This window comes from Cetorhinus maximus, chromosome 16, assembly GCF_964194155.1.
Source record: "Cetorhinus maximus chromosome 16, sCetMax3.hap1.1, whole genome shotgun sequence".
Classification (NCBI taxonomy): domain Eukaryota; kingdom Metazoa; phylum Chordata; class Chondrichthyes; order Lamniformes; family Cetorhinidae; genus Cetorhinus; species Cetorhinus maximus.
Window position 1 is genome coordinate 57,250,458 of NC_135894.1, and position 72,089 is coordinate 57,322,546.

Sequence of the window (72,089 nt, forward strand, 5' to 3'; positions counted from 1 at the left end):
ATTGCTGCCAGAATGTCATGGGCAGGCATCACAGAGTTCCATCATTCTCTCTGTGTGCCCTCAGCACCTTTAAGGTGGGGCTGGCTGTCATCTCTTCAGCATCTGTGCCACTGATGTTGTGAAACACGTCGGCATGCTTTCCCACCATCGGTGGGCTGAGCGGACAATCGCAAACTGGTTTCATGAAACTGATTGCTACATATTGTCTGCTCATGCCACCGAACACGCCCGACATCGGCGGGCACAGAAAATCCCAGCCATAGGGACACTAAAAAAGATAGTCTATTTTTTAATGTTCTTTGAACATTTCTCTTTACCAGATTGAAAAATATTGAAAATGGGAAAAAAAAAATAGGCTGTTTGGCTGACATTCAATCATTATTCAATTGAATAATGAGACTTTTTGCTTCAAATTGCTGTAGGAAGGCAGGACGTCACAAAAATGGATGTGTTTGGCTGCCAAATGACCAGAGCGTGGCGGCAAGGCATGTGATAAAACCTCCAGCAATACAATGTTCACAGTTGGCAACCCTAACTGGCAGGCTGAGATGCCAATGCTCCAGCGAGGCCTATAGCCCTCCCTGGCTACCTTGGTTTGAGTGTAGTCAAAGGCCACTGTAGAGGGATATCCCACCCCCACCCTTAAACCCATCCAACCCACAAGTGACTGTTTCCCCCCAGGGCAAATTTGGGATCCTTAAACAATCTCATTTGCTGTTTCTGCCCCCAAAGCAAATGCTCAACCCAAAGAGCATGCAAAGGGATAGAGATAGGTTAAGTGAGTGGCTAAGAAGCTGTCACATGGAGTATAATCAGGAGATATATAAGGTTACTCACTTTGGTAGCAAGAATAGAAAAACAGAATATTTTTTGAATGGTGAGAAATTATTAAATGTTGATGTTCAGAGGGATCTGAATGCCCTTGTACAAAAAACAGAGTAAGTTAACATGTAGGTACAACAGCAATTAGGAAGGCAAATAATATGTTGTGATCTTTATTGCAAGGGACTTGGAGTACATAAATAAAGAAGTCTTGTTACGATTGTACTGGGCTTTGATGAAACCACACCAGGAGTGCTATGTACAATTTTGGTCTCCATACCTAAGGAGGGAGGTACTTGACTCAGTGGGGATGCAAGCAAAGGTTCACTAGGTTGATTCCTGGGATTGTTCTATGAGGAGGGGTTGAGCATAATGGAAATGCTAATAATGAGAGGTGATCTCATTGAAACATATAAAATTCTGAGAGGCCATGTCAGGCTAGACGCTAACAGGCTTTATTCCCTGGCTACAGAATCTAGAACTAAAGGTTGTATTTTCAGGATAAGGGAACTGCCATTTCAGATGAGGAGAAATTTCTTCAGTCAGAGGGTTGTGAATCATTAGAGTTCTGTACTTCAGAGGGTTGTGGATATTCAGTTGTTGAGTTTATTTAAGCTTGGAATCAATAGATCTTTGGGCTCTAAGAAAATCAAAGGAGATGGATATCTGGCGGGGAAGTGGAGTTGAAGTCAAGGATCATTCATGATCGTATTGAATGGCAGATTAGGCTCGAGGGGCCGTATGGTTCAGTCCTATTCCTATTTCTTTTGTTCCTATAAAATAGGGAAATTAAACTTTTTCTATCAAAAAGAGAAAAATATGGTCCATAATGAATTAGCAGTGGGCAGTATCTGCCCTTTAATCATCCCTCTTTGCATATTTTGTATATGTACAACAGTGCGTAGCGATTCCTGAAACTTGGAGTTAAAGTGAATTTATTTATTGTGAGATGCTTTTTAAAATCAAGAGTCTGTGTTATCACTTTGTTATATTCAAGGCTTCATCCCCTTCAGTTTGACTAAAAATATATAAAAGGTAACAACATCTATGCGCAATCCAAGACTCAAACTTTTTGTTGCAGTTCTCTGATTGACCAGAGGTGTAGCTGTAATCCAACCATTTAGCTGGAAATGCTCAAAGAGCAAGACAGGAAATCAATGTTTCCAATGCAACAAAATGCAAACACTTTATGGAAATTATTATTAACTGGCAAACATTTCCACGTGTTTACAACCCTTCAATCTCACTAACAGTTACAACATGGCCTTAATTCCAGCTCTCTAACAGCTAATAGATGGTGAGGGTTCCCAGTGTTGAGGCAGTTTATGTGACCCCTGTTGTAGCTTGTGCAAGTTACCACAACAAATTGAGAAAGGAAAGCAATAGAAGCGGTTGAAAGGAAGACATAACAAGAGAAGAAAAATGACTGAACGTGTATAAGAATACAAAAAAAAGAAACTCCTGATTTTCATTCCCACTGACTTAAAATTAAAATTTGGAGAGATGTGGAGAAATTTTACATTGTCATCCAAAGTCAAATATATCTCCAAATACCTTTGCACTTTCATATGTTGCATTAAAGGGTATTATTCAGCAATCTTATGCTATTTTTGAGCTGAATTTTAGTTCCAGGGTTCCGATGCTGCCGGTGGGCTGAATTCCAGACTGGGAACCCAAAAGTAGCCTTGTGGGACCTTGGAGCAGATTTTTTGAGTAGGCAGCCAATTAAGAGACTGCCTTGGAGGGGTGGGGGGGGAGGGGGGGAGTCGTCAAATTAAGGATGATGCGTAGGCTCTGCAGCCAGGAAGACAAATGAGGCTGTGGGTGGCTGGCAGCCCTGCTGGGAGAGGAAGGTGCTGCTGCTGCTGTATATGGGGGACTGAAAGGATGTCACAAGATGGAGAGGCCCTCTGAAGACTTGTGAATGGTGCAAAATATAGTGTGGCCTCAGCTGCCAGGTCATCATTACAGAGGGGGAGCCCCTCCACAGGATGGTCTAGTGCCATGGCAGTGTGCCCTCACAATTCAGTGGAACCATGCTGGGCTACTTTGCAGGATGCACCTCTGTCTCCTTGGGTCTGCTGCCACATTACAGTTACCACCATTCAATAAATGGGCTGCAGCCACATTCGCTGTCTGGAAAATTCAGATGGTATGTGAAGAGTGCCCTCAATTGCCAATTTAATTGATCTAATTGGCTACTGTTGGACTAGTAGTCATCAACCACCAGAAGATGCCTCCCTGAAGATAGGTGAGAGGTGGGAACATGCTGGCGGACTGGCACTCAGCATGACTGCCTCCAAACTTGCCTCTGCCTCAGAATGAAAGTTCTGCCGATTGTGATTTGATTGGATGCTTGGTTATGTGTTAGTTGCAATACAAGCCTGCTCCACAAATGTGATAGCAGAGCCTAGGCGCTGATGTGAGTGTTTTGTCAAAAAGATGAAAAAATTAAGTGGTAATGAGTTCTCACACCAAAGAGATAGATTATTACCAAGTTCTGACATGAACTCCTACAAGACAAAGCTCTGTGCTGGGTCCATGAATTTTTAATATAAATCAGGATTATTTAAATTAATAACTGTTAAAAGGATAAAATATTTAAGAGAATAAAATCTCCCTGCACAAATTCCTTTTTTATCTTTATCAATGATAGCTGTCCGTGATAAACAAGTAATTGTTAAATGCATAAAATATTTAAATGCATTGCAAATGTCTTGATTTATTAATTAGTAATCTACAGCTTTGTTAAATGGAGGTCTTGTGGCATTGTGTGTAGCATCCCTATCTCTGAGCCTGAAGCTCAGGGCTTGTGGCCCACTCCAGGACTTGAAGGCCATGGTCATGGTGGCATGTGATGTAATGGCATGTGATGTAATGGCATGTGATGGCATATTGACATCTTGATGGCACGTGGTCAAACAGGTTGATTGTCGATCTGTAAATTCTGCCAATACGCCTATGGCAGGTAATAAGAGCAGGAGAAACTCCAAGTCAGCCATGTTTGATATGGACTGATGGCCCTCAAGCTATAGCCTCTGCCGACAGGCTAGTGATCTGTTCCAGGAAAAAACTAGCTACAGAAACAGACGTAAACATGTGCTTCATTTGCCTCATGCATTTCTAGGGCCAGAATTTTACATTCGGCATGCGGACGCATGCCTGATATGCCATAACGTAAAATGACGTGTGATGATGTCAGGTGTGCGTCCTAATGTCATCACGAACTCAGGCGATATTCCGTTCAGCGGGCATGCGCCGGAGTTAGCTGCACGCCCGCCGATGATTAAAGGGCCTATTAAAGCCATTAACAAGGTAATTAAGTTCAATTTTATGCTGCCCGCCCAACCTTTCGATTGGCAGGCAGGCGAAAAGGCCAAGCGGCCTTTACGTTTTTTAGGAAATCTCATCCACGAGCAGGATGAGGATTCCTAAAGCTAATACTAATTAAATGAAACCTTTATTTTGAAAATAAAAACACATCCCATCTCATGTGACACAGTCACATGAGGGGACATGTTTCATTAAATTTTTAATGTCATTATTAATTTTTTTTAACACTGCTTCAATCTCCCTAAGGCACAGAGCTGCCTCTGGGAGATTGAAGTGCTCTTTCGCACGCATGCGCGAACTGCATGCTAGATCCAACTCTCCCTCCTCCTCCCCCCGCCTGCACAGCACTACCACTCACGAGCCACGCAGGACGGGCATTAATTGGCCCGCCCATGTGAAATCGCGGTGTGGAGCCGATCACGGGCAGTGGTTGGCTCCCTGGCTGCACCCACCCCCCGCTCCCTCCGAGCCTGCCCGACGACTGGAAAATCCTGGCCGAGGTGTGGGAAGAGAATCAAGACGAAGACTGCTTTTCTAAAGTTGATACATTCAGTCCTTAGCACAAGCATTTCTGTCGAAGTCATCACATAGCCCAATTTGAATAATGCTTCAAAGTCTTTTTCAATTCATCAGGTGTGAAGGCTCAAGCATTTTTGGCAGTCAAAATGACTAGCACTTTTGCTGAGGTGTGAAAACTGCCTCATCAGGTGCTCGTGCTGAAGCTTTCTGATACCTACCCATCTGGTGGGTTGAGCTAAAAGGCAATGTTAATTAACAAACTTTTAAAAGAAAAATGATTAACTGTTAAATATTGTGCAGTATTGCTAAATATTATTCATCTGTTTTAAGGATCCATTTACAGAACATTTAAGTCCTCTTTTTAAAACATTTGTTCTTCTGTACTGTACCGTGTATACAATAAAGAGGCAAATGGCATAAATACGCTTTGTTATCCATTATCTATTTTTGCAATACTTTAACTGCAAACAAGTTTGCAACCCACTGTTAGCTACTTGCCAAACTTGATACATTAATTAATATGGTTAAAACAACAGAATATTAAGTGGATAAAATTGCTTGATAAAATTATTACCTATTTTACTATCTTATGTTGTATTACCCTTTAACTCTCAGTTAATGTTATCAAATAATTTGGTTATATTCCCAAATTTGGTTACATAAATTGAGATATTTTTAGAAAATGTTCAATAGTTAATCAATTACATTAAACTTAAAATTATAGGAATGTGTTTCCTTTTCGTTTATAAGACAAATGGAGGTAATATGTCCTTAGCCAATCAATTGTGTATTAACTAAGAGTTAAGGGATAGTATTGCACATTCATGCGTCAGGTGTAGAGTCTCAGGAGTCTATTTTGGGACTCCCCAACTCTCTTAGTGTGAACTATTAAATAACCCAAGTAACTACCCCTTTTTTAAACTGCACTTGTAGTTATAGAAATTAGCTTTTAAAGATTTAGGACTCTACGCTTGTTGAAACAAGTCCCTTATTGTGCAAATCAGCATTGATCTGTTACTTTTTTTTCCACTGTTTCAGTGGAATTACTATACTTCTAAATAATTTGGACTATTAGTTTTAGCCTGAATGTTGACAATGGTATTTACTGCTTTTGGGAGAACAATGTTGTGAGCATTCTACATTGTCTCTGTATGTACTCCAAAAGTAAAAGAGTAATGGTTAGTCCTATGCCACTTTAAGACATTCAGATCATGAGCAAGATTGCAAATTTGAGTTTATAAGAAGTCAGAGTCTGTTTATAGAAAGTGTCTTTGTGCTGTGAACGTGAATTTAAAGTGTTGTTGAAATCCTGAATTTTAACAGTGATATGCATAGAAAGCAATGGACACAATTTCTTAGTCAAAATTTCTTATTATCTTTAAATATGGAATCTCTTACTGGTCCTTGACTTCATTAAGATTGACTTCTGAATGGTCTTTGTGCTAGTTGTATCCTTCAATTCAATTTGTTATGTCATGCAAAGTGATCCTTATACAATTTTATTGCATCATTAATGGTCAAAACTAATTGCAGTAATTAGTGGCTGTACTCTTTGGAACTTTTCAATTTGCTTGCAAATATTCACCCTGCCATATGAACAATCATTGTGTCAGGTTTTGCAGTAGCAGCACATCTCATGGTGTTGGCTGTTAGTTAGACTTGTTCTCACACCTTTCAGCTCAGACCATTTTTGCTCTAAGTTGTTGGAAGTGTGAGCTGAGGCAGTGAGGGAAACAGGACGTCTGCAACGTAAGTGCATCTCCTTAACCAATCAGATTGCAGGATTGAAAATAAATAGCAGATGGACTGAGAAGAAATTGTAGATTAGAGTGGGGGAAGTCAATGCCAATCAGGCATGGGAAGAGAAAAAGACGGAAAGAAAGAATAGATTAAGAGATTAAGAAAAAAAAGATAGGAATTCAAAAAAAAGTGACATTTTAAAATTCTTCCAAGCATTTAATAACCGAAGGGGTGAGACTCTTAGGGGCTGAATTTTTTGCGGCGGGCAGGGCAAAAGTCCAGGGTAAGCCTGGCAGCACTTGGCCAGCTTGCCCCATAGCCATTTAGTAGTCATTGGGCCTTAACTGGGGGTTTCTGACCCCAATCAAATGGTCAGCCGTGCTCTTGTCCCGGCAGCTAATGGGAAAGGTAGTCACTACTGGGACCATACGCTGTTCCAAAGAGAGGACACTGATGGCGCCCGGACCTTCAGGTAAGTGAGAGGCCGGGATCGACAGGGCAGTGGAGAGATGAAAAGCGTTTTGGGGAGCCTCCGATGGGCACAAGATGCCTGAACTGGAGGCAATCCCTCTCCCAGCCTGGCTACATGGTAGCCCTGCTGTGGAAAAATATCCCAGCAGTGGTGGGAGGAGGTCCTTAAGTGGCCATTAATTGGTCACTCAGAACCATAGAATGATAGAAAAGTCACAGCACAGTAATGACCTGCTATGGCCCGCGGACAATGGGCCACCTGGCACCAACCCATTTGTGGGTAAAAAACTCACAGGCAGGGGGCAGGCAGTCGACAGGCATGGCACTACTGCTATAGTGCCCAATTTTGCACCCTCTCCCCCACCCCCTGCCCACCTGCCATGCTGCTCCCAAGGCCAGGGGATGTAAAATTCAGCCCTACACTTCCGGTAGTTAATTTTTAGTGCCAGAGGGGTTGATTTTCAACTATTAACTACTATCATATTGCAGTAGGGTGCTTAAGCTTCAAAGGGTAAAACATAATTTTCTGCAATGGGTTTTATTGTATGTACCACACAAGTACAGCAACTTCAATTCAGGTTAATGGGTGAGGCAGGTGGGGAAATACCATACCCGTGAAATTCATGGCAGAGCAGTGCAACTCAGGCAGCATCAGTTCTGTTCCTCACCTGCAATCATTGTCACATTTATGCCAAAAATGAAGACAAGAGTTATTAACATCAGCATTATTTTGACAGCAAAATCTGGCCCATTGTGTGTAGCATAACAGATTCAACATTTTTTTGTTGTGGTGTACATTTTGTGTTTTTGCTGGCATTAGTGATAAATTGTGATAATAAAACCTAGTGCTGAGTTTGTTTGTTCGATGCAATGTCATCTTACAGATAAAATTACCAAGAAAAATTGCTTCTGTTTTATTTTCACAGTTTTATGACATCATCTGCTTTCCTTCCCTTATTTTCTGTGCATCTTGTGCTCATTATAAGATTAAGCAAATTAATGAGGAGGATTTGATTGCCTTATCACTTAGAGTTGATATAAAATTCTGGGCAGGAATGAGTCCCAGTGGCCTCCGGGAGTGGAAGCGGGCAGGCCCAGCTGATTTTAATGTCCAGGCCTGATTATTATAACCACTTGCACTTCTATAGCACCTGTAATGCAAAAAACTATCCTAAGGTGCTTCACAAGCATTGTCAAACAAAAATTCGACACCGAGCCATATAGGTTAGATGACCAAAGCTTGGTCAAACAAGTACTTTTTAAGAAATGTCTTAAAAGAGGAACGTGAAGTATAAAAATTTAGGGAAGTAATCCCAGAGATCAGGGTCTTGGCTGATGAAGACATAGGTAGCTGCCAAAGGTGGAACGATTAAAATTGGGAACAATCAAGAGACCAGAATTGGCAGAGCACAGATCTTGAGGATTGGGGCTAGCGATGCATGGCTGGAAAAATTACAGTGACTGGGGAGGGGCAAGGCCAAGCAAGGATTTCAAAACAAGAATGAAAATTTTAAAATTGAAGAATTGTTAAACTGGGCACCAAGGTAGATCAGTGATCACAGGGAAGATGTGTGAACAGGATTTGGTGAGATTCAGGACTAGGACAATGGAGTTTTGAATGACCTCAAGTTTGAGGAGGGTAGAATGAGGGAGGTCAGCCAGGAATGCATTGGAAAGTCAAGTACAAAGGGAACAAAGTTGGATGGAAGTTTCAGCAGCAGATGAGCTGAGGTAAGCGTGGAGCCAGGAGATGTTATGGAGATGGAAATAGGTGGTCTTAGTGATGGTATGGGTATGTGATAGGAAGTTCATCTTGGGATCAGATAAAACACTGAGGTTGCCTCAGAGACAGTTGTCAGGGAGAGGAAAGTAATCAGTAGCTAGGGAGCGGAGGTTCTGACAGGAACCGAAGACCATGGTATTGGTCTTCCCAATACTAAGTTGTAGGAATTCTGCTGATCCATGCCAAATGTTGGAAAAGCAGACTGACAATTTAGAGACACTGAAAGGATCAAAAAATATGGCAGTGAGGTGAAACTGAGAATCATTGCTGTACTTGTGGAAATTGCTGATGTGTTTTTGGATGATGCCACCAAGGGGCAGGAAGTAGAAGAGAAATAGAAGGAAGTCAAGGATAGGTGCTTGGTTGGGGGTGGGGGTGGGTGGTAGAAACTAGAGGTAACAGTGCAGGAACGTGAAGAAGAGTCATTGCAGGCGATACAATGGCTGTGACTAGATAGATAGGAATGGAACCAGTTGAGAGCTGTCTCGTTCAGCTGGATTATGGTGGAGAGATGTTGGAGCAGAATTTCATGGTCAACTGTATCAAAAGCTGCAGACAGGTCAAGACGACTCCAAGGTCTATGGATGTCGCATGTGCTACCTGCTGATGAGTGAGAACTAGTGTCACTGACAACTGTGCATGCCAAGGGAGCTGGTCACTCACATATGCCACCTTCTGTAGGATTTGATGCCCCCAGGACTCAGAGGGTATCTGATGCCGGTGCAGTGAAGGTGACCACCGTGCTCAATTTCTATGGCAGTGGCTCCTTCCAGGGCTCCACTGGGGACCTATGCGTGATCTCGCAAGCCTTCACACACAAATGTATCCAGGAGGTCACACCATTTTTGCCGAGGCACACAGCTTTGTCAACTTCGACAGAAATCAGGCAAGTCAAGAAGCAAGAGCACTGGGATTTGCTGAGATTTTCATATTCCCACAGGTGCAGGATGCCATTGACTGCACTCATGTGGCTCTTAAATCTCCCTGGCAAAAAGCAGTCCAGTATGTGAACCGCAAAGCGGCCATAACAAATGGATCTTGCATGTTTGTGCAAGATACCTTGGAAGCACCCACAACTCGCATATCCTCAGCAGGTCTCAGATCCCTGACATCTTCCAGGCAAAACACAGGCAGCAGGGTTGGCTCCTCAGGGACAAGGGCTACCCACAAAATGCGTGGCTAATGATGCCCGTGCAGTGGCCTCAGACTGCTGTTGAGAGAAGGTACAACAAGGCTGATTTTGCAACCCAGAGTTTGATGGAACACACCATAGGGATCCTGAAAATGAGCTTCCGTCGCCACGACTGATCTGGCGGAGCACTCCAGTACAGTCACCAGAGGATCTCACGCATCATCGTGGCTTGCTACGTACTACATAACCTGGCGGTGCAAAGCAGGGAGGGCCTGGATGATCAGGAGATGGATGCGCTGCACATCTCCTCCGTTAAGGAGGAATTCGAAGGGGATGAGGGTGATGAGGTTCTGGGAGGTCAGGATGCAGGCGATGAAGCCATTCCACTAGCCAGGCAAGGCAGGTATGCTCATGAGGCCCTCATTGCCGCAAGATTCCAGGAGGATGATGACGAGATTCAGTGAGGACACTCCTCAGATCTTCACATTGCATCTGGGAATGTCTGACACCTGTCTGGCTGAGGGCAGGGCACATACACTCTGTAAAGAGGCTCATATCACGGAGACGCTGCTGAGATACAGCGGGCACATGGACTTTAATAGCACTTGATCCTTTGGCAGGCTTCATCACCTGTCCCCTTTAGCACCACACCTTCACCTGCCAGGAATGCTGACAAGATGGGAGGGGGGGGGGCAGCTCCGCCTCTAAGATGCTGACAGCACACAGAGAACATCACGGAACCTAATGATGTTTGGGTATGAGATTCTTGCAGCAAACACAAGTCACAAAGCCACATCGGGGTGCAGACATCACTGATCTGCAGAATGACTTTGAAGCTGGACAATCACTGAGCTCAGAAGGTCACACTCTGCACAGGGAAGAGGCCCTGGACTGAGACACCTGCCTCTATCTTGTGCAGAAACCAACGTTTCACAACTGACTGATATGAACACTGCTCATATGACAAGGAGCTATAGACAAGGGGACATTCTGGGAGTTTATTTACAATGGTCGATATTATGTACAAGTGATTAACACCCGTGCCCAGGCTGTGCAACTACATATTCTTGACGACCTCCTCGTGAACCTGCTCCTGGGCCTGTCCAAGTTGGCCATTAACAGGTCCAGGCAGCGGGCGATCGAGGGGGAAGTCCCGCCCGATTGTTTGTCCCGCTTCCACGGCTACGTTCGCGGCCGGGTGTCCCTGGAGAGGGAGCACGCGGTGTCTGCCGGCACTCTCGAGGCCTTCCATGCCCGGTGGGCACCGTGGGGACTGGGGTGGTTTGTTGACCCCTTTAATCACATTTTGGTTTGATGTTTTTAAGTTTCCTTTAAACTTTTTCCTTAATTTTACAGCTGACCTGACTTAGGGGCTGTGTTTGATTTATCCCTTATTTTGTTAATTTAGTTAATTGTTTTAACTCAAAAGAGTTACATCTTCTTGACCTTTTTAACCCTGCCGCTATGTCTTGGTGCATCTCCAACATCCACAGCGGAGGTGGAGGCAGCCTGCTGACTGCGACACCCTGTTGTCTGTGATGAACTTGTCAGGCGTTCTCTGGAGGGCTGAGACCTGGAGGGCCCTGGCCTGCTTTCAGGGTCCTGCTGTGTGGCAGTGCCACCCTCCTCAGCCTGCAGAGCCTGAGCTGCTGGGGTCACAGGAAGAGGGGATTCAGATGAGCCGGTCATTCCCAGAGTCACCTGGGTGGATGGCCCCAGAGTGTGTACCTGCTGACTCTCCTCCCCATTGGCGCGTGAAGACCCTTGCCTGACTCCTTGAGAGGAAGGGGCAGCTGGAGTAAGCTTGAGATGCCCCACTCCCCCCTCGCCATTGATACTGATGGATGCCAGAAAGTGCCTCAGCAATGGAGTGCAGCTCTTGCAGGAGTGCAGGACCGATGTCCTAGGCCAAGGTCTCTATGATGGCCACCACCCTACTAGTGATGACTTTGATGCATCGGCATGCCGGCGCTATCAACTCAGACTGAAGGCAGGTTGATTCCTCTACTGTGCCTTGCGATCTGAGGAGTGCAGCAGACATTCCTTCCTGATGTTCCCAAGCTTGTCTTTTCAGCTCCAGCAACTGAGGTATGACAGAGTCCAGAAGCTCCTCATCTGACTCAGACTCAGCAGATCCCTGGCCCCCAGCTGTCCTTTGAGTGCCGGGAAAATGGGAAGCCGCTACCTCTGCCTGCTGTGGATCAGACAGTGCGATGTGCTCACCAGATTGTGACCCTGAGGCTACTCTATGTCATAATCCCAGCTGATGTTACTACTGGACAAGTCAGATCCCAGGGTGTAACCCAGCTTGAAAAATCCAAACTTTTAATTTTTGTTTAGATACGTGGAGAGTGGCTACTAATCACAGTCACAGGAATCAGCTGATGAACTTTCAACAAAAGAATACAACATTTATTAACAAGAAAAGATGAACTGTATTACAATACTCCTTCACCCACAACTATACCTTTACAGATATATACAGATTTGTAAGGATAACACAACTTCCAAAAGCTATTTTATACTCTAATGTTCACAGTAAGAACACAGTCTATGTAAACCAATAGGTGACCTGTATTCAGGCACACCACACCCTGAAGCTAAGTGACAGATGCCACCCCAAACGGATGCTATGGATCTCTCCTCAATTCCCCCCAGATGCTTGTCACACCATGGGCCAACCAGTCTCACTAAACTCCATCTTCCACCTGAGGGCTTCCAATCTCCACTCTCGAAGAACTCGCTTTGGAATCTTCTCCCAAACCAACGCTTTCTCTCAAACGCCTTCTACAACGGTCCACCTCCAGGGTTTTGAACTCTCCTTCTGATGTTCCTCTCCACTGGATCACCATGTGCATTCAAGGTTTCTTACACACACTCTCACTGACTCAGCGGTGCCAACAGAACATCACTGCTTCACATGCCCATAGTAAGAAGTTACAGATCTTTGGCTGCCCCATTGGATCTTCTGGCTTCTCCCAAGTCTATCTTGCTTTAAATCTGTAACCTGCAGCTTTCTCCCTTTAAGCTTAGAGCCTTTCTCTCTGCCCCTTACTTTTAACTTCACTTAACAGGATCTTTTCCAGATTCCTTTCCTGTTCTTTGACGAGAAGGTCTTCTTGGGACTTTCTTTTTTCCTTTAGCATCTGCTTCCTGGTTTCTGAGACCTTCTCTTTTAGTTTTTATGGGAAATCTGCTCTCTCTGCAGTTCCCTCTGCCATGTTCAGCCTCTCTAGAATCCTGGCTTCAACTGAACTAAAATGGATTTTCTGGTTTTCTCTGTCTCTCTGGGTCCCTCTCTCTGGACCTCTGTTGCTAGCCAACAGCACCATTTTTTTCTACCTTGTGTTTGTTTTAACTTCCCTTCAAGAGTCATAAAATCTCATTAGAATGCAGGCATACAAACAAAGCCTTAGACCTGCTATCTCCAATGGGAAATGAAATTATATCCCAGGTTTCACCTTTTTAACCTAAAAATGGAAAAATATACATTAAACTTAAAGCCAAAACTTAAACTTAAAGATATACCTTATTCCTAATACACCCAAATATACATATAACACAAGCTATCTCTATTTCCAAACATCTAAAACTAGGTCCCAGCAAAGTGTGCATCCTTGCACTTGTGAAGAGTGTGGTTGAGGGCTGTAATGCCTCTTCAATTCATCTTCCGTGGTGTCCTCGGGGCTGGAGTCGAGGACCCGGCTTGTGGACCTCCCCTCAGCTGATTCCCATACATGCCTGCAAAAGAACGGAGAGATAATTAGTGCATGGCAGTGGCCTGTGAAACAGGACACACCACTCAGTATGGTTATCTGATGGATGTTGCAGTGCTGGATCCTCACTTGGTCGAGCACTGTCGACCTCATGACCCATCAGCACACGAATGATCCAGATCCTCAACGGCCATCTGAGTTGCTGTATTTTCAAAGTCGCGCATTCCTCCACCAGTCTGGGACCTCTCCCTTTTGTTGTGTGCCAGCTTGTCCTGCATTGAGACAGATGGAGACAGTGTAAGCAGGACGCTTAAAGGCCAGATGAGAAGGATGCCTGGCATGTGTGGGTGGCGAGTGGTGTATGGATGGGATGAGGAGATGATTCACAGGGCAGATGAAGGTATGTGTGAGAGAGTGAGTGGTGATGTCCTTTGAGCTGGCAGTGAGTGTGATCCCTGTGGATGTGTGATGAGTTTGTGAGTGTGAGAGTTGAGAGTGCTGAGAAGAGTGACTTACCCTGGTGGAATGGAGGAGATCATTCATACTCATTGGAGCGCATTGGCACTGGTCACCGTTGCCGCCTCCCATGCTGGATTGGTGACCTTGCTTTCTGGTCTTTGCCCAGAGAGAGGGTAGGGGACATGGCAGCAGGCCTCCACTGCATCTGGTAGATGCTCAAGGGAGGCATTGCTAAATTTGGGGGTAGCTTGTTTCCCTAGCTTTGGCAGCCATCAGTTCCCAGCAGCTTCCTATCCCTTGCAGAGTGCTAGCACTACACAGGGGCAGCCTTTAAACACTGCACCTGGATTACTGAAGTTATGAGGTCACAGCAGGGCGGGTGAATCTGAGGCGACCCCACCAGTGAGCCTGTGCCTCTGATTTTTATTAACAGTGTTCCACACAATACAGGGTGAAATTCTGCCCATTGCCACTGGCGGGTCAAACGCCAATTTCCCCGCTCGATATCGAACTTTACCAATTTCAGGGAAAATTCCAGCCTAAGTGTTACAATTATGAGGTTTATGAGATTGTTATGTTTTGGAACTGTGCCTTTTAGTTCAGGTAAAAGGGAGGGGGCCATGTGACCTGTTCTGAAGTCTGCTTGACAACAGGCCTGGGGTGGTTAAAGATCAAAGAGACACTCAGATTGTGTTACTGGGGTGATGGTGTAAAGTGTTCATGGTTGGAGACAATAGCAGCACTCTCTGAGTTCACAATGGGCGGCCGTTGCAGGTGGAACCAGAAAATCCCCGACCTGAGTCTCTCAAAGTACCAGAAAGGTGTTGAAAATATCAGGTTCCATTTACTTCTAAGATAAAAGAGAGTTGGGGTCAAGAATTGCTAATCAGCATGTTTACCTGCATGCAAGGATAGTATGTTTCATGTTGCCATGAGGAAGAGGACAGCCATTTTTGAGATCAGGTTACAGGTTTCCCTAAAAATCAATGAATAGCAGACAGACAGCAGTTTCTGTGTGGTCAGCAGAGAGAAGAGGCTGCTTAGCTCTTTCAAACTGCCACAGGACATGTCCTGTTTTAAAATAAATTGGAAATAACCAATTTTGGCCAATAAATTATACTGTGTGATACTGGCAGATGGACTCACCCAACGGTTTCACACATAACTTCTTTATAGGCTATTTTAACAGATGCATTCATATGCTGAAATTAAACATGATAATGTTGTTGTTAAATAGTAGGCAAAGAAATTTCATACACTAATATCACAAATTAAGTTTTGAATTTCTTTCAGGTTCTTTTACCTGGGATCAGGAATACATCTTTGAATAATATGCAAACAAAAGTAAAACAAAAACTTGTTGAAACTATTTGGAAATATTCAAAGTCTGATATTTAATTGTGTGCCAAATAGTTCAATTTCTAATATGCCCCTTCAATGCCTTACTGTGTCTATTTGTAGCAAAGTTCTGTATCTTCATCCCGGGGTAGTAATCTGGGGGAACCATAAGAGAACTCACCCGAGTTGAAAACAAGAAGAATAAATTGGTGGACCAGAAATACTCAATCTGTCTGAACCAGACAGAGTTGTTGTTCATAAATTGGCTGATGAAGATACCCATTCATGGAGGGACAGCATGATTAAAATGTTAATTGATGCAGCATTCACCAGACTAATTATGTCTTCCAGCTGGAGTCATCTGCAAAAACAATCTGCTGGAACTTCCAGAAAGGAAATACAGCTATTAAGTGCCATTAAAACAAAACTAAAATACTGCAGATGTTGGAGATCTGAAATAATAACAGAGAATGCTGGAAACGATAAAAGACAACAGCCGTGAAGAGAGAAATAGTGTTAATGTTTCAGGTCGATGACCTTTCATCAGAACTGGGAGATGTTAGAAATGAACAGCTTCTATATAAGTATAGAGGCAAAGAAAAGAGGTGGGAGAAGCCGGGAAAGGACAAAAGGGGAATGCCAGTGATAAGGTGGAGGGTAGGAGTTTTAAATAGCAAAAAGGATGATGGTGCAAGTCAAATTGGACAAGATTACCAGTGAATGAGAAATAGGAGGCACTAAAATAAGAAATAGTTCAGGTACAAACTAAACACATTGTCACGAGGGGGAAAGGAAGAGCATCCAAAGTTAGAGCTCCCTGGATGACTGAAGATTTAGGCCCAAATCTTCCAGTCTCCAGATTGTCGGAGACCAGACATACAACAGAAGATGCGTGTCAGGACGCTGTGAAGTCTTGACGTGTAGACCTACCAGGGAATGGCCTGGGGATTTTAAGGTTCCGATGGGCCACTGTCCAGGACCCTGCGTGAATGTCTCCAATTCTGAACTAGAGTCAGAGACTTGGGACAGATCTGCATGATTTACCTGGATAGTTACCCAGGAAATGTTAGGCAGGTTAAAATCTGGTCTAACATCTAGGACAGGATGTTCCAGCCCCGCCCACCACCAGGATCATCTGCTCCCGTCGCAACAAGGACAAAAAATCCTGACCCTAGGTAACTCCACAATCGACACCGCCCCCCCCCCGCCCCCACCGCCCCAGGCACCGGCCACCCAACTACCCTCTTCCCACCACCTGACTATCCCCAAACCCCCAACTTCCCTCTACACTGCTGACTACCCCTCCCATCATCCAACTACGCCCCTGATCAGCCTGACTACACCCCGAATCAGCCAACTACCCCTTGACCCGACCGGCTAACCCTCAACCATCCGACTACAGCCCCTGATCCGACCTGACTATCCCCGACCACCCAACTACCTACTGAACAACCGACTATCCACCCACACAATCTCCCCCTCAACCACCTGACGATCACCTGCAGCCCAACCTGACTACCCCCCCCCACCACCCCCTCCCTCACTCCCCACTCCCCCGACCACCCAACTAACCCCCTCCAACCCAACTACCTCCCTGGCCCGACTTCTCACTCACACATCTACCCACCTACCAACCTTGCCTACCTACCCATTCATTTACTCACCCACCTACCCATTCACTCCCTCATTCATTCACTAACACATTGAAAAGCTTTGGGGTCTTTAAACACTTGCTTGAATACAGCAGCTGATGTTGTGAAATGGTGGGGTGTCTTCTGCACTGATGCTCTTCGCTGCTCCCTGTGAAGGTTCCTGCACTGTGGGGGTTCTTCTGCATTGTGGATTGGAAGTTAGGCCAGAAAAACATGTATTCAGGTAAGTGGGCACTTTTCCGCCTGATCAGCATCGGACGCAACCGTTCTGACACTGATCAGAAGATCTGGGCCATAGAGAATAAAATGAAATAGGAAAAGGAGTCCTGTGATAAATGTCAGGTTATCATTCAGTAGAGAACTACGCTGAATATGAACATTCCAGAGAGACTGAAAGAGGAAATAGGAGGGGCCAAGGGAATGTGTGAAAATAGATTACCTGAGATGAATCACGGGGCTTCAGATTTTAACTTTGGTTTGTTTCATATCATCAACCCCGATCCTCAGTTGGTGACTACCACATGTCTTGCCTAAGCTCTGCCATGTCCATATTACCCAAATTGCTGAGTCACCATATAAATGTGCACAACATGTATTATAGCCAGTCAGTCTGCTCCCTCCATAAATTATGTTTTTGCTTTTTTATCGTTGATTTTGGCTAACTTGTTTAGTTTTCTGAAAGGAGTAAAATTGCTCATCAGTAGTAAAGATATTTTAGCAAAGGATGAAATACAGCTGCCTAACCTTATAAATTCCATTGCTTAACCTTTACCATTGCTTTCTATGGATGATATTTCCATGATCCTGGCAACACAAGAACCATTATATCCCATAGAATATTTGGTCATGCATGTCTCTACTATCATTGCAATCTTCAAGCCTGTTCATAATCAAATGTTTTTGTTCAGAGTATGTTTCACATATCAACTATGCTGTTGGTAAAAATAAATTTTCTATTTTCTTGTCTTGCTCTTGGATTGCTTTTTCCCAAGTAATGACATTTCATTCTGTGTTCACAGTTCAAACTAATTATATTCTTATACTTCCATTATTCTTGTCTTTTAGAGCCAGATCATATTGTTTTTTCAGTGTTTTATTAAATGAAGACCAAATTCTGACCGGTGAGTTCCTCTTCAGAAAGTTGCAACCCTAAGTCTCACTCCTGTGATTCATCTCCAAATCTTGAACAATGCTTCCATGTTGCTTTAAAAGGTAGGGTATCCAAAACTCCATACAATATTCAAAGTGAGAAATTTTGAGAGTTATTAAGGAAGATCTGGAAATTGTCACGCTGATAGAATACTATGTTTCTTTTCTCCTCCTTCTAATTATAAGAAAACTAGGGCTGTACTGGACACATCTGTTGGAAGGCTTATATTTCTGTTCACACAATGTCCATTCGGGGAAAGTATCCTTGAATGGTGAAAAATATGAGACACACACAAAGGATACATACATCTACATATCATCAAATATATCTCATTAAAACTGGTGCCACCTTCAGTTAGGGTCCGTGTAATAGTAAACTGACTTATATGTTACAATCCTTGAACAGATAAAATAAGAATTTCGAGGAACTATTGGTATCAGAAACTTTTGTTCCTTGTTACAGTTTAAGCTCTCAAAAGAGAGAATTAATGGTAGGACACATGGGTAGAAAAGGGTTAATAGGTAATTTAAAGAACAGCAGAAGTTATATTTCAACATTGGCTTTCTCTATTAAAAGTGGGCCTCCCAAGACAGATAACACCTTCATTCTTATCATGCTCCAAACCCTTAGGGAAATGGTACTTAATTGAAAGTCTGGTGACCTGGGAAAGTGAGATAAGGAGTCTGAGAGAGTGCAAAGCAAGATATTTAAGCAATAGAGTTATTGTCACCCATGTCAAACAATAAAAATATAATACAATTACCCATTATTTTGGTACCCTGTAGTTTGGAGATGTAAAACCTATTCATGAACAAGGCATGATCAAGTCTACCTGCCATATAAGGACATTTGATAAAGAGACTAAAAAGCTTTTACATGTACATAAACCCATGAATTACAACAGGAATTTGGATTTGAAGGTTTAATCAACGGAATACTGAGCTCAGAATGTGTTGAAGTACATAATCATCAGCTATAGTTGTAAGTACTATTTTAAGTGTAAGCTAAGTACTGGTACGAACACTTTATACTTAAAAAATCTTTCAGCACGTAATCTTGACATTTCAAGAACCTTATTATTCTAAATAAATCAAACATCTAATCATAATTAAAAGCATCCTCAAACAGATCCTCTAAAATATTTGCATTTATATGGCACTTTTCACAACCACTGAACAGCTCAAAGCGCTTTATAGCCAATGAAGTATTTTTGAAGTTTTGTCACTGCTTTAGTGCGGGAAACATGGCAGCTTATTTGTGCACAGCAAGTTCCAAAATACAACAACCTGATCGTGACCAGATAGCCTGTTTTTTGTGATATTGATTGTAGGCTGAATATTGGCAAGGTCACCAGGAATAACGTTTTATTCTTCTTCGACATTATGTCATGAGATCTTTTAAGTTCACTTGAGACCAGAAGGGGGCCTCGGTTTATGGTCTTAACTGAGGGATAGCACTTCACACATGAGTTGGATTGGTCACATAGCTATAATTCCTGACACTTGCTTACTAAAACGATCCTTCTATGGAGAGCCTGAGTCTGAAGTGTGCTCTCATGGCAGTCAAAGGAAGCACTACAAGGACAGTCCGAAGGCTTTGTTTAAGAGTTCTGATATTGACTCCGAGTCCTGGGAATAGCTCACCCAGGATCACTGAACCTGGTGCAACCAAACAAAAAAAGGGCGCGGTCTCCTTCGAAAGCAATCACACATCAGAGGCAGAGAGAAAACACAAGGAGAGGAAATCCCGAGCCAGCAACTCATCCAAAACTCAGTCGTCTGCGGTATCCTGTCCTAGTTGCAGCAGAACCTTCCAGATGCAGATTAGCCTTAACAGTTACCCATATATCCACCGGAACCCGACCAAACACCCCAGATGATGGATATGGTCATCTCCTCCTCGAAGGATGAATATCACTCCCTCAGCCCTGGAGTGTCAAACTTGATTCCTGTGCTCATATCCTGGAGTGGGACTTAACCCCTAAATCTTGTAACACCTAGGCAAGAGTGCTATCAATTGAGCCACAGGTAACACAACAACTTTAATTGTCCTTTGTTAAACTAAATAAAATCTGGCAATTTTAGTTTATGAAACTTATTTGTTCAGTGTAATTCTACGAAAGGAAAACAATCAAGTGATTGAATTCATCATCTTGGTTGTTCATTAACAGATGTACCTTCTAAATGGACTTTCAATGGATTAAGTTACTTTGCACATTCAAAAGAAGAGGTTTACAAGTGGCTGAGAAGAAAGATAGACTTGCATTTATATAGTACCTTTTATGTTCACAGGACATCACAAAATCCTTCACAGCCAACTAACTATTTTTGAAGTTTACTCGCTGTTGTCATGAAAACATGACAATCAATTTATTTAGAGCAAGGTCTCACAAATAACAATGAGGTAAATTACCAGTTAGTCTGTATTGGTGATGTCAGTTTAGAGTAAGTGTTTACCAGGATACCAACAAAATTCTGTTCTGCTTTGACTAATGGTTTTCTTTGCATCCATTTGATCAGACAGCTGGGGATTCAGTTTAAGATCTCATCCAAAAGACGGTACCTTGGGCAATGCAGCACCCGTCACAGTCATAGGTTCCGATTTTAACTTTCTCCACCTGAAGGAAACCATGCTTGTGGGACAGATAAAATGAGGGGAATCGCCTACCCTTCCAATCCCGCCACTTTCCTGTTGGGTCCCAACATTAACCTGCTCCATTATGCCGGCAAATTGTACATCCATCCCATGGTGGTAGTTAAGTATGCAGACTGGAGATGGCTTACAGGGTTGGAATTCAATCTGCTATTCTAGTCCAAGACCTGTTCAGAGGAGCAGTGATGCTTCTGTCGTGCCAAAACTGTCAGAAGTTGGACTGTGGACCAGAAGAGACCCAAGACATAAGTATTTTAGGTTTCCTCCTGGGTCAGGAAAGGCAGGGTGCTCCTCTAGGCCCCACAAGGAAATTGTGGGCCTCTCTTATCCCAGGCTTCACTATCTCGCCCAATCATTTTCACCACCCTTCCACGTACCATGCCAGGGACCAAACCAGTGATGCCATGACTATGTCCTCTTTCTATGATTTCTGCTCCTGTCTGCCAGTCAGGTTGTGCATCCGTGTGGGACTCTAATTAAAGTCATGGTAAGGTGGCCTGGACTTTAAGATTGGCAGGGCCTCCACAGCTCTGGACTCCTCAGGTGCGCCACTCGCTTCAGGACACATGAACACTGTACCTGCTCCCCCAGTAAAACTGGGAACATAGTTACAGGGCTTTTTATTTAGCATTTTTATTGTCTAATGAGTTTTATGTAACAGATAAGCTGTTAAAGAACAACTTTTAAAAAACATTTGAGTCACACCCAGCTGTGGCCCATTTGTTCAAAACTTGTAGCCACATTTTCGAGATAAGAATGTTACTGATGTGAATATAATAACTGACCTTGTGGAATTTCCAGGAACGCAAAGAAATGGAAAGTTAGGGTTGGGCTAGTAATGTATATCACTTAATATTAAAAAATTACACTCAGTCACAGCTAGCTCGAAATTCCTCAAAGAGCAGGAACACAAAGACATTTTAAGTTGTGGCTAGGAGTCCAGGGATGCCCTCTTCTCCAGGATATAAATTTCATGCTTTCAGCACTCACTTCCATCTGCAGTAACTTTGAAATCCACAACTCCTGTAAACTTTGTTTTTGTGTACTTTGTCTTTACATATCATAAGGGCTGAGGGCTCTATCCCCATACCCCTTCATATCTTTAATATCTCAAAATCTATTGATCTATGTCTTGAATATACTCAATGACTGAGCCTCCACAGCCCTCTGGGGTAGAAAATTCCAAAGATTCACCACCCTCTGACTGAAAAAATTTCTCCTGAGGGCTGTGTCTCAGGTTTTTTTGAAGCTGTTGGTCAACTTTTCATACTTTTCTAAGTCAGGGAGTATGTTGTTCTGTATAACAAGCTGTTGCAGGCCAAGAATCTAAGACACACAGACTAGACCTTAAAACAGTTGAGGTTTCTTTACTTGCAGCAACGAATAACACAGGTAGCATCACAGGTTAAATCCCTGTAGTGGCAGACATAACTCTTGGTGCCTACCTTATTGCCTCGAGATATCATGCCATAAGCCATGATTAGCAACCTTCAGACAATAAGGATGCTACATAAAGAGAGAGAGAAAATGAATAAGATAGTGTTAGGCATAATTTTCCAGGAGACCTCAACACTCTCAGTTCCTTCCTTCTCCAGTTGTACCTTACCCTTCCTTTACTTTCAAAGGCTGGAAATAACTCCTGATTAAAGGTAATTAATGTCAATGATTTCTTAAAGTTATGCCATCTATTAAAATTACATCCTTATCTTGAAAAATAGAGTTCTCAAAACACTATGGCTTGCATATCATCCTACCACTGGTCACTCTGTCATGTTCTTATATTTTATATTACTTCTCACTCACTCCTAGAGACATACAGCAGTGTCAACCTTGCCCACTATACGTTCTAGTGTAAATTTTGTTGAAGGCCCAATGGAAAGCATCGAATATTGGTAATATCTGTCACATGTAAGTTACGGTAGGGTGGGAAATGCAGTCAGCACTGTCAATCCCTGAAATTACATCCCAGTGTCTTCCCATAGCTAAGAGGTCAGTGCAACCCCTGGAAAAATGGCTCTAATGGACATGGTCAGCCATTTCTCCAGACCTTCTACCAGTGTCCTGCTGAATTTATGGTGGAAGACCTGGTGTGCCTGTCTGGAATTTCAGGGACCCCAGTGCTACCAAAAAAAAGCATCACCACACAATAGGCTGCATCCTTCTCACCAAAGTCTGAAAGCACCAGCACAACTGTACACTTCATGATGGATATAGTTAATGAAATTGAGTGGGTAGTCTCCACTGAGGTACATTGCTCAGGTGAGAAAAATGAGTCTGATGGCAGAGGAGGACCAGGAACCTGCTGGCCAGAAGACCACCCAGGTTTGCTCGACGAGGCAATGCACTTAGGCAAACTAGCCACCCTGGAAAAAGTGCTGTTCCCTCTGCTGCTGCTCGTGGCCTCCTTAATATAGATGGAATAAAATTACTTTTCCTGCCAAAAAAGACATCAATGAACATAGGAACATAGGAAATAGGAGCAGGAGTAGGCCATTTGACCCCACGATCCTACTCCGCCCTTCAACTAGGTCATGGTTGAACTTCTATCTCAACACCATTTTCCACTCTATCCCCATACCCCTTCATATCTTTAATATCTAGAAATCTGTCGATCTCTGTTTTGAATATGCTCAACTCTACTCTGGGGTAGAGAATTTCAAAGATTCACCACCCTCTGATTGAAGAAATTCCTCCTCATCTCGGACTTAAATGGCCTACCCTTATTCTGAGACTGTGTCCCCTGGTTCTAGACCCCCCCGCCAGCCAGGGGAAACATCCTTCCTGCATCTACCTTGTCCAGTATATCCTTCATTAAGGAGACCAAACCGTACGCAGTGCTCCAGGGGCGGTCTGATCAAGATTCTATACAACTGCAGCAAGACCTCTTTATTCCTGCACTCAAATCCTCTTGCAATAAAGGCCAACATACCATTTGCCTTCCTAATTGCTTGCAGCATCTGCATGTTAGCTTTCAGTGACTTATGAACAAGGACACCCAGGTCCCTTTGGACATCATCAGTTCCCAATCTCTCACCATTTAAGAAATACTCAGCATTTCTGTCTTTCCTACCAAAGTAGATAAGCTTACATTTTTCTTGCCCACTCACTTAGCCTGTCTAAATCCCCTTGAAGCCTCTTTGCATCCTTCTCACAACTGACATTCCCACCTAGTTTTGTGTCATCAGCAAACTTAGAAATATTACATCTGGTTCCCACATCCAAATCATTAAACTGCTGCTATATGCACCAGACCATTGGAGCCTGATTGTTTTGACATCTATTACCTGAAATGAGACAGTTGCACGAAAGCTCTAGGCTGACATTGCTGTAACTTTTGTCTCTGTCCTCAACATAATCTGCAGCTCAGTTTGGAGGAGAAATGTATTATTCAGGAACTGCTTCCCCGGTGAAGATCACAGGGTGAAGGCAAATCCCATCTGACATGTGCCGGCAGAGTTTAAAGTTCTGCGAACTTGGACAGTAACAGATTTGTGCAAATCACCTCACATTAACCCTCTGATCGTTCCATCCTCAAGCTCCCCAAAGGCAGGAGGAACTTTCGGAGGAGGACCCTTTCTAACACTTTACATCTACGGCTATATATGTTTTGAACTCCTTAAAAAGCTATAATGTGAAAAATAAGCAAAACAAAAAAAGTTTAAAATCAAAGGTCATGCATAAAAATGTTGGTTTGCCCAGAAGTTGTGCTGGGAAAAGATAAAAGCAAGCTTGTGAGAACTGAAAACTTAAACAGCTGGCATGCTTTGTTTTTCTTTTGAAATGGTGCTGACAGCAGATGTTCTGGTCTATGAAGCCAGTTGGTGGCAATATTAGACAGGGAGTGTTTCATTGTAAAATGAGTGAGAAAGTCATGCAGAATGCATAAGTGCAAGGTCTAGATGGAAGAATACACAAGCAGACCCAGATCCATTCAAGTTCAGAGAAATAAGGGAGAGAATTCTAGAACTTAAACGATAAGAGGCAGATAATTTTCCATCAGCACAAAGGTTTGCAATAACCTTGGATTGCCATGTGGAGGATTTAACCTAGATCTCAGAAGTGAAGCAATAATGACTCATCCACTAGACTGCCCGGTTGCAGGGCAAAATACTTTTGCAGTGAATTTGAGTAAATGCCTTCTTACTGCTTTCTAAAATAATATATACATACATTTTATATTAGGCATAATTTTCCCTGAATTTCACCAAGTGCAGTGGTGGGCATGAAAAAAGATGTTTTTCTCGCCAGCTGCAAGAGCGGATTTTTGCGCCGTATCGTCCGCTTCCCGCCTCATGATTTATACAGGCACAGGAAACTTGCCGTTTTGCTGGCAGGCAACCTCTGAACCACCCACCACGCCATTACCTCACCGTTTCCTCAGTCCAGGTGCCATATCTAAACTGCAGCCATGTACACAGTTCTCAATACTTGCAGTCCAGGACTGCTCCAGTGAAGACATGGCCTTGAAAGCCAAGAAGTGTTCAGTGACCCTCCCTGGAATGCCTTTTGGAGGCCCGCCATGATATTCTCTACCCTCGCTCTGGCCACAGGAGTCCTAGCAATCTCACCACTCTGGCTTGGGAAGCAGAGGCAGTGCCAACGCTGCACAGAAGAGATAGGCCATCTAGATCCCATCCATGCCGCCGGGATAAGGCAATCATCATCAACAGTGCTATCAAGCAGCACTTCCTTAGTAATAACCTGCTCACTGACGCCCAGTCTGGGTTCCGCCAGGGCCACTCAGGTCCTGATCTCATTACAGTCTCGGTGCTAACAAGGACAAAAGAGCTGAAATCCCGAGGTGAGGTGAGAGTGACTGCCCTTGACATCAAGGCAGTATTTGACAGAGTGTGGCATCAAGGAGCCCCTGCAAAACTAGAGTCAATGGGAATCAGGGAGAGGATTTTTCACTGAGTGGGCGGGCGTGCACCTGACCCACTTGAGCGTAAAATAGCACGTAATGATGTTGGGTGAGCATCCCGAAGTCATCGCGCATTTATGTGATATTTTGTTCGGCGGGCACGAGTGGGAGTCGGAGCTGCGCCCGCCATCAATTACGAGGCCAGTTAAGGCCATTAAAAAGGCAATTAAGCTGTATTTTACATTGCCCGTGCGATTTTGCGCTCATCATGTGGGCAAAAGGGGCAGGCGGGCAGCCCACAATTTGCTAAACCTCATCAAAGGGTGGGTTAAAAAGGGTCGGCAACATTGACTGTGTGAGTAATGAGGAGTTTTGGAAATAGTTTGCTACTAGTTGCTTATTGGCACTTGGCAGTTTCATCTCTGTTCGGGGCTTCATTGTTAGCCTTTCCAGGCTTCATTTCAGGACTTATTGGTGTCTCCAAGGCCCCCAGAGGATTCAGACCGTGTGGACCCTTCCAGGTATCAGACAGCCTTCTGTTACCCTGGTAATGGGGATTGTGGTCTCTGCTGGTGGCATCTCCTCTGAAAAGGAAGAGAGGGCCAGAAGAGAGTGGAAGCCATGTGTCCCAATGCAGCTTCCAGGGAAGGGACCTGTGGGAGGAGAGGCGCAGGCACAAGGGGCGCAGGGCCAGCAGGAAGTCCAAGGCGGAAGGGGCCACAGAAGAAGCCACTACCCTGCTGCCAGGGTTTACAAGCAGTGATGTAGCCACCTCAGTATGTCCAAGGTGCAATGCCGAAGGAGGCACCGCCTCTCAAGGGAGACCGTGACCTCCATTTGTCAGATGATTGGGCCTGAGATCAACTCCGACTGTGTGGGTGGACACCCCATGCCAGTGGCTCTGAAGGTCACAGTGGCCCTCAACTTCTATGCCTCCGACTCTTTCCAGGGGTCAGTGGGGGATCTGTGTGGAGTCTCCCAATCAGCTGTCCACAGCTGCATCAAGCTGGTGACAGAAGCTCTGTTCAGGCGGGTCCTGACCACTATTGTTTACTGTACTGGTGAGGCCAGCCAGGCTGAGCGAGCCAGAGGTTTTGCAGCAATTGCTGGGTTCCCCCACATCCAGGGTGCTATAGACTGCACACATGTGGTCATCAAGGCGCCAGCGGGTCAGCCGGGTGCCTTCGTCAACTGGAAGGGATTCCACTCCATGAACATGCAGATAGTGTGTGATTCTGCAAATCTGTGCAAGGTGCCCTGGCAGCTCCCATGATGTTTACATCCTGAGACACTCCCAGGTGCTGAGTCTCTTCAGTGCTCCAGCCCAACTAGATGGATCACTGCTGGGTGACAAGGGCTATCTGTTGAAAAGGTGACTCATGACGCCTCTCTGCCACCCAAGAACAGAGGCAGAGCAGCGTTACAATATGAGTCACGCCTCCACAAGGGCGGTGGTAGAGAGGACCATTGGTCTTCTCAAGATTCGCTTCCGATGCCTAGACCATTCAGTGGGTGCACTACAATACCCCCCAGAGAGGGTGTCACCAATAGTGGTTGCATGCTGTGCTTTCCACAATCTGGCGCTGGCAAGGGGAGACCCACTGGAGGAAGAGGATCTTGACACAGCTGCACAGGCCACAGTGATGAATCCAGTGGTGAGTCAAAAAGAGGAGCACGGTGAGGACACTGAGGGTGCAGAAGTAGGCCTCGGTAAACTCCAGGGAGGCAGGGACACCAGGACACTTTGATCCAACAGTCTTTCAGCTAGGCTACCAAAGATCTCCTTCCACCTCATGCCAGGGCTGCCACCTCCATCTCAGATGTCTGAACTGACCCTTTCATTTGCACCCAAAGACAACTCAATGCCTGTGCAATAAAGTATTGAGCTAATCACATCCAGCATTACATGCTGGCGTAACCTGCACCAGAAAGAAAAAAGGTGACGCATACTGAGGCCATCAGAACCAAAGCAAATTTAATGTTGTTGTCACATTGAATGCATAATGACATTACCATTATTGGTGATGTCCCAGAGCGCCCTGAGAGGAACCAGCAAGACAACAAGCAGCTCGTGCATCAACGTGATGTCACTCTGGACCTCTCTGCTCACCACTGATGGACGGGCACCTAACTGGGATTTTGGGTGCCTCATCCATCTCCCACACTGGTTCTGACTACCTGAGGCCATTGCCTGTGTGAGGGCTTGCAGGACTGATCGCAACTCCAGGAACACCTGATTCTGTCCCTGGAGCTGCCTCTCCATGAGAGTCACCACTCTCTCAATGGAGGAGGCAGTGCACTCAGCCACGAGGGTCAACGCAGTGCTCATGCTCCACATGGACTCCTCCAAAATGGAGCAGGTGGTGGTTTAGTGGTATTGTCACTGAACTAGTAGTCCAGAGACCCGAGGTAATTCTCTAGGGACCAGGTTAGAATCCCGCCATGGCAGAAGAATTCAAATTCCACACAAATCTGGAATGAAAAGTCTAATAGTGACCGTGAAGCCATTGTTGATAGTTGCAAAAACCCATCTGGTACACCAATGCCCTTTTAGGGAAGGAAATCTGTCAACCTTACCTGGTCTGGCCTACATTTGACTCCAGACCCACAGCAATGTGGTTGACTCTTAAATGCCTTCTGAAATGGCCTAGCAAGCCACTCAGTTGTATCAAACAGCTACAAATCCTAAAAAAAGGAATGAAACCAGATGGACCACCCAGCATCGGCCATGGCACTGGAAACAACAATGGCAAACTCAGCCCTGTCGACCCTGCAAAGTCCGCCTTACTAACATGTGCCAAAATTGGGAGAGCTCTCTTGTAGACTAGTCAAGCAACAGCCTGACATAGTCAGCCTCACAGAATCATATCTTACAGATAAAGTCCCAGACACTATCACCATCCCTGGGTATGTCCTATCCCACTGGCAGGGCAGAGTTTGCGGCACGGTGGTATACAGTCAGGAGGGAGTTGCCCGGGGAGCGCTCAACATCGACCAGACCCCATGAAGTCTCATGGCATCAGGTCAAACATGGGCAACCTCCTGCTGATTACCACGTACCGCCCTCCCTCAGCTGATGAATCAGTGCTCCTCCATGTTGAACACCACTTGGAGGAAACACTGAGGGTGGCAAGGGTGCAGAATGTACATTGGGGAATGTGCATGGGGGTTTTCAATGTCCATCACCAAAGATGGCTCAGTAGCACCACTATTGACTGAGCTGGCTGAGTCCTAAAGGACATAGCTGCTAGACTGGGTCTGTGGCAGATTGTGTGGGAACCAACAAGACGGAAAAACATACTTGACCTCATCCTCACCAACCTGCCTGCCGCAGATGCATCTGTCCATGACAGTATCAATAGGAGTGACCACCGCACAGTCATTGTGGAAACAAAGTCCTGGTCTTCACATTGAGGATCCCGTACATTGTGTTGTGTGGCACTACCACCCTGCTAAATGGGATAGATTTCGAACAGATCTAGCAACTCAAGAATGGGCATCCATGAGGCACTGTGGGCCATCAGCAGCAGCAGAATTGTACTCAAACACAATCTGTAACCTCATGGCCCGGCATATCCCCCACTCTACCATTACCACCAAGCCAGGGGATCAACCCTGGTTCAATGAAGAGTGCAGGAGGGCATGCCAGGAGAAGCACAAGGTATACCTAAATATGAGGTGTCAGCCTGGTGAAGCTGCAACACAGGACTACTTGCATGCCAAACAGCAAAGGCAGCAAGTGATAGACAGAACTAAGCGATCCCACAACCAGCAGATCAGATCTAAGCTCTGCAGTCCTGCCACATACAGTCATGAATGGGGTGGACAATTAAACAACTCACTGGAGAAGGAGGTTCCAAAAATATCCCCTTCTTCAATGATGGAGGAGCACAGCACGTCAGTGCAAAAGATAAGGCTGTGAAGCATTTGCTACAATCTTCAGCCAGAAGTGCTGATAGATGATCCATCTCAGCCTCCTCTGGAGGTCCCCAGCGTCACAGATACCAGTCTTCAGCCAATTCAATTCACTCCATGTGATATCAAGAAAGGGCTGAAGGCACTGGATACTGCAAAGGCTATGGGCTCTGACAATATTCCAACAATGGTATTGAAGACATGTGCTTCAGAACTTGCCGCACACTTAGCCAAGCTGTTCCAGTACAGTTACAACACTGGCATCCACTCAGCAGTGTGGATAATTACCCAGGTATGTCCTGTACAGAAAAGCAGGACAAATCCAACCTGGCCAATTACCGCCCCATCAGTCTACTCTCCAGCGTCAATATAGTAATGGTAGGGGTCAACAACAGTGCTATCAAGTGGAACTTACTTAGCAACAATCTGCTCACTGACATCCAGTTTAGGTTCCGCCAGGGCCACTCAGCTCCTGACCTCATTACAGCCTTGGTTCAAACATGGACAAAGGAGCTGAACTCCAGAGGTGAGGTGTGAGTGACCATCCTTGATATCATTTGACCGAGTGTGTCATCAAGAAGCCCTTGCAAAACTGAAGTCAATGAATCAGGGGAAAAGTTCTTGGCTGGTTGGAGTCATACCTAGCACAAAGGAAAATGGTTGTGGTTGTTGGAGGTCAGTTATCTCAGCTCCAGGACATCACTGCAGGAGTTCCTCAGGGTAGTGTCTTCGGCCCAACCATCTTCAGCTACTTCATCAATGACCTTCCTTCCATCATAAGGTCAGAAGTAAGGATGTTCGCTGATGATTACACAATGTTCAGCACCATTCACGACTCCTCAGATACTGAAGCAGTCCATGTCTAAATGCTGCAAGACCGGGACAATATCCAGGCTTGGGCTGATAAGTGGCAAGTAACATTCATGCCAAACAAGTGCCAGGCAATGACTATCTCCAACAAGAGAGAATCTAACCATCACCTTTTGACATTCAATGGCATTACTGTCACTGAATCCCCCACTATCATCATCATGGGGGATACTATTGACCTGAAACTGAACTGAACTAGCCACATAAATACTGTGGCTACAAGAGCAGGTCAGAGGGTAGGAATCCTGTGGTAACTCACCTCCTGACTCCCCAAAGTCTGACCACCATCTACAAGGCACAAGTCAGGAGTGTGGTAGAATACTCTCCACTTGTCTGGATGAGTGCAGCACTCAAAAAGCTTAACACCATCCAGGACAAAGCAGCCCGCTTGATTGGCACCCAATCTACAAACATTCGCTCCCTCCACCACCCACGCACAGTAGCAGCAGTATGTACCATCTATAAGATGCACTGCAGGACCTCACCAAGCCTCCATAGACAGCACCTTCCAAACCCACAACCACTACCATCTAGAAGGACAAGATCAGCAGACACATGGGAACATTGCCACCTGGGTGTTCCCCTCCAAGCCACTCACCATCCTGACTTGGAAATATATCGCCATTCCTTCACTGTCACTGGGTCAAAATCCTGGAACTCCCTTCCTAACAGCACCGTGGATGTACATACACCACATGGGCTGCAGCAATTCAAGAAGGCAGTTCATCACCACCTTCTCAAGGGCAATTAGGGATGGGCAATAAATACTGGCTTACCGCGTGACACCCACATCCCATGAATGAATAAGCAAAAACTCACAAAGCCATCGCACATTCACTGGCATTTCACTCACTGCCAGCTAAAGGGACATCATTACTAACTCTCTCAAACACACCCTCACATCCCTGTCTGGCCTTATCTGCTCTGGAGACTGCCTCCTCAGCTTTCTGCATCTTGAGGCCCCTTGCACAGATCAACATGTGCCCCCAGACACACCCTGGGATACCTGCATTCCCTAAGCAAGCCCTAGCCCTGCAGCCATTGAAAAGCCACTCCCGCCTTACCGCTGATCTGATAGGTAAAGACCTGCCCATGAGACCCCCAAAAGTGATGTGATGCTGCCTGCAAAGCCTGGTATTGATGGCTGCAAGAGCTGCCCAAAGCAAGATAGGCAAACGAACCTCACAGTCCCGAGCGAGGTCCAGGTCGCCAGGTGCATGTCACTTGTGTACCATTGTGAAACACGTTGGCGTGCAATCACACTGACTTGAGCTCATGATCCAGCGTGGATGATGATTCCAGTGAGAAGGGCTTGTAATGAGATGCTAAAGTATTGAAATTAGGTTCCCAATGCGCGGTGGTGGGAAACACAGCCCGCCATTGACAGCTGGAGTGGACAATAGAAACTGGTTTTATGACGACATGAAACTGATTTTTGCAATCTCCCAATATTTTCCACTCCCGCCCGTTATGACACCCGCCGCAAATGGGAGCGGAAAATCCCGGCCATTATATTTTCCCTTTTCTGTTTCAAAAAAAATAGTGCCATAGGATCTTCCACAAGAGAGAAGATGCAGTCTCAGTTTATATCTGTATAACTCACTGAACAAACTCACTGTCCCATAAAGAGAGCTGGGCCAATGGAAGTGCAGAAAACGTCAAAGCAGTTCTAGTAAAACTGTAGACTTGACATTTACTTTTTCTACCCTACTATTTCTGAAAACCTTGCTTCTTTCCTTTCAGAATGGAAAAAACCTATTTGGATATTCAAAATGTTTTCTGCCACAAGCTTATTAAAAAGCATGATTTGTTTGGAGTAGACCCACCTTAACGATAGATGATTCTCTTCATATGAATGTACAGTATTCAGCTGCATACAGCTGACTGCACATTTACGGATGGTGGTAATGATGCCTTACACTTCAGATTTATTAAATAGAAAATATCACCTCAAGACCTGTTTGTCAATAAATCTTGTACTAGCAGCAATATGTAAAGCCATTAAAGCTGGCTATAATGTCATTTAAATAAGATGCTAACATTTAAAAAAAAGATTTGTTGAATCAACAAAAGGTAGAGGACTGCATGCGAAATAGTAAATTATCATTTGGTTGCCAGTCTGCCATTGCAGAAACTCTTCTAAAATAAGAAACCATCAGAAGGAATGATGACTACAGCTTGTTCCAAGGATATAATGGTTTATGGAAAAACCATTGCTGATTGACAAGGTACAAAATGGGTTTGTGAGGCTGGGGGGGAGAGGAAGGAATTAGTTTTCCAGAGGTACTGGCAATACTTATCAAGAATTCAGAGCACAGGAAAGCACTGGGGGCAAGAAGAAATCGGGACAAAACTCCTCCAATTTCTGATTCTGCTTTGGTGGCTCCCTTAGAGTAAATGCAGCAATGGAGAGTGGGCCTACTTTGGATCTCCATCTGTTAAAGCAGAAGTTCAGACTGTTCTGGATGAAATTGTCCCATTGAATAAATGCAGTGTTCCAGGGCTGAAATGAGATCAAATGAGAATGGTATCAAGAGGAAGGTCAAGTGAAACGCATTGGCCATTGCCTCTTGTTTCTTCGCACCACTCAAACTGATTCTACATCTTGACTTTCTGAGCTATGATTTTTTTCTCTCTACTGTCCTCCTTTTCCACTTTGCCTATCTCTTCTAAAAGTTCAGAATCCTGGAATTCCCAACATTGGCCACCCTGCAGCCACATCTCTATATTAGCTATTACGTCAAACTCATTAACTTCTATCTGTGTTATTAGTTCATCTATTTTGTTGTGAATGCGTCATGCATTTAAATCTAATGCTTTTAGCTTTAACTTTTTTCTACTGTTCCCTCTTATCACTTTAGTCATTAAAGCTCCTTTATCTTTGTTAAGCTCGCTCTCTTCCTCCCTGACCCATTTTTCTCATTTTACCCAGATTGCTACTCTGTCCTACAGCCTTGGCATATCTCCTATCAATATTGAGTTTAGCCTTCCCTGAATCCTTCACCACCACCCCTCCTCCAACACCCCCACCCTAACCCTCCCCCCAACCCTTCATTAGTTTAAAGCCCTGACTAGTGTCTGAGTTATTCTATTTGCCAGGACACTGATTCCAGCTCAGTTTAAGTGGAGCCTGTCCAAATGATATAGCTGCCTCTTTCTCCGGTACTGGTGCCAGTGCCCCATGAATCGAAACCTCTGCCTCCCACACCACACTTTCAGCCATGTGTTTAACCTTCTAATCTGTTTGCCTGTATGTCAGTTCATGCCTGTCTCAGCTGACAATCCAGAGATTATTACTTGCTAGGTTTTACATTTTAAGTTTAATCCGAGCTCCTTAAACCCTCTCAGCAAAACCTCATTCCAAATTTTACCTATGTAATTGGTTCCTACATGGACCACAGTATTTGAATCCAATCCCCGTCCTACATGAGGAGATGTCCTTAACCCTGGCACCAGGCAGGCAACACAACCTTCAGAATTCCCAGTTGCAGCCGCAGAGAATGGAGTCTATCCCCCTGACTGTGTGGTCCCCTATCGCTACCACATTCCTTGTCACTCCCCCCATTTGAATGGCCCCCTGTACTGTGGCACAATGAGCAGTTTGCTCATCCAACTTCCAGACACCACCTTAATCCACACAGGCAGAAAGAACCTCATATTGGTTGGATAAAAACAAAGGCTGATGCTCCTCCAACACTGCAGCTGGTGTCCTCTTATCTGCTGACTTGTAGTCACACCCTCCTGTCCCTAATCACAAACCAAAATTGTATCACTTACCAACCTAATTGCCTCCTGGATATAAGTGCCCAAGTAACCCTCCACCTCTCTGATGCCCCACAATATTTGCACCTCAGACTCTAACTCAACAACATTGAGCTGAAGTTTCTCAAGCTGCAGATATGATTGACTGAGATCACAATGCTCTCCTTAAACCTCACATGATGCAGTTGCAACACACCACCTACAGTGCCCCCACCCCCATCTAACCTACTTTTACTTATTTAATTAACTGATGTGCATGTATTTAATCAATTTAGCTTACTTTTTAATTTTTAAACTAATTAATTAATCTAATTTAAGTTCTGGGTAGATAAATTAAATACTTATCTGTAACTTACACCATGGGGCTGAACATCCACAGAGCGGCAATCAGAGTCAAATTGCCACTCCGCTCCTGGTTGCTTACCTGGAAATCCAGCTGATCCTTTCTCCCCCGACCTACCAACTCAGGCTAGGCGAGAACTGTGTAGGGCAGCATGTTCCTGAGGCCTTCAGTCAAGGGCAGCAGAATTGGAGGTAAGGAAGCCACACCCTCTTTTTTTTTAGCACTAGCTGCGGTAAAGTGGATAAATTTAAAGGTCCAACCACTTTCAGAAGCTGAGGAGAAGGTAGGTTTTCAAGATAAATGGGTAGGATTGGGGGTTGGTAGGGGTGGTCGGACGTGTTCGGGGGGGCGGTGGGGCGGTCGGGTTAAGGTTGGTCGGGGGATGTGTCGGTCAGTCAGGGAAGGGCTGGGTGGTCCGTGCAGGGGGAATCGGATGGTCAAGGGAGGGGTTCAATTGGGGAGAGTCAGTCAGGGGGATGGGGCGGTCAGCCGCAGGCATTGGTTGGGGGGATCAGGTGGTCCAGTGGTGGGGGCCAGATGGTCAGTGGGGGTGGACAGTCGGGAAGGTCAGTCAGGGGCGTCAATTGGGGGTTCGGTCGGTTGGTTGGGAGGGGGTCGGTCGGGGGGTTGTCGGTCGGGGGATACCAGCCAGGATGGTGTCGGTCAGGGGGTTGTCGGTCAGGGCGTTGTCAGTCGGAGGGTGCCAGTCAGGATGGTGTCGGTCGGGGTGGTGTCGGATGATCATGGGGGTTCGGATGGTCAGGGGTTTGGTCAGTGGCAGGGAGTTGTCGGTTGGTCGGGGATGTTCAGTGGTTGGGGATCGGGTGGTCAATGGGGAGGGGGTTGGGTGGTCAATTGGGGGGGTTGAGAGGAACAGCGTGGCCTTTAACAGTGAGAGCGTGAGAGGAGCAGCGGGGCCATTAAAAGTGAGAGAGTGCGAGAAGAGTAAAGAGCGCGGAGAGGGAAGCGAGAGACCATTAAAGAGTGCAGTTGCTGATGGTGAGTAGGATTGGTGAGTATTTCTAGTCTTTAAAGTAAAAATAAGTTCTTTTATTATTAGGTCTCTAGTTTTTTTCTTTTTTCTCTTTTCTTAAAAATAGCTTGTTAAATATAAGATCGATACTGGTGTGTAAAAAAATTACATTAAAGTGTAAAGAGTGGGGGATTCTTCAAGGGTAAAAAGCAAGGACACGAGAGTAATTAATTAAGTAATTAAATAAAATATGATAGCAATGGCAGGGTGGGTGATGTGTTGCTGCTGCAGCATGTGGGATCTGCTGGGTGCAAAGGTGATCCAGAGTGAACACACCTGTAGTAAGTGTTTGCAGTTCGAGGAACTTTGGATCTGAGTTAGGGAGCTGGAGTCTGAGCTGCAGACATTATACCACATCAGGGAGGGGTAAAGTTACCTGGACACTTTGCTCCAGGAGGCAGTCACACCCTTCAGATTAAGTAATTCAAATTTGGTCTGTGATCAGCAACAGGCGGGTGTGACTGCAGGTGAAACAGGTATGGGGATCCAGGGGGCAGCTTTCGTGGATCCTCAGCCCTTGCAGCTATGAGGTTCTTGCAAGCTGTGTAGACAAGTGCAGGGACAGCAAAGAGGATGCGCAAATTGACTACGGCACCATGGTACAGGGAGCCATTCAAGTGGGGGGAGGAAATGGAAGTGTAGTAGTGGTATTGGACAGTATAATTAGGGGGATAGATACTGTTCTCCGCAGCCATGAGCGTGAGTCCCGAAGGCTGTGTTGCCTGCCCGGTGCCAAGGTTATGGACATCTCCTCAGGGCTGGAGAGGAACTTGGAGTGGGAGGGGAAGGATCCAGTTGTCATTGTCGACTTTGGCATCAACGACATTGATAGGACCAGAAAGGAGGTTCTGCTGAAAGAATTTCAACAGTTAGGAGCTAAATTAAAAAGCCGAACCTGAGCCACGGGCAAACTAGCCTAGGGTAAATAAAGTCAAGGAGTTAAATGCGCGGCTCAGAGATTGGTGTGGGAGGAATGGGTTTCAGTTCATGGGGAACTGGCACCAGTACTGAGGTAGAAGGGAGCAGTTCCGGTGGGACGGGCTTCACTTGAACTATGCTGGGACCAGTGTCCTGGTGAATCAAATAACTGGGGCCATAGGGAGGGCTTTATACTAAATAGAGGGGGGAGGATTCTGGAGAGGGGATACATAGGCTTACAAAGCAAAAGGACATGGCAGCATTGCAGGGCAGCTATTTAGGTAATGATACCCAGAGTGTCACAGGAAGGAAAAGAGTGTACAAACATTTTTTAAAAATCAGCAAATAGGGTCAAAGGGGGAAAAAATGGTAAAAAGGCAAAATGAATGGCTCTTTACTTAAATGCACATAGTATTTGGAACAATGTACATGAATTAATGGCACAAATAGAGGTTAATGGGTATGATCTTATAGGCATTATGGACACATGGTTACACAGAGATCAAAGCTGGGAACTAAATATTCAGGGGTATGAGACTTTTTGAAGGGACATGCAGGAAGGAAAGGGTGGTGGGGTAGCTTTGTTAGTACGAGTTGAAATAAGTACGATAGCAAGAAATGATCTTGGATTGGAAAATGTAGAATCCACATGGGTGGAGGTGAGAAATAACAAGGGGAAGAAGACACTGGTGGGAGTAGTTTACAGCCTTCCTAATAGTAGCTATACTCTAGGACAGAGAATAAATCAGGAAATAACGATGGTATGTAAAAAAGGCAGTACATTAATCATGGGTGACTTTAATCTTCATGTAAATTGGGAAAATCACATTGGCAGAGGTAGCCATGAGCAAGAATTCATAGACTGTATTCGGGACAGTTTCCTAGAACAATATGTTGTGGATCCAATCAGGGATCAGGCTATTTTGGATCTGGTAATGTGTAATGAGGCAGGTTTAATAAATTACCTCAGAGTAAAAGATCCCCTAGGAAACAGTGAACGTAACATGATAGAATTTAGCATTCAGTTTGAGAGTGAGAAACTTGGGTCAGAAACAACTGTGCTGAACTTGAATAAGGGCAGCTGTTCCCCTTAGTTGAAGGGTCAGTCACAAGGGGACATAAATTCAAGGTGAGGGGCAGGAGGCTTAGGGAGGATGTGAGGAAAAACTTTTTTACCCAGAGGGTGGTGACGGTCTGGAATGCACTGCCTGGGAGTGTGGTGGAGACGGGTTGCCTGGATGAGCACTTGGCATGTCATAACATTTAAGGCTATGGGCCAAGTGCTGGTAAATGGGATTAGGTAGGTAGGTCAGGTGTTTCTCACGTGTCGGTGCAGACTTGATGGGCCAAAGGGCCTCTTCTGCACTGTGAGATTCTGTGATTCTGTGAAATAATAATGGGGAACCTGGAAACGGCAGAGGAGTTGAATAAATACTTAACTTCAGTCTTCACAGTAGAAGACACTAATCCCAAAACTACTAAATAATCAAGGGGCAAAAGGGGTAGAGGAAATATATACAATAACTATCGCGAGAGAAAAAGTGCTAGGGAAACTAATGGGGCTAAAGGACGAAAAGTTCCCTGGACCTGATGGGTTGTATCCTAGCATATTAAAGGAAGTAGCTACACAAATTTTGGATGCACTGGTAGTAATCTTCCAATAAAAGTCCCAGAAGATTGGAAAACTGCCAATGTAACACCCTTATTCAAAAAGGGAGGGAGATAAAAAACAGGTAACCATAGGCCAGTTAGCTTAACATCTGTCATTGGGAAAATGTTAGAGTCTATTATAAAGGATGTAATAGCAGAGCATTTAGAAATGCATAATATAAACAAGCAGAGTTAGCATGGCTTCATGAATGGGAAATCATGCCTGACAAATTTATTAGAATTCTTTGAGGAGGTAACAAGCAGGATAGATGAAGGGGAACCAGCAGATGTAATAGATTTGGATTTCCAAAAGGCCTTCAGTAAGATATCACACATAAGGCTACTTAATAAGATGGAGTTGGGGGTAGTATATTAGCATGGATGGAGGATTGGCTGACTAATAGAAGACAGAGAGTTGGGTTTAGGGGGGCATTTTCAGGATGGCAACCTGTAACTAGTGGAGTGCCACAGGGATCAGTGCTGGGGCCACAATTATTTACAATATATATTAATGACTTGGATGAGAGAAGTGAATGTACTATTGCCAAGTTTGCAGATGACACAGGTGGGAAGTCAAGCGGTGAGGATGACACAAAGAGTCTACAGAGGGATATAGACAGGTTAATTGAGTGGGTAAAAACTTGGCAGATGGAATATAATGTGGGAAAATGTGAGGTTATGCATTTTGGCAGGAAGAATAGAGGGGCTGAATATTATTTAAATGGAGAAAGACTGCAGAAAGTTACAGCACAGAAGGATTTGGGAGTCCTTGTGCATGAATCCCAAAATATACAAGTTCAGCAGGTAATATGGAAGGCAAATGAAATGTTGGCCTTTATTTCAAAGGGAATGGAATATAAAAATAGGGAAGTCTTGCTAAAACTATACAAGGCACTAGTTAGACCACACCTAGTATACTGTGAACAATTTTGGTCCCCTTAGCTAAGGAAAGATGTACTGCCATTGGAGGCAGTCCAGAGAAGGTTCACCCGGTTGATCCCGGGTATGGAGGGATTTTCTTATGAGGAGAGGTTGAATAGGTTGGGCCTGTACTCATTAGAGTTTAGAAGAATGAGAGGTGACCTTACTGAAACATATAGGTTCTTAGGTGGCTTAACAGGGTGGATGCTGAAAGGTTGTTTCCCCTCGTGGGAGAGTCTAGGACAAGAGGGCATAATCTTAGAGTAAGGGGTCACCCATTTAAGACAGAGATGAGGAGGAATTTCTTCTCTCAGAGGGTGAATCTGTGGAATTCGTTACTGCAGAGGGCTGTTGAGGCTGGGTCGTTAAGTATATTCAAGGCTGAGATAAACAGATTTTTAATCAGGAAGGGAATCAAGAGTTATGAGGAAAAGGCAGGAAAGTGGAGTTGAGGATTATCAGATCAGCCATGATCCAATTGAATGGCAGAGCAGACTCAATTGTTAGGGAAGGAAACAGTTAAAGAAGTTCAATTGCAAATTATTAGGTTATTTAACTAAGTACCATTTGGTCGTATAAAAGGGATAACTGCTGAGATTAGTTCTGTCTGTGGAGAGTTTTATGACAAGCAATAAAGCTCTCTCTGAAGCTCTCTGTCTTGGTTTTGATCTTCATTTCTAAACAACTATTAGAACTTAACATTGATGGGCCGAATTGCCTACTTTTGCTCCTTCGTCTTGTGGGTCGGTGGCTAGGTCGTAGAGAGGAGTCAAGTTGTCAGTGGAGAAGGAGTTGGGTGGTCGGTGGTTGGGTGGTCAGTGGGGGTGGGTGAAAAGAGAAAATATTGTATGATAGTAAACTAGAGAGTAAGGCATTGGCCATTTAGGACTTAGTTGAGGAGAAATTTCTTCACCTAAAGGTTTATAAACATTTGTAATTCTCTACCAAGAGACCCATGAATGCTTAGTCGTTGAGTACATTCAGTTTGGTGTTCTCAGTCAGGTTGATGTTGTTCTACACTCTCTCTTACTCAGCTTGGACATAACAGGTGCAACTTTTGCGATTGTGTGTGTTGATTTCAGCATCAAGTGACAGATTACTGGTGATAGTGGAGCGTATCTCTGTGAAGCTGTCAGCAACTGCAGTGTCATGTTGTCAATGCTGATAGATGATGATATGGCAACATCCTAGAACATGACATTTGTCTTCCTGATGCTGATGGTCAAAGCAAACTCTTTACAGGCATGAGAAAGTCTGTCCAATTGTTGCTGAAAGTGTCCCTCATTCTTGAATGTTAGTGCAGCATTGTCTGACTCAGCCACTCTTCTTCTGCCACAAATGCGGCAGAGACTGCCATGCCAGAATGGGGATTCTAAGCCATGCCAGGCAATACTTGACACAGAGTTGACTAGCATGGCACAAACCATCATCTTACAATATGGAAGGCTGCCACCACCACCAATGAATCCATTCAAGTCAATGACGAACAGGTTTTGATTATTAAGGAATGTGAGGAAAGTTTGGGGAGGTGTAGCTGAGGTAGAAACTCAGCCATGAAAATATTGAATAGTAGAGCAGCATGAAGGGCCAATTGGCCTACTCCTGCTCCTATTTCTTATACTCTTGTACTGTTGAGGCGCAACAATCATAGCACTAAACAAATTTGAGAGGTGCAGCATTTTCAAGGAAATAACATACACAGCAAGGAGACAATGGGGGTAAATTTGACTTTGTGATAGTGTAGAACAGACAATATCAGTTCAGACTCCTGTTATACATCGATCCCAATTCTGACTTCCATTAGCTTCAAATGTTGGGAAAAGTATATGATGCATGGTTGATCTGATATTGCACATTTTATCACTCAAAGTGGAAGTGATCCCCCAGTGAGCTTCTCTAGAACATTATTCCATAAAAGCTACAGGGCACATTTTGTGGGACACAAAATTCACTTTCCGTTCTGACACATAAATGTTGAAAGGCGTACTAAGACATTACACTACCATCATGCTGCATTCCAAGAAGCTCACACAAGGAGGGGTGTGGACTGGCCACAGGGCATCTGGATGTCTTGTGCATGCTTCCAGGAGTAGGTGCTTCACAATCACCATGGGCAGATGCATATTAAGGGACCAGCTAATTATAAAGAGCTGTCTGGGTTTGAAGAGATGGTCTTTAGCACTTTTGTCTTACATTCTGGAGCTGTTGTCTGGGCCACTCAATGCCAAGTACCCAGTGGATGGAGTGTGTTGGCACTTCAACATTGTATTAGTGTCCTATTGTCATTGTAGATCACAGATGTGCATAAGTTAATCAGGCTCCATCATGGCATAGTGGGTGTCAGAATGCCCATTTCAAGGCATCAACCAATGAGGCAGTGACACTGAATGTAGTGGTGGCAACTAAGTGCTGTGCTGTACTCACTGCAAACCTGCCTGGCAGAAGGAATATAAATTGGTCCATGTCTGTCCCTCTTCCCGGGTCTCTACTCTGCCCCAGCTCCTCACAGCCTGGTTGCAGTTCTACTCTTTTTTCCTAAAATTCAATGGAAAACATCTCTGTGTAGAATAAATGCAAAAAAACTTCATGAAGCAGTAATTCAACAACCTCTGTGACAGGAAAGCAAAAATGAAAATCAACTTAAAACACTAATTTTTTCCATCCCCTGTTTCCCACAACAGAACTTTCCAAATGAAGAAAACAATAGACTAGCAATTTTCATCTTATAAGACAATAGATATTAATAGAAAAATGAAAGCATACCTGGCTAAAAGATACACAACTACAATTGAAAATAAAACTTTATCAGCATACAATATCCAAAATAGCTTATCTACGAAACTTATAGCTTTAATTAGTAATATTTGAGAAATGGAAGGATATATAAATCACCAATTGGAGGATAGTGAAACTGAGACAGTATGAAATAATACACCAACTAGTTGATCTTCTTGATGTTGTTCTCATGATCAAAAATAAAAGACAATTGTCTCACATTATGTAACTATGGAGTAATTTTAATGCCACACAAACAGATTTGGGTCAGACTAGATATTAAAATTTTAAAAATTTCACTCTGACCTCAACCCGCACACTTCTGGTTTTAATGTGGGTGGATGGGGGAGGGGGAGTGCAGGGATCCCACCTGCTCCCAGAAAGCAGTTTTCTCATTTGAGTACTCTTATGAGACTGCGAGCCTCAGATTTTGCCTCTCTACCAATTCTAATGTTGCTGACTGGCTATCATGGGCCTTGGCAAACCCAGAAGCTAAAGGGAGTCAAGGGCTGCTACATAGATGAGATAAGTTTTTCCCAGGAGGAGCAGGGGTGCTTTCCCCTAGGCTACCAAGAAAGCTTGGTTCTCACTCTCCATGACTGAACCCCAAGCTGCTTCCCCGCCCACCGTGACTGAACCCGCTCCTGTAGTGTTCAGTGGTTTAATTGATCTGTGTTTGACTATGTTAGCCTGTCCTCTGATCTATGTTCACTGTGCTTGATTGCTTATGCTTGGGTGAATCCTTTGAGCAAAAGTAAACAGAAGCTTCCAAAAAGACCTGAGGACCCTGAATTGTGAACATGTGTGTAGAAGTCTTTTGATTGCTATGATAATTTAAAGCATTATAAATAAATCTGCTGTAAACTTGGAACAAGTGTCACCTCGGCATTGCTCTGGGATAAATCAGATATATAAAGTATCCAACAAACCTGCAAATGTACAACACCTCCCACAGCTGGGTTATCTCCCGTAATCAAATACACCCTCCATGATTTACCATGCCTTCTACAGTTGGAACTGCACCCCCCCCCCCCACCCCCGTAATTGGACCTCCCCTGAAATTTGAACACCTGTCCATGACTGCGCACTCCTCTACGATCAACTACCACCAAGCCCAGTCTCTACACCCTCATTTCTTTCCAAAACCCCCGAAATCACCCCAGAGTCTCCACACCACACTCTATTCATCTCCGCCCCCTCCCACACCTTGTGACCTCCAATCTGATAAGCAGGAAACCTACTTGCTTCTGTAGCAGCCGCTTATAGAGCATTCCCCACCTGACAGGGAGCCAAGGCTATCAATCAGGCTGGCTTCTGGGTGAGGATCCTGTTTAAAAAAAACACAAAAAACATGACCAGTGCTCTCCCCCTCCACTTGAAATTCCTAACCTTGTAGGTATTGGTCCTGTGCCTCACTTTCTAATTACTCCATTTTCTCATTCTATTTTTGAACTTGTCTTCCATTCTTTGTGGCTCTATGCAAAATTCTCATACAACATTTTGTTTCCATATTGTTCATTATTATTTCTGTATAATTCTGCCTCTGCCTCTTTTTGCCACACTTTCCATATCCTTTGTATTGCAAGTCTATCCTTCCCTCTGTTGTCTCTCTGTTCTGTTTATTTCATACTTTGTATGCCTTGCTCACATTCTCCTTTAGTTATACCATCTGCAGCATAATTCCAAGGGAGCTGCAAAGAAAAAGAATAACTTTACCTGGACAGTAAAGATAAAGATGGTTTCTTTATCTGACTCTGAATGGAGGAGTTGCAGTACAGTATACTGTCACCCCCAGCACTTTCAATCCTCCCCTCTCCACAGCACATGTTTATCCTCCAATTATGATGCAACACTGTACCACACCTTCTGCTTATAATCACAAATTTAACATTTGCTACCTCAAATATCACAAATAATATTCAGCTGTTACCTGGTTACAGTGGAATGGATTTCACTTTCCTGCAAACTGCTTCACACTTAACAATGGATGCACCTTTTTCATATGAAGATCGCTCAGTCTTGCTCACAAATTGCTGCTTATCCCACTCAGCACAGACAAGGAAAGCAATTGAGACAGTTGTTGAGTTGATATACAGCCTGTACCCTTGGGAAAACTATCAAGTTGAATTACCAGCTGCTTCTGCTGTTGGTTAATGTTGAAGTTTATGTAGCTGGGTCCATATAGGGCTTCAGTTATCTACTCAGTGAAGAGGTGGCAAACTCCTGAGGTATTCATTAAATCTGGTCGCATAAGGTTGAGAGTAGTACGTGGTAACCTTCACTACTGCTGATAATGTATTGTAGATGGTAGACTGCCCTTGAAGTCCTTCTTCAGCTAGGTGCCACACCTCAATTATAAGCATCCTGCTGAGCCTGAGCAAACTCTTGCATTGCTCTGTCATTCTAAGGAGGCAGATACTACTGCAGTAGGCATCTTTTCTACACTGTCCCAGGCTGCCTGTTGTTTCTCAGATGCTCAAACATAACCCACCAGCGGCTGTTACATCAACACTCTTTCTGTACTATTTTCTTCTTTAACTGCTGTCCCAAAACTTTTCTCCTCATTTAAAGCACTAACTTCAAGTTTAACCTGTAGTTAATTGGTGTTTGATTATTTTTGTCAGAAGTCTATTTCTGCATTTGTTTCGCTAGATTCATGGGGCAAGTGCTGGGTCCTGGGACTGATTGGCTGTCTCTTTCAAAGAGCCAGTACAGTCATGAAAGGAAAGGCCTCCTTTTGCCTGATTGGTCTTTAAGAAGTATTATCAATTAAAAAATGGCTTTCAACTTGCATCTTTTCCAAGCCTTTATGAAACAGAAGAAACTCCTAGAAGCTGGACAAATGCATATTTACTCACCACTAATGTTCCTGAATTTGAACCTGTACAAAGAGAGGAAAATAAGGTCTTAAGTTATACTGACTTATTTCTTTCCCTTGGATTTAAAAATTCTGAAATTCTGCAGAAGTCAATTTCCAGCTGTAACTCAAACTGATTTCCATGAGATTTCTTCCGTCTCCCAATGGAGTTACCGCCAATTATTCTTGAATAAGGAATAACATGGTTACTGCTAGTGATTACTGCTGTTGCTATGTAATTCTTTATAGATATTGACAATCCCTTTGCCCTTGATTATTGTAATGTAAAACAAAATGTCACAGAAGAAGGGAAAGAAATACATTTACATATACAGCACATTTGGGTTTCAATTACTTGACAATGTAATCATGGCTTCATCACACTCATTGAAATCAAAATTGTCCTTTCCATAGTTCTTAGTATCATAAAGACTACATATATTTCACCCAACAAATTATGCATTTTTAAAACTTTATGAAGACAAAATGTCACAGGCACGTGGCGAGTAGCTGCTTGTTGGGTAACACTGTGAGGCAGTAACCTTGCCTTCACCTTGAAAACAGGTCCGATTGAAGTGAAGGAACTTTGCATCAATGAGTTACTCAAACTCTGAGTTATTCAGTCTTTTTTCCAGATGCTGATATTGTGCATTGCTTGCATTCCCTGAGAATGTCTGTGTGAAAGTAATGATTTTTTTAACCGATTGCTTCTCTTTGAACGAGTTAGTCAAATGTTCACTTTCAGTCTTTGATGATGGTTGCCTGACCTTGAAGAGCTTAAGACTGGACTATCTAGTAATCTTCAAAGAGTCTTGTATTGGGTTCAATGGACTGTAAAAGGAACAAAAGGCATGGATATTTCCAGTGCAACTCTAAATAAATGCTGTAGAAAAACACTTCTGGGTCAGCTGAACTATGAACACATAATAGAATGGTGAAAGTGGAGGAGGAAAATAGATTACTTTCATAATGCAGCTTTGGATTTCTTGAACAATATGTGCTTTGACTTAGACTTTTAACCTTTTTCTTCATTGAATCATTTATTCTCCCACACAGCGTGCACTGACTGTCAGCTATTTTTTAAACTTGGAGCTAGATTTGACCCTCAGTTGCAATTTTACTGTTGTAAAATGAGAGAGAGGACTTTTAATATCACCTTCTGTATGATGAATTTCCTTACCATGTTCAGCATCCTTATCATGCAGTAGCTGCCAGGGTCAGCTGATCATGACAGACATGAGGAGCTTGTGAGGTTGAAGAGTCTAGACCCTTTGTATAGTGAAGTTAGCAGCTTGGAAACTTCTTAAAGCTTCTGTTTTCATGTTTGCTCTGTAAATGATTGCATTTGATTTTGCACCTGCCCATAGTGGATTTTAGGCCCTTAAGTGAGCCTCATCCCACTGCCACTATGATTTAATGGGCAGTGGTAGAGGCCTGTGCCCAATGTACACCAGGTTTATTCCTTCAGGCCCCTGGCCAGTGAGAAGAAGGGGTTGCCTCCATTCCAGATCCCTGGTGCCGATTGAAGGCATCCCCTCCCCCACATACAGTTTATCCTCCTCAAATCTACCCTACCCCACCCCCCCACCCCCGTGCTCTGTCCAACTTGACCTCCCTACCCATATCACTTACTGGCAGGCCCCCGTGAGATCGCAAACTTACCTGGGTTTCAGAGCATTTCATTCATTCATCAGAGTTCTTTCTCCCAGATCGCCTGCAGTACCAGCAGTGGCCTCCACTCCCATTGGCACTGCTGGTAGTGCAGATCTGCCAACCTCTGGTTAGCCAGCAGCTCCATGAGGCAGGATTTCCCACTGGAGAGGAGTTGTAGTATTAAGATGATGGTGTAGTGGTAATGTCACTAGACTAGTAATCTAGAGGTCCCAGGCTAATGTACTGGGGGCAAGGGTTCAAACCCCACCATGGCAGCTGGTGGAATTTGAATTCAATCAATAATCTGGAATTGAAAAGCTATTCTCGATAATGGTGACCATGATGTGATTGTTATAAAAAAAAATGCCCAATTCACTAATGACCTTTAGGGAAAGAAATCTGCTATCCTTACTTGGTCTGGCCTAGATGTGACTCCAAACTCTCAACAATGTGGTGGACTTTTAACTGGCCTCTGAAATGGTGTGACAAGCTACTCAGCTCAAGGGCAATTAGGGATCGGCAACAAATACTGTCTTTGTCACTAATGCCCACATCTCATAAATGAATACATTTAAAAAATATATATTTAAAGACCCGTCATGCCCAGTACAGGCACGTCATATTAGGAACTTGCAGTCAATACTTTTATAATTGGACACAAACAAGCTGTTCAGATGGCTGCTGCAAATCATGTGACTTTTGGCTTTGGGACTACAGACAGTATCAAGTCTCCACTGAATATCTAATTAAATATGGACATAGGTGAGAGTACCTTGCAGACATGTGTGGAATTCACACATCTCATTGTTCAACAATGGGCCAATCCCTAAAGACTAAAACAAAAACAGAATTACCTGGAAAAACTCAGCAGGTCTGGCAGCATCGGCAGAGAAGAAAAGAGTTGACGTTTCGAGTCCTCATGACCCTTCAACAGAACTGAGTAATATTAGGAGAGGGGTGAAATATAAGCTGGTTTAAGGTGGGGTGGGGGGGGCGGTGGGGGGAGAGAAGTTGGGGGGGACGGTGGTTGTAGGGACAAGCAAGCAGTGATAGGAGCAGATAATCAAAAGATGTCACAGACAAAGGAACAAAGAGGTGTTGAAGGTGGTGATATTATCTAAACGAATGTGCAAATTAAAAATGGATGGCAGGACACTCAAGGTACAGCTCTAGTGGGGGTGGGGTGGAAAGACTAGCAGGGCATTAAAGGTATAGATTTAAAAATAATGGAAATAGGTGGGAAAAGAAAAATCTATATAAATTATTGGAAAAAACAAAAGGGAGGGGGAAGAAACGGAAAGGGGGTGGGGATGGAGGAGGGAGTTCAAGATCTAAAGTTGTTGAATTCAATATTCAGTCCAGAAGGCTGTAAAGTGCCTAGTCAGAGGATGAGGTGCTGTTCCTCCAGTTTGCATTGGGCTTCACTGGAACAGTGCAGCAAGCCAAGGACAGACATGTAGGCAATAGAGCAGGGTGGAGTGTTAAAATGACAAACGACAGGGAGGTTTGGGTCTTTCTTGCGGACAGACCGCAGGTGTTCTGCAAAGCGGTCGCCCAGTTTACGTTTGGTCTCTCCAATGTAGAGGAGACCGCTTTGGGAGCAACGAATGCAGTAGACTAAGTTAGGGGAAATGCAAGTGAAATGCTGCTTCACTTGAAAGGAGTGTTTGGGCCCTTGGACGGTGAGGAGAGAGGAAGTGAAGGGGCAGGTGTTGCATCTTTTGCATTTGCATGGGGAGGTGCCATAGGTGGGGGTTGAGGAGTAGGGGGTGATGGAGGAGTGGACCAGGGTATCCCGGAGGGAACAATCCCTACGGAATGCCGCCGGGGGGGTGAAGGGAAGATGTGTTTGGTGGTGGCATCATGCTGGAGTTGGCGGAAATGGTGGAGGATGATCCTTTGAATGCAGAGGCTGGTGGGGTGATAAGTGAGGACAAGGGGGACCCTATCATGTTTCTGGGAGGGAGGAGAAGGCGTGAGGGCGGATGCGCGGGAGATGGGCCGGACACGGTTGAGGGCCCTGTCAACGACCGTGGGTGGAAAACCACGGTTAAGGAAGACTATGGAGTTTCCAGACCATCTGTCACCATGCTTCATGAAGATTGAAACTCAATGGCCACTTTCAGCTTCCCATTGTGTCATGGTGGCCTCTCCAACCCAACTAAGCTGGGTGGGTCTTAGAGGTTTTAGCCCAGAAGTCATGTGATCAAAGCTGATTTCAGGGATTGCATCCTTATTACCCAGGGCCCAGCAGATCCATCAGAACCATCAATCATAAGCCAGTCTGAGAACCAGGCTCTGAAACTAGCTGCAAGTCATCAAACAGCCAAAGTACTTAACATGTTCCAGTTTCAAAGTTCACTCGAGGACCTACTCCTAGATATTTGACTACAAAAAACTCCAAAACCTGCTGTGAACCCTTTGTGTTACAAGGCCCTCACTTCAACTTTAAATCATCAAATCCATTCAAGAAACCACAAGCCTGCCACATGGAAGACTGGAAGTCATAAATCAGAGACTGAATTAACTGTTATCTGCAAAAGTACACTTTTTTTTATCTGTATTCAATCTTTGTGTGTGTATGTGCTTGCATGAGACCAAGTGTGTGATGTTGCTTTAATTCAGGGTAAGTGTGACCTTCTTTATTTTAAACACGCAATAACTTTCTGCTGAACTATTTAATTGGAATACACACACCAAGGGTAAGAAAAGACACATCTCTTTCCACATCAAACATACTGATTACAGACAGTAAGAGAGCAAATACATTCTGTCCTGACAGGCCCATCAGCCAAACAATGGAAGCCGGGTGAGCTGGTCAAGCGGAGGCGAGCTTTCCCCTGACATTTACACCGGGTGTGGGGAGCCAGGCCTCAGTTCATAATCCAGCCCGCTGAGCATTTCCAGCATTTTCTGTTTTTATTTCAGTTTTCCAATATCTGCAGTATTTTGTTATAGTCACAATACAGTACAATAGTTGTAAACAATCATCTTACTCCATCTGAACACTGCTTTCCTTTGATGCTGACATGTACCTTGCTAGCACCAGTTCTGTTGCTTCTTCTAAGTGCTATTGAGGACTGAATCATGAAAGGTTGTTGGGTTGACATGCTATACAGAAGGGTCTTGGGACTGAGGTGGCCTTAGTCACATAGCAACTGGCTCCTAACATACAAACTGGATCTCACAGCTATTTGAGTCCAGGGCTCAACATTGAGTTCAACAGCATCAGAACATGAACACTGTCCTCCATTTGACTTTTTCCCCAAGTGCCTGTTTGTATCTTGTTTGCATGTTTCTGCTTTCAATAATTGACCTGATTCTGCTATTCACACCTTCTCTGGACCAATGGTTTGATTCCTTACTACTACCATTACCACTCACTTTCTTATCTACATGTTGCCCCTTGATGACATCATCCAAAAACAGAGTGTCAGTTTCCATGGGCAGGATTTTCCCTTAGTCAAGCAGGCAGACGGGCCCAGGAGCAGCCGCGAAATGTACCACCGCCCATGATCGGGCCCCGACCGCAATTTCACGCTGGCTGGCCAATTAATGGCCAACCAGAGGGAAAGGCGCACTGAAAGGCTCAGTGCTGCTGGGGTGGAGGCTGGGAGGAGGGTCAGTGCGGAAGTCTGCGCGTGTGCGGGGCAATGCGTGCTGACAGCTCCCTGAGGGCACAGAGCTGCCTCAGGGAGCTGAAGATTTAGACAGGGGAAATTGAAGCTTTAATAAATGATATAAACATGTCCCCCACCTTGTGACTCAGTTACAGGAAGAGGGACATGTTTAAAATGAAGCAGAATTTTTTTTGAGTTTTTAAATTACCTTTGGAAACCTCATCCCGCCCATGGATGAGGTTTCGTAAAAAAATGCAAAGGCCACCTTGCCTATTCTCCTGCCCACCAACCAAAATGTTGAGCAGGCAGTGAAAAATACAACTTAATTAATACTTTAACAGACTGAATAGGCCTCTTGATTGTCGACGGGTGTGCACAAGATTCGGCAGTGCACCCGCCAACCAAAAGATCGCAAGAGTGCATGATGACATCAGGACGCTCGGCCGACATCATCGTGAGAGATTTTACACCCAATCGGGTCAGGCGCACGCCCGCCCCAACAGACGTAAAATCCTGCCCCTTATGTACACTAAAGACACCCAGCTCTACTGCACTACCACCTCTCTCAATCCCTCACTGCATTTAGATTGTCAGATTGCTTGTCTGATATCCAGTAGCGGACAAACAGAAGTTTCCTCCCCTTAGATATGGGGCATGGGCGGACCAAAGCCATTGTCTTCAGTTCCTGCCACAAACTGCAGTTCCCTAGCTACCAACTCCATCCCTCTCTCTGACAAATATCTGAAGCTGAACCAGACTGAGCCTTGACCCCAAGATGAGCATCCCACCACATATCTGCGTCATTACAAAGATGTTCTATTTCTTCCTTCATAACATTGCCAGACTCAATCCATGTCTCAGCTCATCTGCTGCAGAAACTCTCATTCATGGCTTGATTTCCAGACTTTACTATTCCAGTGCATTCCTGACTTGCCTCCCACTTCTTACCTTCTGTAAATTTGAGCTCATCCAAAACTCTGCTGCCTATGTTCTTACTCGCATCAAGTCCCATTCACACATTTCCCCTGTGCTCACTGGCTTACATTGGCTCTTAGTTAAGAAATACCTCAATCTTAAAGTTCTTACCCTTGATTTCAAATCTGTCTGTGGCTTCACCCCTCCCTAGCTCTGTAATCTCTTCAAACTCTACAACTCTGTGAGATAACTGCAATACTCCAATTCTAGCCTCTTGAGTATCCTTGATTTTAATTGTTCCACCATTGGTTGTTGTGCTTTCAACTGCCAAGGCTCTAAGCTCTGGAACTCTACCAACCCCGTACCCCATACTTTTTGCCTATCTTACTTTTCCTTCCTCCTTTAAGATGCTCCTTAAAACTTAACCCTTTGCCCAAGCTTTTAGTCAGCTGCCCTAATATCTTCTTACATGGCTTGGTGTTAAATTTTGCTTTATAATTCTCTCTTGAAGCACCTTGGGACATCTTACTATGTAAAAGGTATATAAATGCAAGTTGTTGTTGTCCACTGTTGCCTCCAGAGCAGCAGCCTGCATTTTGGTGGAGGTGGCTGTGGCTGCTTTTTAGCTGGGGATTTACTGCAGATCACAACGAAGCTGCCATTTCTTCCATGGGTACCTGCAAGGATGACAAAGGACAAAAGGACAGCTGTAAGCATGAGAGTTTCACCTTTCAGTTGCTGCATATTCTTGGAGATTGACCTCAAAGTCTTCACACAAGTATAATGCTGCTCAAATATCCTTCCTTTCGAGTGAGTACCCATGAGATCTGGATCCCAAAACTCATTGACAATCTTCTCTCAGCTCCATTGGGAAAGGGATACATCCTCACTAGATTCCTTTGTTTTGTCAATTACCCAATGCCACAGGCACACTACAGCTTTCTATTCCCCTCTGGACAAAAAACTCTTGAGGTGGTACCTGAGAGTGAGAAAGCGAGTGCCACAATTATGAGTTGGCAGGGGCTGGGCAGAGAAAAATGGGGAAGAATGAAGCAGCTTCTTGGGAAATATATCCCTATTTTATGTGACAAGGGAGCAATATCTCCCCAGTTCTTCTTATCATCATCATTCTCCTCTTGTTCAACCTGTTGTGAATCAGAAGAAAGGTAAGAACAGGTGAGCATTCCCTCCTTGAAATTAAGGAACAAGAGAAAAGGGGTGGAAGGCGCAATCTGTGCAGTGTTTCAGAAGAGACTGCAGGTGCTCAGTCACAACTGTCGTGGGAAAAGCTGAGTGCCCAATAGCTCCATGGCCTAATCCTGAAAGTGGGTGGGGAGCTTAACGGTGGGAATGCCTCCACCTGAGGCCTGTCTTTGATAGCCATTATCCTACTTGTCCTGTGGGAAAATGAGATAAGTAAAGATAAGACTAGAAGTTGAGGACTGTATATCAAGTGCGTAGTGAGACCAAAAGTTGTGGGGCAAAAGGTGAAGGGGCAGGGTTGGAGGGCACAGTGTGAGATGAGGCTGTTAAAGCAGGGGAGGGGGTTTTAGGATTGTGCATGGAAGTAATTGCTGTAAGGAGTGTTAGGTAGCTGATGTGAAGAATATTAAGTTAGGGCTGCCCTTAACAGGGTTAGCTGTGAGAATGTTGCTTAAAGAGGCTGAAGAGTGTACTGGTATACAAGTAGAGAGTGGGCAGTGCTTTGCTTTAATTACCAGCCCTGGTGAGGCTCTTGAAATTTTGTTGGCATATGTTCCACAGCCCTGGTACTCCAGGCAACATGAGTGACATTTCCGGGTGGAAGAGAGCTTGGATAGCTGAATCAGTGATGTTCTGCGTTCTTCTCTGACTTGCCTTGTTTCTCTCTGGACCTAGCTGGCACCTATGATCATAATTCTACACAACTGTAACAAAAATATTGGCAAGTCATGTAGAAAACATTAGAGATTCTGGCAAAAGAGTCTTGCATTGTTGCTCTCTTAAATGGTAGTCGCCCCAGTCTGCTGCTAAAGATTTTAGGTTTAACTATGGTCTTAAAGACTGTTCAAAGGTTCCAGGTACTTCAGATGCTTACAGCAATGTCTGCACCAAGAAGAATGAAAATGAGCAGACCCAGAAAAGTTCTATTTCGAAGATGCAAATTCTGTGGGGTTTTTTTCAAAGATGGCAAAGAACTTGTTTTGAGGCAATTAAAGGCCTATGTGTATATAATGTGAAAAGAATAAGCTGCAGAGAGAGAAGTTCCTGTTCAGTAAAGAAGACAGATCCTCTATCCACCCTTTGATGCATTTGGCCAGAACAATGTCAGGCTGTTTTATGAACAGAAATCTTAACCCAAAGCAGATGTTAACAGCCTGGAGAAGAGTGCAAATTAGGAGGTTCAAACAAAGAGAGTGGTTACTGAATCCACAAGAATTCAGTAGTAGCTATTCAACTAAATAAACCCTTTAAATCAATGGCAAAATTCTTTCGATAGAATAAAAGCTGACAATCTCTAGATTACAGCTATTTTACAGGAAGATACAATTTCAAATCTAACTCTGAATGAAACAAATCTACAAAACATTACACATTATATATTGCTTAGTATTAATTGGATCAGCTTTATATTACACCTCTTAATCACATGTTTCGAAATGGAAGAAGTCTCCTTTGTATAAAATGATTATCCGGGCCAGAACAATTCTCTCAGTCATTAATTCCTTATTCTGCTACTCATCATAATGAAGAGAAAAATTCAAATACATCAATGGTTGATACAATGTCAATCCTGTGCTATAGATTATAAAGCATTTAATTAAACTCATTTCAAAACTCCCTAAAAAAACATTTAGCTGCCGTCACAATGTTCAACTTCTGTCTTTTAAAGACTTATAAGATGCTGCTAATGCCACCTTCAATTAAATTTTCATAATGTTAGCACATGGTGTCAAACTGGTAAATCTCTATGTTATCCTGCTTTTGCTTCATGAAGCTACTATAATCTCTGCTCAGGCTGTGTGAAACAATGCTATTTATATAATCAACATTTTGCTCTGTTTAATTAAACAGAAACACTCCATTCAACAAAAGTAACTCTGAACTATGCTTTCAGCTTTTTTTCACAAAGATTCATAACTTCTGTTTATTGTATTTCAAAAATTCCAATCAAAATGACAATTTTGCAATGAATTATTAATTATGCTTCTTTTATAGAAATGGCTGAAAATCAGTCAACAGAATGTGATAATGCTCCGTTAACATTCTGGAACAGCTAAATAGCCATTTCACTGTTGTGAATGATGAATAGTTCTGCAATGCAACTGTGGAGTGTGCACTACTTGGCTGCAAATACTTGGTCTGGAAATGGGCACATCGTGAAAGTAATCTGCCCATTGCTTTCAATGCAGGCACTACGTAAACTTTGTGCTGCTTGCTGACTTACATGATACTGGATGCAGCATGTGGTAAACACACTGCTGAATGGCAGCATACTTCAGCAGGGGGTCCAAGTTAATGCAAAGCTAGCACTATTTAAAGTTAGCCTGAGGTACTTCAAGCCAGCTTTCCCCCCTAAAGGGAAGGCACTTTCCGGCTGGACCAGGTGCTGGAATTGGTTGCAAAAGAAAGTGTGAGGAAGAAGAACAATGAACTATATCACAACGGGGGAGAGCAGACGGCTCCAAGGTTCTTTGTTGCTGTGCTGGAATGCATTAGTGGAGCAGGTGCACATGAAGAGATAGGGTCTGCATCCACACGGAACCAGAACACCCTCTAGACAAATCCTGCAAAGGCATTGGGGGCAGATAGCTATCAATGGCTGTGGTGGGTCAATGCCAGGAGTCTAGCACCAAAGACCTGAAAGAAGTTCAGTGATTTTACATGAATGGTGAAGGTCAATAAATTCATGTTCAAATGCTATATCCAACAAACTGCACTACTAGCCTCACATATAGCTCAATGTCCAACAGCCCCTTTGCTCACGTACCAGTAATCTCTATCAACTATGACTCACCTAACATTTATAGCTTTACCATACCCTCACACATTTGGTCTGCTGCAAGCCTCACACCCTTATCTTATGGTTTGCACATACTGCCAGCTATTCAGTCATGACAAGCACATCACGCAAACACATTGCACCATGCCTACGGATATACTTCTTACTCTCTTGCAGAAAAAGATGGTACATAACCAGAGGCAGCAGCTTGTAATTGGTCAGGAACAGACATGGCTGCATGTCCTTACTCCCTTGGAGGAGCCAATGGTCACAATCATTGGAGTACTTTTGACTGAGAACATGGCCATAATGGATCTAAAAATATCAAAGGTGATTGTATTCTCATATAATCTTCCTTCCCAGTTGCTACTTTCTCCTCTTCTGAAGGTGTACATTTGCACCTCTTCCTTTCCCTCCTCCATTCACCACAACCCTACCCTTGTGCCTTTCTCCTTTCAGATAGCCAATAAAGCAAAACAGTAACCAAAGAGTCAGATGTATAAAAGTTTGTGGCACTACTATGTTCACAACCACTAACAATGCAGTCCTTGCCCTGCTCTCAGACTACAGTTATGGCAGCAGCGGATGACAAATTTCATTGATGATCTCCTTAGTCTGACACGCTATTCTTCATTGAGGTTTAGGTAGGAGAATTGCTCCCTGAAGACTGTGGGTGGATTTGGCCTCCTGCTCAGAGCCCTTCTAGCAGTTTGCCCTGTTCTATGCTGCCTCTGCTCATTCTTCAGTCATATTGTAGTCCAAGGGAGATATATATTGTTGCACCCAAATCTGGGACCAAGTGGTTTGTGCAAAAATTCTTGAAGTCAGGACAAAGTGCTTCAGGACTCCCTGTAAACTTCTGCAGCTTAAATAACTCTGGAAACACTTCTACAATTGCAGCAAGAGCCAGTAAAAATCAATCAGCAACTAACCTGAAAGGAGATGATGACTCCTTTAAATAACATTGGTAGCCGGAATCCTTCTTGCTGCTCAACGTGCATTCAGCTGTATGAGGTTAATATAATGTGGAGAATAGAAACTGGAGCTTAATGCTCCAAAATGACAGCATTGGCATCAAATCAATGTTACAGGCTGAGTGATGTTGCGATCTACCACTCTGTGTGCTTTTGGTAGACGCTCCATGCGCACACCAATGCCCTTACCAAAATGGCATCCAGCATGGCTAGCATTAGAAATTTGTGCATGTCCACAGATGCCAATTTGGTGGCAAGATGGAACACCGAAGAAAAGGATATAATGGAATTGAATTTTGTGGCCCTTGCCACAAGAGAAATAGATCAAATCTAAATTTGCCCAGAAGATCCTGCATGTAGTTAAAATTTCATTGGAATCATGGTTAGTGTAAGATATTGAAGAATTGTAAAGACAGCATTTTACAAGGAATTAATTAATTGAAATAAAAACTTGAAAAATAAAGTTATTGCAATTTGGAATGTAGTGGGGTGCAATTTTCTACTACTGGACACCCATTACTTGCCTGAAAAACAGGTGGCCAAAAATTGAGAATTAATGGGACGTGGTGGAACATCTTGAATGCACATAGTGGTCAATCATATCTTTTGTTATTCTACATCTGTCTGATCAGGGCTGAGCGGATGGACAGGGCACTTACACAAAGCATTCAAAGAGCTACACTGCAACCTCAGAAGGTGTCAAATGCAGGTTGTGAGCTCTCAATACTAGGGGAGTATTTGCTTATGAGAAAGAATTGATAGGCTTATCTCAATTCTTTTGTTAAAAACCCAGCAATCTTCTTGTCAACATGAATTATAGAAAAGGATTGCAAGACATATACTTAATATTATAACCTGCCACTTTGTAAATTTATTGTCATGGAAATATGAATGAAGATTAAAAAGGCTTTGTGAAGATTATATTTTGAAATTATATAATGTATATTTGGGATACTTAGTGTGGTGTAATAGAAGAAATAAACAAGTGAAATATTGCTCAACATTATTATAATGGCCGCAAGATTTAGAGCTAATGCTCGTCTACTATTGTTCCAAAATTTCCAATGCTGCTGAGTGAAAGATCCTCACAGATCACTCCAGGGCAAATGGTTCTTTCAAAACCCCTAGTAAAAGTAGAGTTTTTTGTCAGTGGTCCGTTCTTCTGAACTTTAGCCTTATAGCTATCAATTAGAGCCCTTATGATATTTTAGAATTCAAATGTATTTAGAAGTGTGGTCCATGAAGTACACTTATAATAAATTAAGTTTTGAAAGCTATCACACGTGGTCAGAAGTGCTACACTGCTCTTTGTTATAGACTGCAGTGATAGCCTTTCTGATATTAAAAGTAGCGCACTTAAGAATGTCCTAACTGGTCTTCAGCCTATGTCCTTTAGGGCTTAATTTATTTATTTTGGTTTGTCATAGTTTGGTTACTATTCAACTTTTGGAGAGAGTTTTGATTATATAGAATTACATGGCCTACACCACAGAAGGTTATTTGTTCCAACTGGTCTACGCCAGCACTTATGCTCCACTAGAATTCTCCATCACCTTTCATCATCTGACCCTATTAACATATCTTTCCATTCCTTTCTCCCTCATGTGCTTAAGAGTTGCAACAAATACCAAACATTTTTCAGAATTATGTGACGTATTTACCATCAGTCCAGTGGTTAAAAAGATTCAGAAAGATTTGGATTTGGGAGAATTAGAAGCAACAATAATTATTGTAATTTTGGAATGCTGCCATTGGTAGAACCTTGGAGTTTGCATCATCTTTTTTGAACCATTACAGAAACAATCATTAGAAAATGATAACAAATATGCAGAGATGTTTGAAATATTAATTTATGAGTCTATTCTCTCAAAAGTAGGATTATATTTGAAATTCATCCCATTCACAAATTTGACTACTGGATATTCTGAACACAAATTCAAGGCTTATTTTTGTTTGCTTTACACCATCCTTCTCCTCTTCCTATATCTTTCCACTTTCTCCCATCTTACTCCTTTCTTCAATCTCTTTTCCTGCTCCTCATGCCATCTGATTCAGTTTACTCTTGATTGAGCGTAAAATATGTGTTAATTTTTTTGTAATTTGCCATGACTGTATTTAAGGATGAGAACAAGACCCAGTGTAAATCTGCACCTCTATTTATTTGCATAAATCTTGTATAAAAATTGAACAGGGGAAAAATTGATTTAAGTCAGAAAATAAGAATGTCTTATATAGAAAACTTTTCTCAAGTCCTATTTATTGTTCTTCTCCATGACTATATTGCCTGTGGTTGGGGTTTAACTTCAAATTCATCTTGCAGTGAAGTACAGTGATGTAAATATATAACAATATTCTCAGTGCCACATTGTGCTAGCGTTGTTGTTGGGTCTCTTTGTCTCTGAAGCTATTAAGGGTGAGAAATCAGGCTTGGTAGCACTCAATTTTAGGCTCTATGAGTGCCCCTCGGGTTACAAAATGGTGCCCTTTGCACTCATGCATAATTCTGACACAAATTATGCTGGATGCCATCTTGATAAAGGCATTAGCAATTATGCAGTTAACGTTTGCTGGAAGTCTGTAATGTGGGCAGATTATGACACCAATCAGCAACATTGATTTGACGCCAATGCTGCCAATTTGGAGATCAATTTGGCAGGCAGTACCTTCTCCTGAGGTCATGGTGCTGAGCACTAGTTAAACGCAGGAAGGAATTCCCATCAGCACAACCTAAAGAGATCATTAACTAGTTGCAGGTTAGTTGCCAGTTGATTTCTTCTGGCTATTGTTAAAATTCTACATGATTTTGGTGCTTTATATTTTTGTTTCAAGTTTCAAAAAGTCTGCAGGGAATTGTGTGCCAGGTGCTGAAGGACTTTTGCTGACTCCAAAGGCTTCTACACAAACAACTTGCTGTCAGGCATGCGTGTGCTAATATACCTTCCTCTTGAAATACAGCATGACTGCAAGAATAAAGAAAGCCACTCAGAGCAGGACAAGCTGCGAGAAGAGGGAGGAGGACGGGCAGCAAAACTCTCAGCAGGAAGCCATTTCTACCCAGGGTGTCAGGGATCAATTCTTCTGATCTGAATTTCAGCAAGGAGTAATGTTTGAGACATATGCACTTCACTAAGGAGGGCCTTACTGAAATCTGGCAACTGCTGGAGCAACATCTTCAACCTCAGAGGAGGGCAAGGACAGCATTGCCAATGCCTGTAAAGGTAAGGGTGGCTATGAACGTTTATGTATCTGGTACCTTCTAGGCTGCAGATGGAAGTATTAGCAATATCTTGTAGTTTGTTGTCCACTGTTGCATAAGAGAAGTCACTGAGGCACTCTATTCAAAACAGACACCATGAGCACAAGGATTTTCAAGGTTTGCAAGTTTCCCCTTGGTGCAGGGTGTCATTAATTGCACATATGTTGTTTTGCAGGCACCAGGTGTCAACTCTGACATGTACTGGAACCAGAAGAGTTTCCACACCCTCAAAGTCCATCTGGAACATGATGACCGTGGGCAGTGCAACATGCAGGTCATGCATACTATCCTAGCAGCAGGCATGGTGTCTTCATTCTATGCCAGTCCACTGTACCAGCCACCACAACAAATCAGAGGATAACGATCACTGACAACAAAGCTGGTGTTGAGGTTCACAACCCAAGCACACATGGACAGCATGCATGCAATGGAAGCAGTGCTGCTTCACAAAATGCTGAAGTGATGATTCTGCTTGGCCCGGTTTGGAGGGGCCCGGCTGTACCTGGCTGATGTCAAGATGCTTGGTGCATACTGCACAACCCCAACTTCATGAGGCAACTATCCTTGCTGCATCTCAGGCAAGAAGCTGTGGAGCAGGAGCATGAGAAGGAAGAGGAGAATTTGAAAGAGAAGAAAGCTCAAGAGGAGGAAGAGGAAGGGAGGCAGCCCCTTCCTGCCTGGGCTATGTGTGAAAAATTGATTCAAGTGTGATACAAGTAACCTCAACTCCAATTCCCCAATCACTAACAGTCCCCACACCATACTATCCCTCCATCGCTGGCCACCTTATTATCCTCTTGGCCACAATACTGAAACAAAAACCAAAACAAAATAAACATTCCAAACCAAAATTTTAAATGCAATATTGCATACAAACTTAAACTTATCACCCTGGTGCATTTCTTTAGTACATGGCTGCTGGAAGGCTGCTGACTTTCAATGGAAGAGACAGTGAGGATAATTTTGAGTAGCTCTGGAACTAGAAGGCTGAGCTTCAGTTATGCAGCTGATCAAAAGTGTGGTGAGTGCTGGCTACACACAGCAATCATGCTAATCAACAGGCAACACAAAGATGCCATGCTGCATGTATTACATCTAATGGGCACAGATTAATCATGCATCATGATCCCCATGACTGTTTATGGGGTCAGCCAATTTAGCTCGCCTAATTTTTTGTTTATAATATTGGCTGAACTACTGGTCCAGGCTTCTGATTTTTGATTTAAATTTGTATGACTTTGCTTTCTGAGCATTCTCTCACACATTTGTAGGTTACAAAACTGTACAGGATCTGTGCTGATAAATCTATTAATATATAATTATACTAAAATATAACTATAAGATATTGTGTGGGTATCACTGGCTAGGCCAGCATCTATTGCCTATCCCTAATTGCCCTTGAGAAGGTGGTGGTGAGTTGCCTTCTTGAACCTTTGAAGTCCATGTGGTGTAGGTACAACCACAGTGCTGTTAGTAAGGGAGTTCCAGGATTTTGATCCAGCGACAGTGAAGGAACAGCAATATATTTCCAAGTCAGAATAGTGAGTGGCTTGGAGGGGAACTCCCAGGTGGTGGTGTTCCCATCTATCTGCTGCTCTTGTCCTTATTGCTGGTAGTGCTCATGGGCTTTGAAGGTGCTGTCTAAGGAGCCTTGGTGAGTTTCTGCAGTGCACCTTATAGGTGGTGTACACTGCTGTTACTGTTCATCAGTGTGGAGGGCGTGAATGTTTGTGGATGTGGTGCCAATCAAGTGGGCTACTTTGTCCTGGATGGTGTCAAGCTTCTTGAGTGTTGTTGGAACCGCAATCATCCAGGCAAGGGAAGAGAATTCTATCATGTTCCTGACATGCCTTGTATATTGTGGACAGGCTTTGGGGAGTCAGGAGGTGAGTTACTCATCACAGGATCCAAGCCTCTGACCTGCACTTGTAGCATACATAATCAAGACAAATTAATTTTGGTAGCGGAAGTTGTTTCTGCTGGTCTTTGCTCCAAAATTGATCCCCCAGAATTCCTTTGTACATTTTGGCCCTTCCTCTGATTTTCCAGCTGAGTCCCAAGTGCCCTCATTTAAATATGTTTTAATAGAGGCCAGTGACTTTGCAGCTCTGAGTTTCTGTTTTTACACTTGCACTGCACATGAGCTACTCAAGGCTCAGGATTATCAGGTACAGCTGTCGGGGTCAGCTGAAGTAGGCAAAATTGGAAGGTATCTGAACTTGAAGAGTGGACCTTGTTTAGCATGTGGCATGGGAGAGCTGAAGTCAGAAATATGGAAGTACCAGGCTGTTTGGATCAAGGAAGATGTTTTAGAGACATGTGTATAAGGAAATGGGGAGACATAGTACAATATTCCAAGTTAGAGGCCCTTTCGTCAGGGTGCATTAGCTATACAGGGTCTTGTGTTGTTTTTAGGGGGCAAAGGGTGGGTTGCTACTCAGGGTGGCTAGGGCAGAAAAAGGAGAGTGGCTAGTCTGTTACCTTGACTTTCCAAGCAAGTTCCTTGAACTTCTCATTATGGCGGTCCTGCAGCTTGGTGAGAGTGTTGAGACACAGTGCCAGTACTCCTCTCTCCTGATCACATAAGTGACACATCTGGCCTGTTTGTTGTCATGGATACCCAGCAGTCCATGTCCACTGATGCCCTCAAGAAGGGTTCGCAGGTCAGAGTCTGTGAAATTGTGGTATCGTCTTCTGTGGCTGTGTGTGCCATGTTCTGTTGCTTTGTTGGCTCCATGTGCCAGTTGCTCCTGGAATAGCTATTCTTCAAAAGTTCCAGAAGATATTGTTGAGATATGCAGTGGACTTAGCTGGCGTCAAGTGTGTGAACCAAATGCAGCTTCTTCCTAACCAGCTGCTCCCCTTGGTTTGCTACTGTAGTGTTCATACAGAGCCATCTAATTTCTATGCGCCCTAGTGGATTACATCAGTTTTACAAGGGATTTAGATCAATCACCACTCCCATGGATATTCAAGTTGGCTGACCTGGGAAACCCTTCAGACTCTCCAGATTACTGGTGGGCACAATTTTTGCATTGAATTAAAGGTGCTGCAACTCACTGTGTAATGTTCCTAAGCCTTCACACCAAATTAAATTCAAAGAAGGTCTTTCCATTTTATAGGCAATAACAACATAGGGAACAAATTCAGATATTTTTGCAAAGCCAGATTTTTGGCAGTTTGCATACTGCTTGCATTTTAGCATTCATAAAATAGCTGTTGTCGAGGACAGATGATGTGGAGATCACAACTCATTTTCTTTGTGGTGTCAATTATGCTTAAACTATGAAGGATTGTTATTTTCAATTTTTCCTGTTACCAACTGAAATGAAAAATGAAAGAGGCCTGGCACAGCTGTTCCAACAATAGTCGAATGACAAAAGCTACAATCAAAAACATCTGGGGCGTCACAATAATGTGTCCCCACCAACTGAGGAAGCAGTAGTTTGGACTTCACAATAATGCTCATCAAAGCAAAACCATGTTCTGCTGTCACTTCAATTGCTCCAATTGGTACATTTAAAAAAATCAAATTACTTAAATAATACCATCTACAATTACCAATATGCACCATTATTTTATTTTACTGCTAACTCCAAGCATCAGATATTACTGGGAACTCCAGCTGTCTTCTATCATGTTAAGCTGGAGAATAATTATTATTTGAAATTCCTTTCCATCTGCTATTTTATGCCTTGCTCACAGAATAGATATGGTTAGAATTAACATAAATTATGGCCCAGGATTTGCTGGAACGGGGCATTTTATGGTGGGCCTGCTCCTGTGCCCTTCACTCAAACGTTTTTGTCTAGAAACCTGGTGGAACTGTGATCTGGTGACAGCATTCCCAGGGTGAACAGCGGGGCAAACAATGAGATTTAAGGATTGATAAATAAGCAAAAGAATGACTGAGAAGGAAGGTGAATTAGAGCAGGCGCATTCAATTTCAAATCTCATACAGAGAAAGAAATAAAGGGAGGGAAAGAAAAATTGAATTAAGGGAGACAAGAACAAGACAGAAAGGAAAAGGAAGAAAAAAATAAAATTTGACATTTTTCAAATCTCCAACAATAATTCATTACCTGAAGGAATGAGACTCCACATGTTTAGTTGTTCACTTTCTGGGTAAGTGAGGTTAATTAGCAGTCATTAAAACCTGCAGCCCACTAAACACACCTGTACCACATACTATTAAGGTGATTAAAATGTAGGTTAACTGGTATCCTGATGTGTTGTGACAGTTAATTTGGGAATGGGGAACAATACATTACTTGCAGAAAATTTTTCTGGTATTTTTGTCCCGTGGTTCTCTATTAGCCTTCAACAGGAAATGTATTAAAATCCACTTACTTAAGCAGAACAAGGTCATAAAAATCCTAAGCTGAGCTTCAAAATCACATCGTCTCCATCACCAAAATGCCTTATTCCACCCACACTCCTACCTCAGCTCTGCTGTTGTTGAAATCCTTATCTAAGCTTTCTCCATATTTAGACGCAATTACCTTAAACCCCTCCTGGCCTGCCTCCCTTCATTCATGCTGGCACTCTGTTCCCCACTTTGCAGAAGTTTCCAATGGTATTCAACTTCCAGAAATTCCCATCCATCGTGTACAGCTACATTCAAATACTTCAGTTTTTTAAAGCACCGGCAACAGGATTTGGGTAGCAGCCCGTCCACACTGATTTTCATCTGTTCCTGTGGTTGTGCAGATCAGACCCCCAAAACATTTGTGATGTAAATGCAGAAGGCTCGCATACGTGTCAGTGTCCCAGATGCTTCTGTGTGAGATTATATTGTGCAAAGGGTGCACAGCAGGCCTCAGCGACTGATAATACCCCTCACCTGCATCCAATGTATTTATGCCAAGCACTGTATTTTTGGCCCCAATATTAACTGAGTGTACCATCTGGCCTTATGACATGCTATTTCCTTCAGTTTATTGCTTGTGTGACATTTATGTTTACTTCACCGATGTTTCAGCAATGAAAGGTTAAATCACTTACTCAAGAACCTTGTCCGTTGATCATAACCTGACCAGCCTGCTAAGGGAATTACTTTTCCGAGAATTTTGTTTGAAGTGCTAGTATTATTGTCAGTTATCTCTTGCTCCTTCAACCCATACCACAATGCAAGTTGAATGGCTTATTTTTGTCCCATTCTGCTTATTGGCTTGCCCAACTTGCTGTCTTGATTGATGCCCAGATTCCCATTATTTCACAAGAATGCAGCAATGATCCATGGACAGCTGTATAAAATCTATTGCTTAAACCATCCACAATTTAACAATTCATCCTCAATGGCTTGCAGTCTTTACTGAAAAAGTTGTTGCAATTTGAAATATTTTGATATTTGAACATTTCATTCTGAATTCAAAATAAAATACCCCGACACATCTGTTTCATTTTTGTGTTTTTACAAGATATTTTCCTTGGGTTCAGCACCACTGATCGTTCCCTACTGTGGACTCCATTTTTAAAAATTCATTTTACGGGATGTGGGCTTCGCTGGCTAGGCCAGAATTTATTGCCCACCCCTAATTGCCCTTGAGAAGGTGGTGGTGAGCTGCCTTCTTGAATCGCTACAGTCCCTGTGGTGTAGGTACATCCACAGTGCTGTTAGGGAGGGAGTTCCTAGATTTTGACCTAGCGACAGTGAAGAAACGGTGATATAGTTCCAAGTCAGGATGGTGAGTGGCTTGGAGGGGAACTTCATGTCCTTTCTGAACCAGAACATGTCTTTATCTATCCAATATGTTGGTAAAAAGTACCCAGAGTCGAACCAAGAACCCCCACTGTACTCTGCTTCAAAGGATCACACGCTGCCAGGTCATATTTGTTTGTTTTGAAGGATATATACTCTATCAGACTATGGCTCAGGATATAGACCAAGCTATTGGTCACTTGTCTTAAAATCTCCTTACGTGGCTTGGTATTAAGTTTTGTCTGATAATACTCCAGTGAAGTTAGGATGTGTTACTACATCAAAGATGCTATATTAATGCAAGTTACTGTTATTGAAATGTGAAAATAGCAAAGAATTTTCCCCGCACTAACTTTCAACATATATTATTTAACGAAATAAGCTAACTTTATATGTGAAAAAATATTATCATCGAGCCATGGACCAGTTTCTGTAGGTTAGTAATTAAAATTAAAAGCTTAGCTAGCTAAATATATTAACACAATCAAGCCATGGCTCAATCGCTGCCATTTATAACTTTCTGTAGATCCAGGTCCAAACGCATTATCAGCCAGCAGGGTTCACTCCTTCAGTTGAATCTAGCTTGCTCTAACAGAAGTAGAGAAATTAAAATACATGAGACAACAATGATTAATTGTTGCCACAACGAAGTCCACAAATGGAGCAGCATGTACTGAGCTTTTATTTTGCCGAACATTCACTGAAGGATTGCTGGAATGCAGAAAAGTCCTATCTCCAGATCCATGCTTTGCTAGTCAAAACCTTTGTTATCACTGGAGACAAAACACTAATGGGGAAAAAAATCCAAGGATCTAATCTCAATTCTCTGGCCTATAACTAGAATGAGAATTCCAAAGCTTCAGGAAAACATGCCATCTATCATGTTTCAGCTGCAGCAACATTAGAAAACAAAATATGACACTGAACCACAAAAGGAGATATTAGGGCAGATATCCAACAGCTTAGTCAAAGAGGTAGGTTTTAAGCAGTGTCTTAAAGAAGGAAAGAGAGGTATAGAGATGGGGAGGCATAAGGAGAGAATTCCAGAGCTAAGACCTAGCCAACTGAAGGTATGGCCGCCAATGGTGAGCAATTAAAATCATGGATGCTCAAGAGGCCAGAATTCAGGGAACGCAGATATTACGGAAGGTTACAGGGCTGGAAGAAGTTTGTAGGCAGGAGAAGCAGCATCTTCCATCTCACACTAATTTTAGAGTCCAAACTGAACCTGTCCGGGTGGGGTAAAATGGTGAAGGCTTTGTACAACTCAGTATTCTTTTAACTATTTATTGTACCATCGATGACAGACAAACATCAGTGCACTGCTTCCTTCAGTTTCAACCAGTTCCCATGCTCTTTCCTTTAACTCTCCTTAATTTCAACATGTAGGCCACCACGTTGCGGAGGGGAGCCCCTTTGAAGGGGCTGCTGCAGAACCCAGGAAGGCAAGAAAGGTCTCTAGGAATGCCTGGAGTTTTGGACCCCTGTTTTGCCACTGGGACGCTGCAGGCAGTTAAACTAACCCCCACCACCTGCAGGAACCTGAGACCAACAGGAAAATCCCAGTTGTCCTGTTTACAGGCCTTATTAGACCCTTAATTGCTGCTGTGTGTGGGGGCAGCCCTGCCTTCCCCTCATCCTGCCTCTGCAAAAATGGCCTGGGAGCAGGATGTTGCTGGGAACTGGCACCGGTGGCACTGCTATTTTTAGCACTAGGCTGCCTCTGATTCCTGGTCCTGGCAAGGCCTAAAAACCAGGCCCCAACTCTCAGTTTAGGAATACAGATGCAGAGTTTTGAATGTAGGTTATAGAAGGCAGAGGAAGTTAGGAGACCAGCTTAAAGATCTTTGGAGTAACTGAGTCTGTTGCTGACAAAGGCATGGAGGAAGGTTTGAGCAGTATCCGTGCTGGGTGGAGTCAGGAATTATTCGAGGTCCAAGCAGCTGACCTTTGTGATGGAGAGGATATGGAGTCAGAACCTCAACAGATCCACAAAAGGACCAATGTTGAAGCAATCTGGTTCAGCTCAAGATAGTGATCAAGTAGGAGAACTGATCTGATGGCAAGAGTACTGAGTTTGTAGAGGGGCCGGGCCAAAGGTGATGACTTTGACCTTTCAAATGTTTAGCTGGTGGAAATTCTAATTCATCCAAAACTTCATGTCAGACAAACAATCTGTTAGCACAAAGGTAGCAGAGTCAAGAGATGGTAGAACTGGGTGTGGTAGCTAACCCCATATTTGTAAATTATGTCACCTAGGGACAGCTAGGGTCCTTGGGGCACTCTGAAATCCAAAAATGATTGTGTGGGAGTGTGAAGTGTGGCATTGATACATAAGCTCTGGTGATGAATGAATGGATAAGAGCAAAAAATGGAAAGGAATGAATTAATATCTAAGTAGCGAATCATACTGTAGTTTTTACTAATGACAAGGGTTCATAGGCAAGATATTGGCACAGAATCAATCACATTTATTAAAGATAGAGCTGGAACAACAGTGTTAATCTCTAAATTTATGTCTTCAAGGACTGCATTGACTCTTCAAGAGCACACAAGTCATTTCCTCGATCACCACATTGACACAATAACTTTGTGGAGGTTTAACTTATGTTATCCCCAAAAATATATTCTTATCAATGACAAAGCCATCTATCTAGTCTATAGTACTGATTAGACCTATCGTGTTATACCAGTCATTTGGCTCAGTTCATAGCACCCTCGCCTTTGAATCAGAGGGTTGTGGGTTCATGTCCCACTCCCGGAAACCAAGAAACTGTGATTGTACTCGAAAGAGTTGCAATCTGTGACTGTTGATAACTCGAAAGATATCGTGTTATACCAGTCATTGCATAGAATAGGCAAATTCCATTTGCACGAACACACTCACTGTAAGTTGTGACAGCTCTTACATTGGGAGTGCAGTCAGACACCCAGAGGTAAGTTTAACACCGCATCTAATGGGCAGGAGAGGGTTAAATTGGTAACAATGTGAAATCCAACAGAACCCACCGACCTCTGGTTTAACCACAGTTGCTTTTGTGTGAGCACAGTAACCTGCTCTAGACAGGCAGGTCAGTGAGGCCTCATTCTGCAGATTTTGGCAGCCATTTGAATTTAGTAAGTGTGGGCCACGTACCCCAGGGCCCAGGAAGTCTGGCAGCTAAAGGGAGGTGAGACCAGTCATCCACAGTAGGAAAATGGCTGGATATCTTACCTGGAATTAAATCTGGCTATATTACATGGCTAACGCCCTGTGAGCTGACAGAAGAGAGTGATTCAGTCTGATTCAATACTGCTTAGATCCTGGGCAGAATTTTCTGGCTGGTGGGGGAGGCAGAGCAGGAGTGGGGGCAGGCGGGCGTGGACCCGACCGCCACCATTTTACACGGGTGGGACATTTAAGGCCCACCCAGCGTGAATCATGGCTCCCAAGGACAGTGGGAGTGGGCGGGCGGCAGCGGGACTGCAGTGACCACCAGGTCCAATGGTGACCCGACAGCCTGTTTGAAAAAGCTGCTACAGCCTTTCAAAGGCTGCGAATCATGGCCAGGCAGGAGGGTAGGGCAGGGGGGCACTGTGCCCCTCGTTTTTCCAATGATTGCCTTGCTGCCTTCCTCAAGGAGGTGGCAGCACAGTGGGAGGACCTGGTACCCCAGGACGGGAGGAGGAGGCTCCCCCACATGATGAAACGTGCCTGGGAGGAGGTGGGGGAGGTGGTGAGCTCCCGCGATGTGGTGCAGCACAACTGGATCCAGTGGCACAAGCGCTTCAATGACCTGTTGCGCTCAGGAAGGGTGAGGACAATGTTGGCATTGGTCACTTAACCCAGCAGTTAGGCTTTCACCCCTGGTGCCCCCCCTCCCCCACCCCAAGTCTGAGTGACATGACTGCATTGGATCATTGATGGTATGTGTCCTTCACTGGGTGGGCCAGCAGATATTGCCCATGTCTAGGTCACCCTGAAAGGGCGGTGATGAAATGGGTTCTGCACCCACAGTATGTGGAACACTAAGACCCACATTAGAGTTTTGGGGGCAACCAGGAAGAGCTGCACCTAGGCGCAGTGCTGGAACTGTAGGACATGTCAAAGTCAGGGTGATGACATGCTGGGAGAGGAGCTTCAAGGTGGCGTGGCACCGATCGAGCTGCTGCCCTCTGCGCTCCACGTGCTTGCGCCTCCTCGCTATGGAAGGTTAGACCGTGTGGTGCCTAATGTGATGTAGGCAGCATTTGGCTGGGTGGGGGGGTTGGGGGCGGGGGCCAGGCGTGGCATCTTTGTGTGAGGTGAGGTGAGGCAGCGGGGTGAGGAGGCACTGGAGCCCTGCAATGTCCACTCTGGTTGGGGTGGGCTGTCCGCGAAGAGAATCCAGGTACAAGTTGCACTAATCAATTCTCTTCTCTCCTTTTTAGGAGAAGAATGCACATAATGTCGCCGAGCGGGTGAGGACTGGCGGAGGGCTGGCACAGTTAGCGATTCTCAGCCACTTCGAGCAGGAAGTCCTAGATTTGGAGAGGCGCCATACACCCAGGTCCACCGGTGTCGGTGAGGCTGGGGTGCCACGGGCAGGTATGTTAGCCCAGCACTGAGGTCACCATTGCTCTCCCACCAGCCATGGCAGTGCTGAATGTTCAGTGATTGAAGTTTGCAACATGGCTTGACCATTGCTTATGGAAGGATGAGCGCATAATGATCCGGGGGACAGGGGTGCACATTGACATTGTCTCCATGTTAACTGATCCAATGTCCTTGTTCTTCCTTTCAGCATCAGCGGAGCAGGGCCAGGAGGAGGAGCAGCAGAGGCCCGCTCTCACACCTAAGGGCCCTGAAGCCTCACCAGCGTCACATCATCTCTGCCAGGCAGACACCAGCGCAGATACCATCACCTCGGTGGGAGTTAGAACATTGGCTAGTGTCCCGGGGCACAGCGGTGAGGGCACTTCACAGTCACTGGAGGAGCTGGAAGAGACAGAGAGTGCCCATGGCGCCAGCAGTCGGAGGACCACAGGGGACCTGGCATATGCTCAGTCGGTGACTGATGATGTGCCTCTGGAGTCGTCCGCGACTCAGCAAATGCAGGAAATGCGGCTGGGTGTGTGGGAGCATCTGGGAGAGATACATGAGGCTGTGCTTGGCTTGGTCTCCATGGTGGAGGCGTCTACGTGGACTGTTGCTGAAGCAATGAACTTCATGTCTGCGTGCCATGCGTCCTCCATGGAGAGAGTGGCGACTCTCGTGGAGAGCCTCCTCCAGAAGACCCATCAAGGCTTCCTGGGGATACGCTCGGACCAGCAAGCCCTCACATCGGCATTGGCCTTAGCTGGTCAGTGGCAGTGTGGGAGATGGTCTAGGCACCAAGTTTCCCAGCTTGGTGCCCATCCATCCACGGTGAGCAGGGAGGTCCAAAACGACTTCAATTCGATACAGCAGCTGCCTGTCATCTCTGCGGGCTCCTCTCAGGGTGCTCCGGATAAGGAGCTCCTCTGCCCCTTTGCCAGTGACCATTGCATCCGGTGAGGCTGAGATGACTGGGGATACGCCAGCTGTGGACCTGGCAGCTCCCTCCCAGGTGGGGCCAGCACAGGCTCCACGGGCCAGAGGACGATTGCCAAGGTCATCAAGGCCAGCAGGACAGCAGAGTCAGCAGGCTGTCTCACAAGCCACTCCAAGCAATGGGGTCAGCACCAAGACATAGCTCCCGAAAATGTAAACATAAGGCACCTTAGGTACACGATGGGTTTATCACTGGTGCTTTTGTGTTGGCCCGCAATGAGGTCTTTATAAGTTGGTGTGATTTTTAACACCTTTTTCATTTTGTTTAAGTAAGTTTCTTTGGTTGCAATATTAAATTCAGACATGTCACCATGGCTGAGGGTGCCTCTTGTGTTCTGCAGGTGGATGGTTTCCAATAATGTAATGAGTGTTTTGTGGGACATTCAGCTTTATTAACAAGGACCTTAGTTAACATTCCTAACCAGGCAGATTTTGCACTTAGATCTCGAATATGGAGCCTACAGCCCAGGCTTGCTATGGATGCCTATATGTGGTGTGCTAGCATAAGGTTCGTTGGATTATTCCCAGGTCAGCGTCTACCCCCTCAGCATTTCCCTGTGTATACTCATCTTCGGACTCACTGCTGGACTCATCATGTGCAGCCTTAGCGAATGCATCTACATCTTCATTGTCCACGGCATCCCCACTTTCCAGCACAAGATTGTGAAGAGCGCAGCATGCAACCATTATCAATGACACATGATCTGGGGGTACTGGAGTGCGCCCCCTGAGCGGTCCAGGCATTGGAAGCGCATCTTGAGAAAACCAATGGCTCTCTCAACCACAGACCTTGTGGAGCTGTGGCTCCTATTGTAGCGCTGCTCAGCTTCTGTTTTTGGAGGGGGATGAGGCGTCATAAGCCACCTTCTGAGGGGATAGCCCTTGTCACCCAGCAGCCATACATCCAGCTGGGCTGGAGCACTGAAGAGCCCCAGCACCTGGGAGTGTCTGAGGATGTAGGCGTCGTGGGAGCTGCCTGGGTACCTTGCACAGACTTGTAGAATCAGCATCCTGTGATCACACACTATCTACACGTTCATGGAGTGGAAGCCCTTCCTGTTAACAAAGGCACCAGGCTCACCTGCTGGAGCCTTGATGGCCACATGTGTGCAGTCATTGGGACCCTGGAATGGGGGGGAAGCCAGCAATGGCCGCAAAGCCTCTGGCTCGCTCTGTCTGACTTGCCTGATCGCAGCAGAAGTGGATGAAGGTCAATGCACACCTGAACAGAGCGTCTGTAACCTGCTTGACACAAGTGTGCACAGCTGATTGGGAGACACCGCAAAGATCATCCACCGAGCCCTGGAAGGAGCCAGAGGCATAGAAGTTGAGGGCAGCTGTGACCTTCAGAAGCACAGGCATGGGGTCCCCACCCACACAGATCGCGGAGATCTCAGGGCCAATCATCTGACAGACATAGTTGACTGTCTCCCTTGACAGACGAAGCCTCCTTTGGCACTGCACCTCAGACATATTGAGGTAGCTGCTTCACCGCCTGTATACCCTGGCAGCGGGGTAATGGCGTCTTCTCCAGCCCCTTCCGCCTTGGACTACCTCTTGGCCCTGCACCCTTTGTGCCTGCGCCTGATCTCCGAAAGGTGGCTCCTCTGGAGGCTGAATGTGCAATCCTAGCCTCCTTCCCTGTCTAGCGCTCCCTTCCTCCTCAGAGGAGGTGCCCCCATTCCCATGTTAAGGGAAGGCTTCCTGAAACATGCAAGCCCAAAAATGATACCTCACTGCAAGGTGCTGACCTGAAGGTTGTGAG